The 70960-nt window shown below is 49.7% G+C and overlaps 1 protein-coding gene across 2 annotated transcripts; it reads left to right on the top strand.

The window, feature by feature from the left end:
- Positions 1 to 24645: 24645 nt before the first annotated feature.
- On the top strand, positions 24646 to 67570 carry ZNF395 (zinc finger protein 395). Of its 2 annotated transcripts, none has more exons than XM_063123746.1 (10): positions 24646 to 24667; positions 39356 to 39602; positions 44105 to 44406; positions 50692 to 50804; positions 52726 to 52952; positions 53534 to 53634; positions 57005 to 57275; positions 59548 to 59640; positions 62097 to 62203; positions 67107 to 67570. In XM_063123746.1, exons 2-10 carry the CDS (start codon positions 39366 to 39368, stop codon positions 67216 to 67218), a joined length of 1563 nt encoding a protein of 520 aa, XP_062979816.1. In that variant the 5' UTR covers positions 24646 to 24667; positions 39356 to 39365; the 3' UTR covers positions 67219 to 67570. The 2 variants fall into 2 exon arrangements, with proteins under 2 accessions (XP_062979816.1, XP_062979815.1); XM_063123745.1 differs by lacking the exon at positions 24646 to 24667 and adding an exon at positions 25550 to 25584.
- The last annotated feature ends 3390 nt before the right edge of the window (positions 67571 to 70960 follow it).

Here is a 70960-nt window from a genome sequence, read left to right as displayed (position 1 = left end):
CTGTTTCTTGAGGCTCAGGTGGCCTCGTTGGCATGGAGGGCTTTCTACCAACTCCGGTTGGTGGCCCAGCTACGCCCCTATCTGGACAGGGATAACCTATCTTCAGTTGTCCATACTCTGTTAAACTCCAAATTAGATTACTGCAATGCCCTCTACATGGGGCAGCCTTTGAAGACAGTTCGGAAGCTGCAGCTTGTGCAGAATGCGGCGGCCAGATTGATAGCTGGAACAGGGAGGTCTGAGCATATAACACCGATTCCGGCCCACTTGCATTGGCTGCCTATATGTTTCCAAGCCCAATTCAAGGTGCTGGTTTTAACCTATAAAGCCCATGGCTTGGGACCGCAATACCTGATGGAACGCCTCTCCCGACATGAACCTACCCGTACACTGCGCTCAACATCTAAGGTCCTCCTCCGAGTGCCTACTCCGAGGGAAGCTCAGAAGATGGCAACAAGGGAGGGGGCCTTCTCGGTGGTGGCCCCCCGACTGTGGAATGATCTCCCCGATGAGGCTCGCCTGGCGCCAACATTGTTATCTTTCAGGCGCCAGGTCAAGACTTTTCCCTTCTCCCAGGCATTTAACAGCATATGCTGAGTTTTTTAACTGACCCCAGAACTGTTGTTTTAAATGGATGCTGCTGTTTTTATACTGTTGTTTTTATGTCTCTGATGTTTTTTACATTTTGTATACTTTTTAATGTTCACTGTTTTTAACTTTTGTGAACCGCCCAGAGAGCTTCGGCTGTGGGGCGGTATATAAATTTAATAAATAAATAAATAAATAAACAAACAAACATGAGGATAATTAGATGGCCCTATTTTATTGGGCTGTGACTGTGATAATGTGTGTGAAGTGCTCTTACCATTCAGGAAAAGAGTCTAGTTATACTCTAAATGTTATTCTTACCTCTTAGATCTTTTCCACATAAAAGCTGCTTTCTGGCATTGGGTAAGAGTGAGATTTTAAGCAGAAATCTCCTTAACTCATTGCCTTTTATCTCGATGGCCGATGAAATGCTTTGCACATACAAGATCTTGAGTTCATTTCTCCACATCCCCCCCCCCCAAAAAAAAGGATTAGCAGGACTGCAAAGGCTTCCAGGTGGATCCCTGGACAGTTGCTGCCGGTCAATGTGTTCCTTGGCTAGATGGACTAACGATACAGTTTTATGGGGGGGTTGTATTTTAGGGTGCATTCCTATGTAGAAAAACGCCCTACAATTCCATGCTGACTGGGGAATGCTGGGAGTTGCAGAAAATTTATTTATTTATTTATTTATTATTTTATTATTACATTTATATCCCACCCTTTTCCTCCTTAAGGAACCCAAGGCACCGTACATAAACCTCCTCCTCTCCCTTTTATCCTCACAACAACAACAACCCTGTGAGGTAGGTTAGGCAGAGAGTCTGTGACTGGCTCAAAGTCACCCAGTGGGTTTCCATGGCCGAGTGGGGACTCGAACCCAGATCTCCCGACTCCCAGCCCAACACTCTAGCTGCTACATCACCCTGGCTTTGTTATTTTCTTTCTAAACATTCATAGGATCGTGTCCTTCTTGTATAATTGTTGCAGCTGTTTTGAATTTTGCATGATTTAATTCTATTATAAATCGCCTTGAGTCTGTTTTTGAGAAAGGCATCTAAGAAATGTTGTTGTTGTTGATGATGATGATGATGATGATGATGATGATGATAATAATAATAATAATAATAATAATAATAATAATAATGTAGCTCCATGTGGCTTTTTTTCTTTTAAAGACTTTGTGGAAAAGATAGATGTAACTGTGTGAGTACAAGTTTATGAGATTGAAACTTCCAGCATAAAATGCAAGAAATAGGAAAGGTGTTGGAACCAGATTTACTCTGGATTAACTGCATTAGTAGAAGAGGACTTCCCTGCAGCCGCCTCCCCTTGGCAGCCCTTCCAGTCCCCCCCCCCAATGCTACACAGAGAGGAGACCCCTGCCGAATAGGATGAGGTGTGATGGGAGCTGTGGGTTTTCAAAATCAGCCGGAGGGACCTTCCGTGAACATAGCCGTTTCTCTTGCAGAAAGCAGATCCTGGATTGAGGGAAGAGATGACAGCACTCTTCAAATACTTCAAAGGTTGTCACACAGAGGAGGGCCAGGATCTCTTCTCGATCCTCCCAGAGTGTAGGACACGGAATAATGGGCTCAAGTTACAGGAAGCCAGATTCCAGCTGGACATCAGGAAAAACTTCTTGACTGTTAGAGCAGTACGACAATGGAATCAGTTACCTAAGGAGGTTGTGGGCTCTCCCACACTAGAGGCCTTCAAGAGGCAGCTGGACAACCCTCTGTCAGGGATGCTTTAGGGTGGATTCCTGCATTGAGCAGGGGGTTGGACTCGATGGCCTTGTAGGCCCCTTCCAACTCTGCTATTCTATGATTCCTTGCTGACCATTTAGGGTGCAATTCACTTCATTTTGCATCTCCTTGCTTTGTGCCTTTTAAATTCCCCTGTACCCATGCTCAGCCTCTGGACTTAACCCAGGCCATAGCTAGACCTAAGGTTTATCCCTGGATCGTCCAGGGGTCAAACCTGTTCATCTAGGTGACACACAGGGGATCCAGTGCTCAGGCCCCTTCCAACTCTGCTATTCTATGATCCTATGATTCAACCCAAGATCACCCAGTACAAAGGGGGAGTCGTTTGGGAGAATAAAAAGGAGGTGAGGAAAATGTTACAATTACCAATGAAGCATCCCTGTGAGTTCAGTTATGTTATCTAACAACTATAGGAACTTCAGAAAAAAAGTTAGACATGGATGCGCCCTAGGGCTGGAAACTATTTTTGTAGCACAGCAATACAAAATCATTAAAATGAAGGAGGAGTGTGTGTGTGAAGATGATTGGATCTGTAATTAAGGCATCATTAAGTTATGTAACACGGTAGCCGTAAAAACTGTTTCGGAGTGATACTTACCGGGAATCTTTGCGGCTCTTATTAAAGCAACAGAATGAGTGTTTGTGCAATGAATTCCAGGTACTGGGAAAGCTTTCCACTGGGTTTCCACTGCGAAACTTTCTTGCACAACTGTATTGAAATGTGTGGGAACAGTGCAAGGGCATGGTAGTGTATTGGGTTGTGCTGCCATAGAAAGATAATATATCTCTTTGCAGCCAAACAACTTGAATAATTTGTCTATTATTGCCTCCCACCCTATTTTCTCTTGCAAGGAGCCCGAGGCGGCTTATATAAGAACATGGTCCTCCGCCTCTCCATTTTATCCACACAAGAATTCTGTGAGGCTGAGGCCTTAGCTAGACTTAAGGTTTCTCCTGGGATTGTCCCGGGGTCATCCCTGTTCATGTAAATGACACACAGGATATCCCGGGAGCAGGCAGGGACGACCTTAGGTCTAGCTAAGGCCTGAGTCAAGTATCTGTTCCAAACTCATCCAGTGATCTTTATGGTTGAGTGGGGACTAGAACTCAGGTCTCCCAAGCCCCACTCCAATGCTCTAACCACTACTCCACACTGGCTTAAGTCCTGTTTCAAGTGCGAAAGAAAGGAAAACCCCATAGGGGAGTAAAAAATAGCCAAAGGCAAGGGTGGAACCAAGTAATCTTCAAGCTGCTTCTGCAGACAACTGCACGAACGTTATAAAGCCCTGAGGAAGAACGCAACCGCGTTTGAAACGCGTAGGCACCTGGCATTTTAATAAAACTTTTACTAATATTATTGTTGAAGATTACTTGGTTCCACTCTTGCTTTGGCTATTTTTAAAGTCCTGTTTCACCTTTGACATGGATTTACTTCCTCATGTAGAAAAAACAGGCTGGTATTAATCTTCCAAGGCAGTGATACTGATGAAAGGGGATGGAGCCTTGAAGATAAGAGAAGGAAAGGTTTTGACCTACACCATTTCATAGTTCATGCAGTAGACTGGGTAAAAGGTGAGTAACTTTTATCCATATGCAAGGGGAGAAAAACACTAGGGCCACAGCTAGACCTAAGGTTTATCCTGGAATCATCCAGGGTTCGCCCCTGCCTGAGCACTGGATCCCCTGTGCGTCACCTAGATGAACAGGTTTGAGCCCTGGACGATCCAGGCCTAGGTTAAGTCCAGAGGCTGAGCATGGGTACAGGGGAATTTAAAAGGCACAAAGCAAGGAGATGCAAAATGAAGTGAGTTGCACCCTAAATGGTCAGCAAGGAATCATAGAACAGCAGAGTTGGAAGGGGCCTACAAGGCCATCGAGTCCAACCCCCTGCTCAATGCAGGAATTCACCCTAAAGCATCCCTGACAGGTGGTTGGTTGTCCAGCTGCCTCTTGAAGGCCTCTAGTGTGGGAGAGCCCACAACCTCCCTAGGTAACTGGTTCCTTTGTTTTACTTCTCTAACAGTCAGGAAGGTGTTCCTGATGTCCAGCTGGAATCTGGCTTCCTTTAACTTGAGCCCGTTATTCCGTGTCCTGCACTCTGGGAGGATCGAGAAGAGATCCTGGCCCTCCTCTGTGGGACAACCTTTTAAGTATTTGAAGAGTGCTATCATGTCTCCCCTCAATCTTCTCTTCTCCAGGCACAACCTGCCGAGTTCTTTCAGTCTCTCTTCATAGGGCTTTGTTTCCAGACCCCTGATCATCCTGGTTGCCCTCCTCTGAACACCCTCCAGCTTGTCTGCGTCCTTCTTGAATTGTGGAGCCCAGAACTGGACGCAATACTCTAGATGAGGCCTAACCAGGGCCGAATAGAGAGGAACCAGTACCTCACGTGATTTGGAAGCTATACTTCTATTAACGCAGCCCAAAATAGCATTTGCCTTTCTTGCAGCCATATCACACTGTTGGCTCATATTCAGCTTGTGATCTACAACCATTCCAAGATCCTCGTTTGTAGTATTGCTGAGCCAAGTATCCCCCATCTTGTAACTGTGCATTTGGTTTCTATTTCCTAGATGTAGCGTATCCCCCATCATCTACAATAATTATATACCACTCAATTATCTAACACAGATTCCAGAGCAGAGAACATTGGTATAAACAGCAAAAGAAAGAAGATTTAAAAAGCAAATGAAAATTGTTCAATTTTAAAAACAAAGTAAACATAAAAACAGTGGCTAGTCCGTTGAGGAAGGCTTCTCGAAACAGAGTTGTTTTCAGGAGGCGCCGGAAGCAGCCTTGTGTTGGCGCCTGCCTGACCTCCAGGGACAGGGAGTTCCATAGAGAAGGGGCCACCACACTCAAGGCTCTTCTCCTGGTGGATTCCAATCGGGCCAGAGGTCCACGTGAAACCACCATGAGCATGCCCTCCGACGACCTCAGTGATTGGGCAGGATGGTAAGGGAGAAAGCTCTCTCTCAGGTATCCCGGTCCCAGGTAGTTTAGGGCTTTGTACACAAGTACCAAAACCTTCAACCTGGCCCGGTTGCCAATAGGCAGACAGTGCAGTTCCCTCAGCAAAGGAGTTACGTGCGGAAAAGAGGCAGCTCCTGACAACAGCACTGCTGTGATGTGAGGCCCTGAAAATCTTGCTAGGTGTAACCCTATGCGTGTTTAGACAGACAAATGTGCTACAACTCCTGTTGTTGTTGTTTATATTTCTGTACCATCCTTTAGCTGAAGCTGTCTGGTTTAGGGTGACCATATAAAAAGGAGGACAGAGCTCCTGTATCTTTAACAGTTGTATCGAAAAGGGAATTTCAGCAGGTGGCATTTCTATATATGGAGAACCTGGTGAAATTCGCTCTTCATCACAACAGTTAAAGCTGCAGGTGCCCTGGCCTCTTTTAAATCTGGTCACTGTAGAATAGCTCCTGCAGCTTTAACTGTTGTGATGACGAGGGAATTTCACCAGGTTCTCCATATATACAAATGACACCTGATGAAATTCCCTTTTCTATGCAACTGTTAAAGATACAGGAGCTCTGTCCTCCTTTTCATATGGTCACCCTAGTCTGGTTGGTTTACAAAGATTAAAATATTAAAAACAATAGACAGACAAAAGTCCTACAACTCTCAGCGTCCCCCAGCCAGAATGGAGAATGCTCTAAAACAGCCTTCCTCAACCTGGGGCGCTCCAGATGTGTTGGACTACAACTCCCAGAATGCCCCAGCCCTGGCTGGGGCATTCTGGGAGATGCAGTCCAACACATCTGGAGCGCCCCAGGTTGAGGAAGGCTGCTCTAAAATAACCTGAGCTGACCTGGTCGTCCCCTGCCTCCACCCCCCATGTATTGAACTATAACTTCCATCATCCCCAGGCAGCATGGCCAATGGGAATTGTTCAACACATCTCGAGGGAACCGGATCCAGGGAGGCTACTGTAAAGTAGCAAAGCTTTTCCACGCGGCGAGGAGACCTGTTGCAATCTGCCCCCGAGCGAACGAGAGAGTTGGTTGTACCCCGAGCGGCTCACTGCAGCAGATTGGCAAGACACTTTGAAGATAAAAGTTGCTCACATTTATCTCAGCTGTGGGCTCATCTACACCAAGCAGGATATTCCACTATGAAAGTAGTATGAAAGCGTTATATAAAAGGCAGAAGCCACACCAAGCAGGATATAGCGGTGTGAAAGCAGTATATAGTAGGTGTCAATGGGCCCCAACAGTTGTCAGTGCACTTCAATACCGCTATAAAGCAGCAGTGTGGCTCCTGCCTTTTATATACCGCTTTCATACCACTTTCATAGTGGAATATCTGCTTGGTGTAGATCATAGAATAATAGAATCATAGAATAGCAGAGTTGGAAGGGGCCTACAAGGCCATTGAGTCCAACCCCCTGCTCAATGCAGGAATCCACCCTAAAGCATCCCTGACAGATGGTTGTCCAGCTGCCTCTTGAAGGCCTCTAGTGTGGGAGAGCTCACAACCTCCCTAGGTCACTGGTTCCATTGTCACACTGCTCTAACAGTCAGGAAGTTTTTCCTGATATCCAGCTGGAATCTGGCTTCCTTTAACTTGAGCCCGTTATTCCATGTCCTGCACTCTGGGAGGACCGAGAAGAGATCCTGGCCCTCCTCTGTGTGACAACCTTTGAAGAATTTGAAGAGTGCTCTCATGTCTCCCCTCAATCTTCTTTTCTCCAGGCTAAACATGCCCAGTTCTTTCTGTGTCTCTTCATAGGGCTTTGTTTCCAGACCCCTGATCATCCTGGTTGCCCTCCTCTGAACACGCTCCAGCTTGAGCCCTCAGACTCCACAGTTTCAACAGGTCTACTCTAAGTATGACTAAATCTGAACTCAACCCATTAAGATGACCATTAAAAAATTATTTAAATACATCAGAAACAGGCAATGAGCGTAGGGAGGCTGTTGGATGACAAAGGAGTGATAAAAGAGGATGAAGGAGGACTGCGGAGAAAGCTGTGTGTATGCTTTGCATCTCTCTTCACTATCGAAGGTGTCATGTCAATACTTGTGCCAGAACTGATGTTTTTCGGCCTCATCTACACCAAGCAGGATCTCGCACTATGGAAGTGTTATATGAAAAACAGGAGCTACACTGCTGCTTTATAGCGATATTGAAGTGCACTGACAACTGTTGGGGCCCATGGACACATCCCATATACTACTTTAACCTGCTTGGTGTGGCTCCTGCCTTTTATATACCGCTTTCGTAGTGCAATATCCTGCTTGGTGTAGATTAGGCCGAAGAGTCTGAAGAACTCAGGCAAATAGTGGGGTCTGTTCTTCTGATGAGCGTGTCTAATTTTATCTGGTTAGGTGCTGTTTCTACCTTGCAAACGTTTTCTGAGCCTTAAGGATAAGGTGGCCTAGCTATAAATGAATGGGTGTGATTTATCTCCATGTTCAGCAGGACTTGTGATAGGCTCAGCGCATGTATTTATATACACACACACACGCACCACGCACCATTAAAGCAGAGCAAAATCGAGATGCACTCTGTACCTTGGTAGGAAAGGGGGGGGAAAGGAATGTTCTTCTGGGCTACTGTAGTTTAGGAAGCACCAAGGGGAATTACCGTGCATGGAGAGGTGCCAGGAACCACTCCTTCTTCTTCCTTCCTTCATCTCTCTCTGCCCCTACATGCTGCCAGAGGCAATGGGATAAACACAGCGCTTTCCTTCCTGCACGTTTAAAGACCACATGGTGCTTATGAGCAGGCAGGCCTATCCGAAAGACACTCCATGTGCTCTAGTGCTGGCACAGTGCACAGCCAGCTTGGCTGGGCCCCAGGCTGACAGAGAGGCCATCGGGTGTGTGTGTGTGTAAATTAAGCGAAGTTGACCATATGCCACTTTCAAGATCTAGCCTTTACCAAGGGACAGAAACCTCCTGCGTTTCCCTATTCGCATCTGAAGGGAGGAGGGGGAGAGGGTTCTTGTGCTAGCCCCCCTGCCTGCCTAAACTGTGGGCAGCAGCAGCAACAGGCCAGGCTCCACGTGTGTCATGGGAAAGGCCAAACTAGACGGGAAGTTAAAAATGCATCTTTTCATTTAAGTGGAGTTTCAATAAAATATGAAAAGCTTTTGCTAGGCAGGGACAGGACATGGGGCAGGGGGTTATAATTCCCAGGATCACAGACGGCAGGGGGAAAGGGCCTTACCTCTTTCCCTCTCCTGCTGCAGTCCGGTGTGTGTGTGTGTGTGTGTTTGTTCTTCTGCAGCTGGTATTTGCATGGGCAGGAAGAAAATCCCCCATTGACACCAGGAGAGAATTGATGGTGTGTGTGTGTGCTGTAGACCCTTCTCTGGTCTGACCATTTCTCCCCCCACAATTGGACTTCAAGACTTGAAATAAGCCTGGTTAAGGGGGAAAGGGTCTAGAAGCAGTGGAGGCTGGTGTCAGTGGGATGGCAAATCCGCTCCAGGATTCAGCCAGAGCTCTAAAGGAGCTATCTACGGTGCTGAACCTACTTTGCAGATTGGGTTCAGGGCCTTGGCTTGCCGCTTTAGAGTTCTGACTGGTTCTGATTGAAACCTGGAACGGATTTACCGCCCCACTACCCACGTTCCCGGAATCTCCCCTGCAAATGCCTTTATATGTTCTGTGTTTGCATGACCCCCGTTGAGATCTGTAGAACAAAGTAAGCTACCAGAAAGCCCCCTGCCCCACCCCATCACAAATAACACTGATGGAATTCAGCACGGGGTGAGGGGAAGAGAGAGATTCTATTTATTTATTTATTTATTTATTTATTTATTTATTTATTTATTTATTTGATTTATAACTTGCCCTTACACCAAGAAAATGGCATTCAGGGAAGTTAAAAGTAATCATAACCAAAAATGTAAAATAAGAACTTAGTTAAAATAACCATAAAGCTAATACATTAAAAACGCACAACCAAGTTTTGCCCTTGCTTGGTTCTGTGAATAGGCTCTGTTGCAGCTTCTAAACTCACGCTTGCTTGGAACTGAGGCCATGGCTAGACCAGGCCTATATTCCGGGATTGTCCTGGGATCATCCCTGTGCATCCAAATGACACACAGGGGATCCCGGGAGCAGGCAGGGGCAACCCCTCCGTTTGCCTGGGATAATCCTGAGGTCTAGCTAAGGCCTGAGTCCACCCTAATCTGCACCAAGAGGATATTGCACTATGAAAGTGGAATGAAGGCGGTATATAAAAAGCACGAGCCACACCAAGCAGAATATAATGGTATGAAAGCGGTATATGGTTTGTGTCATGGGCTCTATATAGGGTGACCCTATGAAAAGGAGGACAGGGCTCCTGTATCTTTAACAGTTGTATTGAAAAGGGAATTTCAGCAGGTGTCATTGGTATATATGGAGAACCTGGTGGAATTCCCTCTTCATCACCGCAGTTAAAGCTGCAGGTGCCCTGCCCTCTTTTAAATCTGGCCACTCTAGTATAGCTCCTGCATCTTTAACTGTTGTGATGAATAGGGAATTTCAGCAGGTGCTGCATGCATACAAATGACCCCTGCTGAAATTCCCTTTTCTATGCAACTGTTAAAGATACAGGAGCCCTGTCCTCCTTTTCATATGGTCACCCTACTTAAGAGCATAGTTTAAGAACACCTAAATCAGTGCTGGATTGTGGCCCAGCTTTTTTTAATCTGTTGTAGCAACGCTAAGAAAGACTCCTGTTACACCTTAAAGGGCTTCTTTGATGTGTGTCCAATGAAGCACACTTTTGCATACAAGACCAGAGGCAATAATTAATTAATTAATTAATTATTAATAAATAATACTTAGCATTTATATATCAGTCTAGAACCTCATGAACATTGTTTTGGTTGTGTTTATAGCCACCCTGAAAAGTAGGTCACCAATCTTATCCCGATTTTAGAGATAAGACTGACTGAGGCTAAATGCCTATGGACGCTTCATCCACAGCTAGACCTAAGGTTTATCCTGGGATCATCCAGGGTTCACCCCTGCCTGAGCACTGGATCCCCTGTGTGTCACCTAGATGAACAGGTTTGACCCCTGGACAATCCGGGGTTTAAAACTGAGGTCTAGCTAAGGCATTAGTGGCGCTAAGGGTCACAACTGAAAAAAGAGAGAGATTCGAACCTCGAACCTCCTGGCACATAGCTTACTTACTTATCATTGGCCTGGTTCAGACAACGCGCTAAACCATGCTGCTTAACCACAAAATCCCTTAACCATTTTGTGGTTAAGCAGCATGGTTTAGCGTGTTGTCTGAACAAGGCCATAGAATCATAGAATAGTGGAGTTGGAAGGGGCCTACAAGGCCATCGAGTCCAACCCCCTGCTCAATGCAGGAATCCACCCTAAAGCATCCCTGATAGAGGGCTGTACAGCTGACTCTTGAAGGCCTCTAGTGTGGGAGAGCCCACAACCTCCCTAGGTCATTGGTTCCATTGTCGTACCACTCTAACAGTCAGGAAGTTTTTCCTGATGTCCAGCCGGAATCTGGCTTCCTTTAACTTGAGCCCGTTATTCCGTGTCCTGCACTCTGGGAGGATCGAGAAGAGATCCTGGCCCTCCTCTGTGTGACAACCTTTGAAGTCTTTGAAGAGTGCGATCATGTCTCCCCTCAGCCTTCTCGTCTCCAGGCTAAACAGGCCCAGTTCTTTCAGTCTCTCTTCATAGAGCTTCACCTCTACTCTACAGCCGTTCTTGCCATAAGTATGCCAGTCTTTGGGATACTACTTTAACAAGAATTATTTCACATCTGCCACAATATTTTTTTAAGAGAGTTTCAAAGCTGAGTCCCCTGGATTTGCAGGAGAACAATTAATAAAAAGAAGGTAAGTTTGGTTGGGCACCTCCTGAGGGCCCATAACCCACCAGAGGCCCACTGAAAAAACCCAACCCTGGACTTGTTCTTCTTCCATGTCAAGGGAGAGGGCCTTTTCGGTGGTGGCCCCCCGACTGTGGAATGATCTCCCCGATGAAGCTCGCCTGGCGCCAACACTGTTATCTTTCAGGCGCCAGGTCAAGACTTTTCTCTTCTCCCAGGCATTTAACAGCATTTAACAATGCTAAGTTTGTTTTCTGACGGACCCCAGAACTGTTGTTTTTTTAAATGGATAATGATGTTTTTATACTGTTTTTTTTATGTTTCTGACGGTTTTTAATTTTTAAAAACTTTTTAATGTTTACTGTTTTAACCTTTGTGAACTGCCCAGAGAGCTTCGGCTGTGGGCCAGTATATAAATGTAATAAAAAGGAAAAAAACCAAAGCAGAAATCGACAATATGGATGGAAAGGAGTCCCTAGAGGTAGTGACCTGCAAAGGGTGTGCAATGTTCATGTTTCTGCCTGAGCTCAACATGGCGTATACCTGCAACAAGTGCAAGCTGGTGGCACTTTTGGAAGAAAAAGTGAGAGGACTTGAGCAGCGAGTGTCCACCCTCCAAGGAATAAGAGAAGTCGAGGAGTTCTTAAACCAAACGGTGGAACTGCAACAGCAACAAGAAGCACATGAGATTGAAGAACAACAGCCAGCTGAAGCAGAAGGGGAGTATGCTGAGGGGAGGGAAGCCAATGAAGAGGAAACTCCCTGGAAAAGAGTGACAGTTAGGAGCAGAAGAATTAGAAGGCATTCTGCACCGGTGGAGCCATTGGAGTTAAGCAACCGCTTTCAGCTTCTGGAGAATAAGACTGAAGGACAGTTTGCAGAAGAGGAAGTACAGGAGACACCATGCAACAGTGACCAAGAGGCAGAAGGTAGGTCAACCAAGAAGAAGAGAAGAGTAGTCGTTGTGGGAGACTCCCTGCTGCGTGGGATTGAAACCCAAGTATGTCGTGAAGACCCATGGACTCGCCAGGTGTGCTGTCTCCCTGGAGCACAGATTAGAGATGTGACTGAAGGGTTACCGAAACTCATAAAGCCAACGGACACATACCCCTTTCTTCTCATCCATGTGGGAACAAATGATGTCGCCAAGTAGAGCTACGAAGAAATCATTTCAGACTTTGAAGTTCTGGGAAGGAAACTGAAGAACTTTGGGGCCCAGGTAGTTTTCTCATCCATCCTCCCGGTTCTTGGAAGAGGATTAGAAAGGGAAAGAAAAATACTCCGGATGAATGACTGGCTTTGAAGGTGGTGCCGTCGTGAGCGTTTTGGATTCTGGGACCACGGGCTACGCTACTTGGAACATGGACTGCTGGCAAGGGATGGGTTGCACCTCACAAGGGCTGGAAAGAATGAGTTCAGCCGCAGCATGAAGAACTTCATCAGGAGGGCTTTAAACTGAATCTTACGGGGGTGGGAGACGTAAATTTTGAGGCAACAATGGATGAAGGCCAATGCACCACAGTACAGAGAACAGCTCCAACAGTGTCCCAAAATAGTGTCTGCAACAAGGTAGGAACAAAGCCAGACTATAAAACACATGGTCTTCGATGTCTATATACTAATGCCCAGAGCATGGGAAACAAACAGAATGAACTTGAACTCTTATTACATGAAGGCAAATACGACACTTGCTAGGTATAACTGAAACTTGGTGGGATGACTCCCATGACTGGAATGTAGCAATTGAAGGATATAACTTGTTCAAAAAGAACAGAAGAAATAGAAAGGGAGGTGGAGTTGCACTATATGTTAAAAATACCTATCCCTGCACAGAAATACAGGCGGATGAGACTGGGAGCCCCGTCGAGAGCGTCTGGATTAAAATAAATGGGGCTAGGAATAAAAAGAATATGATAATTGGAGTCTACTACCGACCACCCAATCAAGGAGAAGACGAGGACGAAACTTTTGAGAAACAAATTGCCAGTGTTTCAAGGAAGTGTGATGTAGTAGTGATGGGGGACTTCAATTACCCTGATATCTGTTGGGAGACCATTACTGCCAAAAGCGGCCCTTCCAAGAAATTCCTGACATGTATGGGTGATAACTTTCTCCTACAGAAAGTGGTGGAAGGAACTAGAGGGTCGTCAATCCTTGACTTGTTATTGACCAATAGGGATGACTTAGTGGATAAAGTGGCAGTCACGGGAACTCTGGGGGAAAGTGACCACGTCATACTTGAATTCTTGATTATGAAGGAGACAAAAGTCGAGCGTAGCCATACACGTACTCTGGATTTTAGGAAAGCTGATTTTAATAAACTCAGAACTATAATAAGTAAGGTCCCGTGACAAGGGAGCCTAATGAGAAAAGGAGTGCAGGTTGGGTGGGAGTATTTAAAAAAGGAAATTTTAAAGGCACAGTTACAAACAATTCCAACAAGGAGAAAAGATAGAAGACAACAGAGGAAAGCAATGTGGCTCCACAAAAAGCTTAGAGAAGACCTGAAAACAAAAAGGGATACATATAGTAAGTGGAAGGAAGGCCACGCTACAAAAGAAGAGTACAGACAAGTGGCGCAGAAGTGCCGAAATGGCGTCAGGAAGGCTAAAGCTCAGAATGAGCTGAGATTAGCGAGGGATGCTAAAAGCAATAAAAATGCTTTCTTCAGATATGTGAGTAGTAAAAGACAGAGGAAAGAAATGGTGGTTCAACTGCTTAATTAGGATGGCAAATTGATAACAGACGACAAAGAAAAGGCTGAAATGCTCAATTCCTACTTTGCCTCGGTCTTCTCCCAAAAGCGGGTCTATGACCCCCCTGGAAAAAGTGAAGCAGAAGTTGAGGGGGCAGGATTGCAGTTTGAGATTGATAAACAAATGGTCAAAGAACACCTAATTTCCTTGAATGAGTTCAAATCTCCAGGGCCCGATGAACTGCATCCAAGAGTAATGAAGGAGCTAGCAGAAGAACTCTCAGAACCTTTGTCTATTATCTTTGCAAAATCATGGAAGACGGGTGAGATGCCGGACGACTGGAGGAGGGCTAACGTTGTCCCTATCTTCAAAAACGGCAAAAAGGAGGAACCTGGGAACTACAGACCAGTCAGTCTGACATCCATCCCTGGGAAAATTCTGGAGCAGATTATAAAGAAGTCAATCTGTAAACACCTTGAAATCAATGCAGTGATTACTAGAAGCCAACATGGATTTGTCAGGAACAAATCCTGTCAGACTAATTTGATCTCATTTTTTGATAGGATAACCTCCCTTGTGGACTGTGGGAATGCTGTGGATGTCATATATCTTGACTTCAGCAAAGCTTTTGACAAAGTACCACATGACATTCTGATTAACAAACTAGCTAAAAGTGGGCTAGATGGAACAACTATTAGGTGGATCCACAGCTGGCTACAGAATCGGACTCAAAGAGTACTTATCAATGGAACCTTCTCAAACTGGGGAGAGGCAATGAGTGGGGTGCCGCAGGGCTCAGTCCTGGGCCCAGTGCTCTTCAACATTTTTATTAATGATTTGGATGAGGAGGTGCAGGGAACGCTGATCAAATTTGCAGATGACACAAAATTGGGTGGGATAGCTAATACCCTGGAAGACAGAAACAAACTTCAAAGTGATCTTGATAGGCTGGAGTGCTGGGCTGAAAACAACAGAATGAAATTTAATAGGGATAAATGCCAAGTTCTACATTTAGGGAATAGAAATCAAATGCACAGTTACAAGATGGGGGATACTTGGCTCAGCAATACTACAAATGAGAAAGATCTTGGAATTGTTGTAGATCACAAGCTGAATATGAGCCAACAGTGCGATATGGCTGCAAGAAAGGCAAATGCTCTTTTGGGCTGCATTAATAGAAGTATAGCTTCCAAATCACGTGAGGTACTGGTTCCTCTCTATTTGGCCCTGGTTAGGCCTCATCTAGAGTATTGTGTCCAGTTCTGGGCTCCACAATTCAAGAAGGACGCAGACAAGCTGGAGCGTGTTCAGAAGAGGGCAACCAGGATGATCAGAGGTCTAGAAACAAAGCCCTATGAAGAGAGACTGAAAGAACTGGGCATGTTTAGCCTGGAGAAGAGAAGATTGAGGGGAGACATGATAGCACTCTTCAAATACTTAAAAGGTTGTCACACAGAGGAGGGCCAGGATCTCTTCTCGATCCTCCCAGAGTTCAGGACACGGAATAACGGGCTCAAGTTAAAGGATGCCAGATTCCGGCTGGACATCAGGAAAAACTTCCTAACTGTTAGAGCAGTGAGACGGTGGAATCAGTTACCTAGGGAGGTTGTGGGCTCTCCCATACTAGAGGCATTCAAGAGGCAGCTGGACAACCCTCTGTCAGGGATGCTTTAGGGTGGATTCCTGCATTGAGCAGGGGGTTGGACTCGATGGCCTTGTAGGCCCCTTCCAACTCTGCTATTCTATGATTCTATGATTCTAAATAAATAAATAAATAAACCTGGCTGTTCGCCTGCTTCTTGGTCTGGCTGACACAACAGTAAAGAAACCCCCGAACTTTAGGTATAAGATGATGGTTTCTGAGCTAGGGGTGACTGACAAAGAAAGACCTCTCGGGGTTGTGGTTGACAACTCGATGAAAATGTCCACCCAGTAGGTGGCCGCTATAAAAAAGAAAGAAAGAAAAAGAAAGGCAAACTCCATGTGAGGCATAATTAGGAAAGGAATTTATTTATTTATTGCATTTCTATTCCGCCCCATAGCCGAAGCTCTCTGGGCGGTTTACAAATTTAAGAATTGAGAATAAAACTACCAATGTCATATGCCTTTATTAAAATCTATCGTGCAACCACACTTGGAAATCTGGTCACCGTTCCCAAAAATAAAATAAAATATTAAAATGACCGAGAGGCTGGAGCAACTCCCTTCTGTGGGGAGGTTACAACAGCTGGGATTGTTTAGCTAGGGAGTAAGGGGAGATATAATGGTGGTGTATACAACTGTGCATAGTGTGGACTGGATAGAAAGACGTTTTTCTCCCTCTCCCATAATACTAGAACCCAGTTTGGTCATCCCATGAAGCTGAACGGTGGGAGATTCAGGACAGATAAAAGAAAAGTATTTCTTCACACAGTGCATACTTAAACTGTGGGATTTAGAGCCACAAAATCTAGTGACAGCCACCCGTTTGGATGGCTTGGATAAATTCCTGGAGGAGAAGGCTATCAATGGCTACTAGTCCTGATGGCTACTAGTCCTGATGGCTATGTGCCACCTCCAGTATCAGAGGCAGTAAGCCTTTGTGTACCTGTGACTGAGGAGCACAAGCAGGAAGGGGCGATTATTTTTGTGAACCGCCCAAAGAGCTTCGGCTATTGGGCTGTAGAAAAATGCAATGAATTTATTTATTTATTTATTTATTTATTTATTACATTTTTATACCGCCCAATAGCTGAAGCTCTCTGGGCGGTTCACAAAAATTAAAACCATAAGAAAACAACCAACAGGTTAAAAACACAAATACAAAATACAGTATAAAAAGCACGACCAGGATAAAATCACGCAGCAAAAATTGATATAAGATTAATACGGAGTAAGAACAGTAAAATTTAAATTTAAGTTAAAATTAAGTGTTAAAATACTGAGAGAATAAAAAGGTCTTCAGCTGGCGATGAAAAGAGTACAGTGTAGGCGCCAGGCGGACCTCTCTGGGGAGCTCATTCCACAGCCGGGGTGCCACAGCGGAGAAAGCCCTCCTCCTAGTAGTCATCTGCCTCACTTCCTTTGGCAGGGGCTCATGTAGAAGGGCCCCTGTAGATGATCTTAAGGTCCGGGCCAGGTACATATGGGAAGAGGCGTTCCTTCAAATCACCTGGACCCAAACCGTTTAGGGCTTTGAATGTTAATACCAGCACTTTGAATCGGGCCCGGACCTGGACTGGCAGCCAATGAAGCTGGAAAAGGACTGGCGTAATGTGATCTCGCCGGCCAGTCCCTGTTACTAAACGGGCTGCCCTATTTTGTACCAGCTGAAGCTTCCAGACTGTTTTCAAAGGCAGCCCCACGTATAACGCATTGCAGTAATCCAAACGAGAGGTTATCAGAGCATGGATAACTGTGGCTAGGTTATCTCTGTCCAGATAAGGGCGCAGTTGGTATATAAATTGCGCATATGTTTGCCAGCTGGTTGGGCCACTCTGGGAACAGAATTCTGGACTATGTAGGTCTTCGGTCTGACCCAGCATGGATCTTCTGATGTTTTTATTTCTGCATGTCAGGGCGTAGTTCACAGGTGACAGGAGCAGTAAAAACAAAGGTGGCCACCCCGTTTTTCATATTTACTCAGGAACAAGTCCTTGGGAGCTCATTGCGGACTTCCAAGTAAGTATGCTAAGGACCGCAACCGAACCCGGCCGGAGGAAGCGGTGGCGCTCATGACCCTGCGGCTTGGCCACTGTGTGAACTAGACACTGGACTGGAGGGACCCCTGGTGTGATCCAACAGGGCTCTTCTTGCACAAGGTGCCTTCCTCAAGGACCCTGCAAAACCTGGAGCTGGGAAGGAAGTAAAAAGTACAGGCAGCAGCCGGCAGGGACAGGAGGCGAGGCGGTATTTTGCGCCCTAGGCAAGGCGAGCTACTTGCACACATCCCCCCCCCAAATTGCATGGAAGTCCAAACGTGTGCGCCGAGTGGAGAGCTGGGACTGGCTCACTTCGATTTGGGACCGAGCCTTCTGGAATTCACCGGGACTTACTTCCGTGCGAACGCAACCTGCTATACATCCTGGCGTACTGTTCCCCTCCGCACGTTTACTCGGGGGCAATAAGGCTTCCGAGTAAGGAGGCATAGGCGGATCGGGCCAAACTGGTGCCTCCCGGTGCAACGCTTTCTCAGATGTAAGTCCTGTTGATCCACGCGCGCAGGATCGGGAAGCAGGAGAGTTTGCCTTGCGAGGAGTCCACAAGTCCCTAGCTTTCCTGGGGGAAGGGAGAGGGAATCCCGCTTGCCTGCCTGCCTGCCTAGGGTGACCCTATGAAAAGGAGGACAGGGCTCCTGTATCTTTAACAGTTGTATTGAAAAGGGAATTTCAGGAGGTGTCGTTTGTATATATGGAGAACTTGTATATATGGAGAACCTGGTGAAATTTCCTCTTCATCACAACCGTTAAAGCTGCAGGTGCCCTGCCCTCTTTTAAATCTGGTCACTCTAGTATAGCTCCTGCAGTTTAACTGTGGTGATGAAGAGGGAATTTCATCAGGTTCTCCATATATACAAACAACACCTCCAGAAATTCCCTTTTCAATACAACTGTTACAAAAGATACAGGAGCCCTGTCCTCCTTTTCATATGGTCACCCTACGCCTGCCTGGACATCGCGGCCTGTTTGAGGAGAGAGGTGAGGCGACCACTGCCCTTTCCTCAGGAGTAAGGCAGAGGCTGGCTTAAGCCAGGGTTGAGCTTGCCACGTGCTTTTTCTTCTTCTTCTGGCGGCGGCCTCCCGGCTCTGGGAGGGCGACTTCCGGGTGGAAGTCCGAATGTGGATCCCCCACCCCCACCCCAGCGTCCCTGGCTTCGCTTCAGCTGGCCAGGCACAGGGCGCCATATTGCCCACCTAGGCCCAGCTGAATCCCTGGGCCGGGCTGGCTCACAGCCAATGTGCGTGAGTGCTGCGCTGTGCCTGGCGCCACTCTTAGCTTGGCGCTGTAGGCAGCCACCTGAGTGGCCTCTAAGGTAGCACCGTCCCTGGAACTAGACACTGGACTGGAGGGACCCTTGGTGTGTCCCTTGGTGTGTCCAGAGGAGGGCAACCAGGATGATCAGGGGTCTGGAAACAAAGCCCCATGAAGAGGGACTGAAAGAACAGGGCATGTTGAGCCTGGAGAAGAGAAGATTGAGGGGAGACATGAGAGCACTCTTCAAATACTTGAAAGGTTGTCACACAGAGGATTGCCAGGATCTCCTCTCGATCCTCCCAGAATGCAGGACACGGAATAATGGGCTCCAGTTAAAGGAAGCCAGATTCCAGCTGGACATCAGGAAAAACTTCCTGACTGTTAGAGCTGTACGACAATGGAATCAGTTGCCCGGTGAGGTTGTGGGCTCTCTCACACTCGAGGCCTTCAAGAGGCAGCTGGACAACCCTCTGTCAGGGACGCTTTAGGGTGGATTCCTGCCTTGAGCAGGGGGTTGGACTCGATGGCCTTGTAGGCCCCTTCCAGCTCTGCTAGTCTATGATTCTTCTTGGGCTCAGGGCCCCTGCAAAACCTGGAGCCGGGCAGCGAGTAAAAAGTGCAGGCAGCAGCCGGCGGGGCCAGGAGGGGAGGGGGCTGGGCTGCCACCCAGCCCAGGTGCAGCCTGGCCCTGCGCTGCTCCTGCCTGCCTGCAGCCTGACGGTTGCAAGGCTGCGTCTGCCGGCGCTCCCAGCCAGCCCTGGCAGCGGAGCCGCGGCAGGAGGTGAAAGCAACAGCGGCGCAGGCGGGGAGCGGGGGCGGGAGCGCGCGCGCGCGCGCTGCTCCGGCTGCGCTGTTTATTTCTTGCAGGAGGGCTCCGGCTGGGGGGCGTGTATTTAAATGGCGCCGCGCAGCCAATGCGCGCCGAGGGGCCGGGCCATGTGGGCAGCTTGTTTACAACAGACCTTCCCGAGGAGTTTTTTAACCCGGCCGGCAAGGAGGAGGAGGAGGAGGAGGAGGACGAGCAGGCGAGAAGCAAAGCCCGGCGCCGGGAGCACGTGGAGCCGCGCGCGCAGGAGAGCCAGCGGCTCCCAGGGTGCGCCCAGAAGGCGCGGTGATGGGCGCGGCGGCGGAGGCGGCCGCCGCCCTGGAAAGGCCCTGCTAAAGGGCGTCCTGCAACGCCGGGAGGTAAAGACGTCCCTGGGAAGGTGCGCTGGAAGCAGGGCCGGTGCCAGGCTATTTTGCGCCCTAGGCAAGGTGAGCTACTTTCACCCCACACCCCACCCCAAAAATGCCACCTTTGATTTTTAAGAACAGATGTTTCCTGGAAAAAATAAGAAGCGCAAAACTTGAAACTGCTAAATTTATTTTAAAGTGCAAGAAATACGTCATGTCAATTATAGCAAACCAATTGGAAAGGAACGTCTAGGGGTCTAAAATGCATTATTTAATAGGAATGTCACCTCCAAATCATCCCCCCCAACTCACAGACACGCGCACACACGCACTCAGCATCACTCACTCCAAACAAACACACGCATGAACACATGCATTCACTCAAAGACCCCATGCACCCCATTCATTCTCTCTCTCTCTCTCCCGGGCGCGTTCCGGAAGTCTGAATGTGGAGCTGCCTCACCACAGTGACCCTGGCTTCGCTTTGGCTGGGCGGGCACAGGGCGCCATCTCACCAGCCCAGGCTCAGCTGAATCCTTGGGCCGGGGCAGCTCACAGCCAATGCGTGTGAGTGCTGCGCTGTGCCCGGCACCCCTCTTATCTTGGCACTCTAGGCAGCCACCTGAGTGGCCTCTATGGTAGCACTGGCCCTGGCTGGAAGGGTGGCTTGCGCTTGCAGAACCGCACCCGAAGACCCAGGCTTGAATCCAGACTCAAGAGCAGACCCATTGAAATCAGTAGGGTGTACATGCATCAAGGCGAACTTAAATATGGCCGATTCCAGTGGGTCTGCTCTAAGTAGGGTTAAGTCTGGATCCAGCCTCCAAAGTCTAGGGTTGGGTTTGCAAAAGTGGCCGCCCAGCTGCGCGTTACGGGGAGGCCGGGGAGGCAAGAATCCTGTCCTGTGGGTTTGGTTGAAACTCGTGAAACCAGGTATGCTGCTTCTTGCTATGGAGGTTCCATTGAGCAACTAGCCCACCATGAATTTGCCCAGGCGTTTTTGAGAGCCGTTTCCCCAGACGTTGAGGCTGTAATCCTATGCATGTTAAGGCAGACAGAAGTCCTGGGAGTTGGAGGACTTTTGCATTCTCTACATGATGCATTCTCTCAGCCTTCCCTTACCCAGTGGTCTCCAGTGTGTTAGACTACACCTCCCATAATCCCACAATAACCACACTCCCAAATAGCCAATGACCCCGTTTGTTGAGAAAGATGGAGGTTGCAATCCAAGACATATGAAGAGCCCCAAATTGAGGGAGGCTGCAATGGTATACAACTGCCAGAAACTTCCTTATAAAACGAGCGCCTAAGGAATGGATAGGGTGAGGCTATAGCTTCTTGGTACAGCACTGCTGTCCATTCCATGCAGAGCGGCCTGTATTCAGTCTTCAGTTACTCTAGTTTTTTAAAAAGAAACCGGTAGCGGCTAACGTGAAAGACTTTTCTGAGATTTTGCAGAGCCACTGTTTGTCAGAATAAACAATAATGGGATAGCTGGACAAATAGTTTGGTGGAAGACCATTCCATACCTCTAGAAAAGCAACAAAGTGTCTTCTGCCACTTTTAAGACTAGCATTAAGAGGAACTTCCTGGTGGTATTAGTTGTTTCAACAGTGAAAGGATGATTAGGGGAGACTGAAAGAACTGGGCTTGTTTAGCCTGGAGAAGCGAAGATTGAGGGGAGACATGATAGCACCCTTCAAATACTTGAAAGGTTGTCACACAGAGGAGGGCCAGGATCTCTTCTCGATCCTCCCAGAGTGCAGGACACGGAATAACGGGCTCAAGTTAAAGAAAGCCAGATTCCAGCTGGACATCAGGAAAAACTTCCTAACTGTAAGACCAGTACAACAATGGAACCAATTCTCTATGAGGTTGTGTGCTCTCCCACACTAGAAGCCTTCAAGAGGCATCTGAACAGCCATCTTTTAGGTATGCTTTCAGGTGGATTTCTGCATTGAGCAGGGGGTTGGACTCGATGGCCTTAAAGTGCCCTTTTCAATTCTACTATTCTATGATAGACATGGCTTCAGAGTGGGTGGTGAGCTCTCCTTTGCAAGCAGTATTCAAGTGGAGACTGGATGGCCTTCTATCAAGGATGCTTTAGATGCATCCTGCATAACAGGTTTTGGATTGAACAGGGTTGGAATAGATGATCTCAAAGGGCCCTCCCAACTCTATAATTCTAATTTTATTATGGCACAAGCTTTTTGTGAACTAGCATCCACTTTATCAAATGCATGAAGTGTCCTCAGTTGCAGGTATACACACAGTTGGATGTGAGAATTGTAAGCAGCGAGGTCACAGTAAAATGAAATACAAAAAGTACAGTGACAATTCAGTTAGAGCCCAAATGTATGCTAAGTCAAGCATAGCAACACTTTGCAATAGTAGTGATCGGTGACAGTGGAATCAACTTAGCAATGCTGAGTCAATTCACATTTGTTGTGGGTCAGGGAACCATTGTCTCTATTCAGACCAAATGAATTGAACAGAAACTTTACAGAATCTTACGTCATGTGCCAAATATATTGTTCTTGATGCCATGCAGATGAATTGGGTCAAAACACAGCAGTTTGTGTAAACTGTCCCATGGTGATTTTTGAACTCTGCTCTTTACATTCTCAGAGCTGTCTCAAACCTGGTGGCTCATACATGCAAAATGTGTACCGTCATGGAGATAGTATTATTAATTCCATTTCTATATTGCCCAATAGCCAAAAGTCTCTGGGCAACTCACAACAATTCACAAACATTACAAACCGTAACATTATACAAACATTACATGATAAGAAAACATAATTTAAAATGTTAGTTAGTTGTGTTCACCTTAAACGCATTCCTGCTAATTCTACTAGATCCAATGTTATCAGACTTAGTTTTGGCTACCAAGAAAAAACACCTGAGGTTAAGAACTTTGCCCAATGCAACTGAGATAATTCAGACATCCACAGAATGCTTGCAGTGATCATATATTTGCTTGATCTATTTTAACTGCATCAATTAATACACACAGGTATGGGGGCATTTGCACGCTTTGTTGTGGATTATTGTATATATGCTTGAAATCTTGTCCAGGGCTGTCATCTCACCCCCCACCCTTGCGGTAGTAGTATTTTTAAAGAAATACAAAATGAACATGCCCGTTGCCTCGCCCAAGTGTCTCTGCAGTCTTGCAAATTTGTTTCCTAACATTTTTGTCCAGCAGTCATGAGTACTGCTAAAACGTTCCTTAAAAATGAAAGCCGAGATCTCTCCAGTGTTCGGCTTTTAAATATGATAAGATGTCATGAGACATGCAATTGAATCTTGGCAGCTGCAGCTTTCCTTGTTTACTAGAAGAGTTTCAATAATAGGTCATTCCTCAGCCTCTTCCTCCAAGCACTCTATAGCTGCACTCCGCCTTCTGTTTGCCCTGTAGGTGTGTCTCTCCAAACAAATGTCTGCAAACTCCCAATGCAAACAACGTGGAGGCCTTGGTTACTTGTTAAAACCAGGCTCCACGTCCAGTTGTGGTTATCTGGCCCTACCGTGCAGGTGTGTGCATGTGGAATATTGCCACCGGGGCCTGGATTGCATAGGCGTGTTCATTAGTTGGTGACTTCTACCTCGAATCGAATCATGTGAATGTGCCGTTGTGGATTTAGCATCACCGATACCAGCCAAGGCCAGTGCTTTTCACACATGTGTGCCAATTCACACATTCAGCTGCCAGCCATGACTTGTACAGAGCTGAAATGCACATGCATGTGTGTCAGCTAGGCGTAGATGGAGGGAGTTATTTGTGTATCCAAGCACCGCTGTTTGTAAGTTGGGTCCATTTAATATACAGCTCTTTTCCTGCATCGGTGCAAACTCTTGTGTAGGGAAAAATCTGCACGTCATAATTTGTGAAGTGCCACACTAGTGTTTGTTTTGCTGTGAGTGCACAGGGACCAGAAGCATTTTGCCAGCGGAGAGTAGGAATGAAAGATGGGTTAACTGTAGTGGGCCTTGAGTAGCAAGTGGGGAAAGATAGCATATTTCTGTGAGTGAAACTCATTCACTCCGCCAAGGGAAATGCCTCCAAATTAATATTTGCATGAACTCCACAACAGCTATAATACAGTGATTCTGCACCCTAGTAGGGTGGTGAATGGGGGATTTCTAGTAATTTGTGATTCACTAACTGGGGTAGAAATCCTGTGGTTTTCCGTATGTTCTCTTTGGAAGTGTGTGCAGCCTTTGTGCAACTTTTTCTTTTGCGCAACAGGACGTCTGTCCGTTGTGTTGATTTTCTAACTTTTGTGCATTTTGGCCCCCTCTCCTTTCTATTTAAATATCTCTGTGTAGATGCCGTGTTCCCCTCCCTCTCGGGTTTGTGTACATAGCGGCTTAGTCCTTTTCCAGTCTCTCTTGGGTTGTTTGCGATTAAGAACGGTCTTTTTGGATCACACCCGAGGACTGTGTAGTCCCGCATTCTGCCTCCAAGGGTGGGCAGCGTTGTAAGACGCTGGTGCTCTGACGCAAGGTGTGAAGATCAGCAACGGGCATGTGTCCTGTGGCACTCTTCCCCAGCCTGGTGCCCTCCAATGGCCATGCTGGCTGAGAATGATGGGAGCTGGAGTAGGGCACCAAGCGGGGAAAAGGCTGCCCTTAGGCGCACCTCTTCCCTGCAGCAGGATCTGGTTTTTGGAGGTATACTGCTCACAGTTGTTTCCTTGCGTTATCATGGCTGTTACCAGAGATCAGAACCAAAAGTCCACCTGGACCAGCATTCTGTCTCCAGTTGCTGTCCCGGCCAGTTCTGGTTTAAAGACAAAAGAACCACATTTTTAAAATTTATTTATTACATTTATATACCGCCCCATAGCCGAAGCTCTCTGGGCGGTTTCCATAATTGCTGTCTATCTTGCATTGCTGCTGTTTTTCTCTGATTGAGCTTTTATGTTGTATTTTATATTATGGTTTTATACTGTTGTTTTAGACTTTGGTTTTAATTTTTGTGAACCGCCCAGAGAGCTCCGGCTATTGGGCGGTATAGAAATGCAATAAATGAATAAATAAATGAATATCCACAGGTAGGGGCACTATGGTGAGACGTCCGATATTGCGCTTTAAATTCAAGTGACGATTGATTGTTACATTTGCCTCCGGACGGGTAAAACGCGCACAGGCCAGCGTTATGCAAACCTTTTGGGGGGGGACGCAGGGCCTCTTTTTTTGGCCCTCCAGGGGTGCCCCCCCCTGCGCGGAGCTTTCGTGCCTCCCGGGGGCGGCGGCGTTCCCTGGGGATCCCTCCTGCCTCTTTCGGCGGCCGGGCCGGCTTTGCGCGCCCCCCCCGGGCTTTGCGCGCTGTGGCTCGAGCGGGCGGGCAAAGCGAGCGCCTGGCTGCCTGCCTGGCTGCCTCCCTTCCGAGCCGGGACTCCAGGCCGGGGGCTGCCTGCAGCCGCGTACGTGAGGCAGCCTGTGCCGGGGACAGCGGAGGGGAGGGGACTGGAGGAGAAAGGCGAGGGAGGGGGCGGGAGGAGGAGGAGGAGGAGGAGGGAGCTGGAAGGGGAATTTCAAAACAAGCTTCGCGAGGGAGCGGAGCTGGCGAGCGGCGGCGGCGGGAGGTAAGGGCAGCAGCGGCGGCGGCGCCGCCGCGGGGAGGGGAACGGAGGGAGCGCGCGCGGCCGGCCGGCCAGCTGGCGGGCAAGAGGCCAGGCGGCGGCGGCGGCGGCGGCGCCGGTGCGAGCCGAGGGGGTGTGTAGAGGCGCGCGCGCGCGCAAGCAGCCAGCCCCGGCCGTGCGCCCTGGGCGACGCTGCGCGCCCTTGGCCAGCCCCGCGCGCAATTGCGGCCCGCGCTCTCGCCTGGCCCCCGCTGGAGGCGGAACCGGGGCGCGACCGCTTCCCCGGGGTGGGGTGGGGGAGTACGGGGGACACGCTGCTTGCCGGCCCAGGGCGCTCCCCCTCCCTCCCCCCCCCCGCCGCCTTCCTCGTCCCTCTCCCCGTCCCGCCCTTGCAGCGCCCTCCTTCCCCAACCGGTCCTGCCAGGCTGCAGGTCGAGCTCCCTCCCCCTCTGCACGCCCCCTCCTCTCCCTCCCGTGCGCTGCAACTTCCCCCTTCCCCCCCCCCGGGCTTCTAGTCCCTCGGATGCCGCCCGCCCGGGCTGGCGTGTGTTTGGATCCAGGCGTGCTCGCCACGCCTCCAGCTGCTGCTGCTGCTGCCGCCGCCGCCAGAGCCGTGCCTTTCTGGGGCGGCGGCGGCGGCGCGCAGCGAGCGAGGCTCGGCAACTCCCGCTGGCTGCTTCGCCCTCGGCAGCTCGGCCGGGCCCGTCACGCCCCCTCCTGGCTCTCCTCTCCCGGCTCCCGCTCCGTCCGGTCCCTCGCTTCCAAACCGCGCCTCCCTCCTTCCCTTCCCTCCAGCCGCGCCTCGCCGGCCCCTTTTGGCACCTGGCACGCCCACTCCCTGCGCTGCCACTTGGGGGGGGGGAGGACACGCCCACGCCACGCCCACTCCTCTTGCGGCCATGACAGGGTTTGCGCTTAAGCCACGCCCCTGTGGCCCCCAGCCCTATCTGCCTTTCCACTCACAGGTCACGCCCCCTTTCATAGAATCGTAGAATAGCAGAGTTGGAAGGGGCCTACAAGTTGGAAGGGGCCAACCCCCTGCTCACTTTGCAATAGGGAGGTACAGGCGGACCAGTTACCCAGGGCTATGGGCCCCTCTTATGGCTGCAGCCCTCCAGGGTCACAGCAACAAGCAGGGGGCTCCTTCCATCCTGCACCCAAATTGCAGGTGGCTGGATTTGAACCTGGGGCCTTCTGCAGGCAAGGGAGGTCCGGACCCTCCTGGCAGCAGAGTTGACCCTACTGGCCTAGATGGATAAATGCTCTGACTGGGGATAGAAATTTATCTCACAGGGCTATGGGCCCCTCATGTACATCTGTTGGATTCTCCCTTTGCGTCCTTACCCCCCTCCTTTCCCCCCCAGGCACACTTCCTATGTACACTGTCAGCCGCCTGCAACCTGGTGCCCTCCAGATGTGTTGGAAGTCCAACGCCTTTTGAGATTGCCAGGTTGGGGAAGGCCGGACTGCCTTCTCGTGCAGCTGTGCTTTGTCGCCCTTTGCACAAACTTCCACGACGCGGCCACATCTGGCCGGCCCCTTCCACCGCCTGTGTTCCACTTAATGTGCGTTACTGTGTGCGTTCCTTCCCCTTGCGCAGTGCAAGCCTGGTCATGTTTACTCGGAGAAGTTGAACTTGGGTGGAACTTACTCTCAGACGAGCGTGCGCGAGGTTGCCGTCTGTTTTAACATGTGAAACAATTGCAGGCCGTGCTGCTGGTCCACAAGGGGGAAAAAACGCGAACTCATGTAGTACCTAAGTAGGCACAGGATTGTATGCCAAGCCTGTTTGGAAGGGCAAGAGGAAAGGGGGAAGCTTTGGCCCAGCTTAGGCTTTGAAATTGAGCAAGATGGGGTGGGGGTGTTGCCCCTAGATGTCAGAAATGGCATCCCTTTGACTCCTCCATCATCATCATCATCATCATCATCATGAAGAGAGACTAAAAGGACTGGGCATGTTTAGCCTGGAGAAGAGAAGATTGAGGGGAGACATGAGAGCACTCTTCAAATACTTAAAAGGTTGTCACACAGAGGAGGGCCAGGATCTCTTCTCGATCCTCCCAGAGTGCAGGACATGGAATAACGGGCTCAAGTTAAAGGAAGCCAGATTCCAGCTGGACATCAGGAAAAACTTCCTGACTGTTAGAGCAGTACGACAATGGAATCCGTTCCCTAGGGAGGTTGTGGGCTCTCCCACACTAGAGGCCTTCAAGAGGCAGCTGGACAACCATCTGTCAGGGATGCTTTAGGGTGGAGTCCTGCATTGAGCAGGGGGTTGGACTCGATGGCCTTGCAGGCCCCTTCCAACTCTGCTATTCTATGATTCTATCATCATAATATCTTACCTGCCTCTCCATCCTGATAGAGCATTTAGTTGCTACACCATTTCCCCCCCCCCCCCATCTTATGGGCTGAACTCCACTGCTATGGGAAGGATTACAGTCCCTTTGTGCAGGCAGGACATGCCTCTGCTTCTGTGTTGTCGTCCCCCCCCCCCCCTATATGTGCCATGCCCCCTCCGGTTGGTCTAATGATTGATCGATTAAAACATTTGCCTCCCACCCTATTATCCCTGGGATCTCAGGGCAGCGCACAGATCAAATCACAACAATAAGAACATAAATAATTTACACAGCTGAAAACGTATTAAATCGTCTTTGGGTTCCTCGTCCCACGAAACCGACGGCGTATCTCCTCTGCATGGGAGTCGTGCCCTGAGTCACATTCCCTGCCTGGGAACACGCGGAGTGTCCGCCCCTTTTCTTGGCTGACACTTCCCCAAAAGTGGCTCGGTTCTTTTTCCCCTTTAAGCCACAAACGAGCATCTTCCGCACGATACATGAGATACTTAAAAATTCCTTAGGGACTAGAAGCTTTGGTGGATGAGAAGCTTTTTTGGGGGCGTTGAACTTGGACGGCAGCAGGATCACGTGACGCTACTTTCCCCGGGTTGTACCGTTACAGACAGAAGGTGATGGCTGGCTGGGAATGATGGGAGTTGCAGTCCATCAAATCTGGAGGGCACCAGGTTGGGGAAGGCTGTGCCGAGAGGTTGTTTTCTATGGTGACAAATTCAGACACGAAGTTCTTAGCTCTGTAGCTGTGCTGCTCTGTCAATGCATTTGTTGCGCTTTTGATTTGGTGCTCCTTCAACTCGAGTCAGGGCATCTGCTCTTATATATGCTACCTGCAGTATCAGAGGAAATTTGCTTCTGTATACCAGTTGTTGGGGAACATGGGGTGCTGTTGCACACATGTTCTGCTTGTGGGCTTCCCACAGGCAGCTGGTTGGCCTCTGAACAGAACGCTGGACAAGGTGACCCCTTGGTCTGATCCAGCATGGCCCTCCTTACTTCCTTACACTTTCCCCATAACTGTTTCACTCTTCTCTAGAAAAATGGACTGGTACTTCTACTGTGAACCTGGCAGATGTGGCATTCAACCTTAGGCCGCAGCTAGACCTCAGGTTTCTCCTGGGATCATCCAGGGTTCGCCCCTGCCTGAGCACTGGATCCCCTGTGTGTCACCTAGATGAACAGGTTTGACCCCTGGATGATCCAGGGATAAACCTCCGGTCTAGCTATGGCCTTAATGACTGAGGGCCTGCCGATCACTTAAGTTTTTCCTTTGGGGACCTGATGTGTTGCTTTGCTGAAGCCAAATGGCAGTTAAAGGAAGCCAGATTCCACTGGACATCAGGAAAAACTTCCTGACTGTTAGAGCAGTATGAAAATGGAATCACTTACCTAGGGAGGTTGTGGGCTCTCCCACAGTCGAGGCCTTCAAGAGGCAGCTGGACAGTCAGGGAGGCTTTAGGGTGGATTCCTGCATTGAGCAGGGGGTTGGACTCGATGGCCTTGTAGGCTCCTTCCAACTCTGCTATTCTATGATTCTATGTCTGTTTCCTTGGATCACCTTGAACTTGGGCAACTTGTGAACCAGAAGCCCTTAGTTCAGATCTCACCTCAGCCAAGGATTTACTGGGAGGCCTCTGCCGGCCTCAGTCCCCCCCCCCCCCCAAATCTGCAATATGGGCTTAATAATAATGACCTTTCTTGATAGGTTGTGCGAACCTGATGTGCTTTCAAAACTTGGTCATGTTTACTGTTGTCGGGAGTGGTTGTTATATTGTAATGTTTTGTGTTACGAACAGTGAAAATCCTCTGCGGGTTTCCTTGCAAGTAAGTGCCACTCGATTCGGGGGGACTTACTCCCAGGGAGATCTCCATAGGATCGTGGCAGGCAGCAGTGCTAGGCTTTGGGCTAGCTGAAATTCATCTGGCAGTTGTGCATTTGCAGCCTTTTAATCAGATGTACAAAGTTTTCTTCTTGATTGTAGAAGGAGTTGAATGTGCGAGGAAATCCGGAGCAGAGGAAGCTGCCTTAAACCACGTCAGACCACGTCAGACGTGACTGGTAGCGGCTCTCTAGGGTGCCCTCCAGATGTGTTGTACTGCATCCACTAGACCCACCTGGAGATGTCTCCAGGGATTCATCATGGGACCTTTTGCATGCAAGTCATGTGCTCTACTACCGAGCTAAGGTTCTGCCAGTGCGCACAGTGCTGATTGGCCTGTTCCTGCGACATCACAAATCTTGGAACAGTTTTGAAGCCAGGTTCATTGCATTGGAGGAAAGAAAGTGCATTTGCCATTGTTCTTTAACTGCATCTGCGTGCACCTTGGGCAGTCCGCTCTACCTCGCCCGCAGTACCATCGTCTGTTAAAGGGACATCGTAGAGATTTTCCATTCAGGCCTGCTGCTAAGCTGCAAAAGGAAAGAGAATTGTAAACCCCTTTTCAAAGGTGCGTTAGAATGTGTGACATTCTGGTTCTCGAGGGATAATTCCACCACTGCCCTCGGCGCTAGGCTGTGCTTTGCATGCATTCCACAGCTCTTTCTCTCTCCCTTTTCCAATTGCACCTCCACGTCCTTTTGTGAGTCCTCATTGCAGGGTTGTTTCTGCCTCTCAGCAGGAACGCCACACCCCCCTGTGTAACAATCTCCTCCCGGCCTCTTTGCGGGAATATGCTGAGGATATCAGATCTAGGTTTACAAGCTGCAGGCTTTCCTTCTGAGAGAGCTGCTTAATCCTTGCCTTTTCCTTCCTGGAGTTCCTTAACGTTAACCCTTTCATGCTCTTTGGTTTTCTTCTTCACCTCTTGGGGCTGGGATTGCACGGAAGTAGCGCAGGCTCTCTGACGTTCCCAGGAACATTGAAACCCCCCCCCCAGCCACAGCCAGTCCGGGGACCTTGAGGTCAGGGGGTCGGGGAGGGTGGGCACATTGGGTCGATCCCAAGCACTGCGCGTTAACCTAATTATGTGCTGTACGGTGCCTGGTATCTCCAGTTCTGGGCGTCCAGTTCTGGGCTCCACAATTCAAGAAGGACGCAGACAAGCTGGAGCGTGTTCAGAGGAGGGCAACCAGGATGATCAGGGGTCTGGAAACAAAGCCCTATGAAGAGAGACTGAAAGAACTGGGCATGTTTAGCCTGGAGAAGAGAAGATTCAGGGGAGGCATGAGAGCACTCTTCAAATACTTAAAAGGTTGTCACACAGAGGAGGGCCAGGATCTCTTCTCGATCCTCCCAGAGTGCAGGACACGGAATAACGGGCTCAAGTTAAAGGAAGCCAGATTCCAGCTGGACATCAGGAAAAACTTCCTGACTGTTAGAGCAGTACGACAATGGAACCAGTTACCTAGGGAGGTTGTGGGCTCTTCCACACTAGAGGCCTTCAAGAGGCAGCTGGACAACCCTCTGTCAGGGAGGCTTTAGGGTGGATTCCTGCATTGAGCAGGGGGTTGGACTCGATGGCCTTGTAGGCCCCATCCGACTCTACTATTCTATGATTCTATGTCTGTTTCCTTGGATCACCTTGAACTTGAGCAACTTGTGAACCAGAAGCCCTTAGTTCAGATCTCACCTCAGCCAAGGATTTACTGGGAGGCCTCTGCCGGCCTCAGTCCCCCTCCCCCAAATCTGCAATATGGGCTTAATAATAATGACGTTTCTTGATAGGTTGTGAGAACCTGATGTGCTTTCAAAACTCGGTCATGTTTACTGTTGTCGGGAGTGGTTGTTATATTGTAATGTTTTGTGTTACGAACAGTGAAAATCCTCTGCGGGTTTCCTTGCAAGTAAGTGCCACTCGATTCGGGGCAACTTACTCCCAGGGAGATCTCCATAGGATCGTGGCAGGCAGCAGTGCTAGGCAGGCCTATAAGCCCTTTGGACATAGTGGAACCTACTTCCGAGTAGACATGCAGAGGATCACGGCACAGCTCAAAACACACTCTGTGGCAGGGGGACTTAACATTCACTGTGGATTTTCGGGTCATCGGCAGCAGCGTGTGGGTGACAAAACTCAATATTTGCTGACGGGAATAAAACTTTGGCACCAAGGTATGGATTTCTAAATTCACATTTTACATTTTGACGGTCTGTAGCTGCCTCTCCTGATCTTGTGCCCATGAGAGGCATTGTCCAGGGCACCTGGAAGACACCCGGTTTGGGAACGGCAGTAGGAGAAGTTTGAGACGCGGTAAACTTCGTCTCTGCCTGTCAGTGTCCACATTTATAGCTGTGTTATTTTGAGATGAGAAAGCTGTTTTTGCGTATTCCTCAAGGGTTTTGAATCCTTCCCTTGCCTGAGCTACATATTCTTTATTTGTTTTATTTTATTATTACATTTATATCCTCCAAGGAACCCAAGGTGGCATACATAATCCCCCCCCTCCATTTAACCTCACAACAACAACCCTGTGAGGTAGGCTGGGCTGAGAGTCTGGGACTGGCCCAAAGTCACCCAGTGAGCTTCCGTGACCGAGTGGGGACTAGAACTCGGATCTCCTGGCTCCCAGTCCAACGCTCTAGCTCAGCCATCCTCAACCTGGGGCGCTCCAGATGTGTTGGACAACAACTCCCAGAATGCCTCAGCCAGCTCGGCTGGCTGGGGCATTCTGGGAGGTGCAGTCCAACACATCTGGAGCGCCCTAGGTTGAGGAAGGCTGCCTAGCCGCTACACTGCAGTGTTTTTTTTTTACAGTTGCTTCTGATCAAGAGTTTGCAAAACGTTTCAGGCTCAGTACACTTTCTGCAGGGCTTCAGCAAATCGCATTCGCCCTCCCGGTTGAAGTTTGTCTCATTTGCTTTCCTCCTTCTTTCCTCACCCAGTTCTAATCTTGGAGGCTTACTCCAGCTGCCTCGTCTCCTGGGAGGGCCGGGCGCATTGGGGCTTCTGTTGTGGATATTACAGAGCACGGGCAGGCAAAACCTTCAGCTCTGTGCTATTCGGGGCATTCCAGTAACCTAGGTCTTTTGCAAAGTGGCCGCTCAGGCAGCTTACCACTTCAAGCTTTGACTTTTCATAAACGAATAAAGAAATAAATGAACAAACCCTGCATGTAAATAAGTAGCCCAGGAGGCGAGGCAACCGGTTCCCCTCGATTCGGCCCTGGTTAGGACTCATCTTGAGTATTGCATCCAGTTCTGGGCTCCACAATTCAAGAAGGACGCAGACAAGCTGGAGCGTGTTCAGAGGAGGGCAACCAGGATGATCAGGGGTCTGGAAACAAAGCCCTATGAAGAGAGACTGAAAGAACTGGGCATATTGAGCCTGGAGAAGAGAAGATTGAGGGGAGACATGATGGCACTCTTCAAATATTTGAAAGGTTGTCACACAGAGGAGGGCCAGGGTCTCTTCTCGATCCTCCCAGAGTGCAGGACACGGAATAACGGGCTCAAGTGACAGGAAGCCAGATTCTGGCTGGACATCAGGAAAAACTTCCTGACTTTTAGAGCAGTACGACAATGGAACCGATGACCTAGGGAGGTTGTGGGCTCTCCCACACTAGAGGCCTTCAAGGGTCAGGATCTCGTCTCAATCATCCCAGAGTGCAGCACGCAGAATAATGGGCTCAAGTGACAGGAAGCCAGACTCCGGCTGGACATCAGGAAAAACTTCCTGACTGTTAGAGCAGTACGACAATGGAACCAATGACCTAGGGAGGTTGTGGGCCCTCTCACAACCCTCTGGACAACCCTCTGTCAGGGATGCTTTAGGGTGGATTCCTGCATTGAGCAGGGGGTTGGACTCGATGGCCTTAGAGGCCCCTTCCAACTCTACTATTCTATGATCCAAGAGAGAACTTCTAGCCTAATCCTTTGCCTGCAGTCTTAGTTTTCTATTTTTGTGTACTTTATTTTTTGACGTAGGAAAGCATTCAAAATAGTGGTTTCCCCCCCTTGCAGCCCCTGCCAGGCAGGATGAAGCGATCCATTCCATTCTGCCAACTTGTTTTCCTGCACGTGTGGTGCGTTCTTGCGGATTGCACCCTGTGCGTTTATATGGGCAACCCTCACCTCCTCTGCTGTTGCTGATCAACAAGGGTTGGGAGAACCAGGCCAGGCCAGGCCAGGCTCCTTGCCATTCTCACATGTGTGGACCAAGCAGAATTGCACCCAGAGCAAATAAATGCTGGCACATTGGCCCTTAAAAGACAAAGAGTGGACCGTTTTCTCCTTGTGGCTTTGGGCTTCTGATTCAGAGTTGGAGAGTAGCATGACCTTACAATTTGTGTTTTGTTTTAGAAAGGGCTTCATTCTGCCCTGCTGAAATTTACTGGCCTAAAATTCAGAGATTTTAATGTGCTCAATCTGATATCCAGGTGAGAGGTAGTTCCTTATTCGGCCGTGCCACAAGGCAAGTCTATCTTGATCCCATTTCACAGGACACGCCAAGAAAACAGAACCTGCTCAGAGCTGTCAGACATAGTTATAATTTCCAGAGATTTGCTGTGTTAGTCTACTTCAGCAAAAGCAACGAAGAGTCTTGTGGCACCTTAAAAATGAACTAATTTATTTGGCATAAGCGCTCTCTCGCTCTCTTTCTCAGAAGGAGCCTAGGATGACTAAGAATCCATAGTGAAAAAATCCAACACATGAACACATGAAAAGCTTCGGCTATTGGGCGGTATAAAAATGTAATAAATAAATTAAAATCATAACTTTGAAATTACGAATACACAATAAAATGCAATAAAACCACCTCCACAACACCAGAAAGCAGATAAGACACTTGCCAGGATAAAATTGTTAGTCTTTAAGGTGCCAAAAGTCTCCCAGATATTTTACTTTATTTATATCCTGCCTTTTTAGCTCTATTGTTGCCCTGAGGCTGGATCAGACCAAGGGTCCATCTAGTCCAGCACTCTGTCCACACAGGGGCCAACCAGCCATCGGCCAGGGATGAACAAGCAGGACACGGTGCAACAGCACCCTCCCACCCATGTTCCCCAGCAGCTGGTGCACACAGGCTTACTGCCCTGGACACTGGAGATAGCACCCAACCATCAGGGCTAGTAGCCATGGATAGCCTTCTCCTCCAGGAATGTATCCAACCCCCTTTTAAAGCCATCCAAATTGGTGGCCATCACAACATCTTGTGGTAGTGAGTTCCATAATTTAACAATGCGCTGTGTGAAGAAGTACTTTTTATTTGTCCTGGATCTCCCACCAATCAGCTTCATGGGATGACCCCATTGGGTTCTAGTATTTTGAGAGAGGGAGAAAAATGTCTCCCTCTCCACATTCTCCATACCATGCATAATTTTGTACACCTCTATCAGATCTTCCCTTAGCCTCCTTTTTTCCAAGCTAAACAATCCCAGTTGATGTAACCTTGGCCGTAGCTAGACCTAAGGTTTATCCCAGGATTGTCCTGGGGTCAAACCTGTTCATCTAAGAGCCACACAGGACATCAAGCGCTCAGGCAGGGACAAACCTGGGATGATCCTGGGATAAACCTTAGGTCTAGCTATGGCCCTTCTCTCATAGGGGAGATGCTCCAGCCCCTCAATCATTTTAGTTGCCCTTTTCTACCCATTTTCCAGCTCTATAATATCCTTTCTTAGGTGTGGTGACCAGAACTGTGCACAGTATTCTCAGTATGGTCGCACCATCGATTTGTATAAGGGCAGTCCTATACTGGCTGTTTCATTCTCAATTCCTTTTCTTATTATGCCTAACATGGAGTTTGACTTTTTCACAGCAGCCGCACAGTGGTTGGACATTTTCATCCATCTGTCCACCACAATCCCAAGATCTCTTTCTTGTTCGGTCACCACCAGCTCAGATCCCATCAGCTTGTACTTGAAGTTGGTTTTTTTTGCCCCAACGTGCATCACCTCAAACCTGGGTCTTCTGAAATCAGCAACCTGTAGGCTACTCGGTTTAATTTTTGTGCCGGACAGCTTGCTCCTTGCCTCTGAGTAGTTAGCTCATCTAGGACTAGGGGTTCCATTATCACCCATCCAGCATGGCCAGGAGGCACCAAGTTGGGAAACCCTGTCCAATTGTTAAAGTTAAAGGAAGTTAAAGGAAGCCAGATTCCATCTGGACATCAGGAAAAACTTCCTGACTTTTAGAGCAGTACCACAATGGAATCAGTTACCTAGGGAAGTTGTGGGCTTTCCCACCCTAGAGGCCTTCAAGAGGCAGCTGGACAAGCATCTGTCAGGGATGCTTTAGGGTGGATTCCTGCATTGAGCAGGAGGTTGGACTCGATGGCCTTGTAGGCCCCTTCCAACTCTGCTATTCCATGATTCTATGAATTGCAGCCTTTTCTTTTATTTAAAACGTTTTATATACCGTCCTTCATCCCATTAGCATTCTGGGCCCGCGTACAACAATTGTACATCTCTCACTGCAAAACAACAGCAATAAAATAACAGTTAAAATCAATCAACCATCTAAAATTTACCGCAAGTTAAAAATGCCTGGGTGGGAGTGCGCTGAAGCAAGCCGTCTTGGGAATTCCTGGCTCCTGCAAGCTTTTTGGAGATGCCGTCCTGATCTGGGTGTCTACCTCCACGTGGCACAGGAGTGGCAGTTGCAGCCCATCTTTGACCTCGTGGGGGCAGTTGTACAAAATTAGGCGTGGCATGGAGAAAGAGAGGGAGACGTTTTTCTCCTCTCATAATACTAGAACCCAACGGGGGGTCATATCCCATGAAGCGGATGGGTGGGAGATTTAGGACAGATAAAAGGAAGGACTACTTCCCACAGCGCAGAGTTAAACTATGGAACTCACTACCACGAGATGTCATGACGGCCACCCATTTGGATGGCTTTAAAAGGGGGTTAGATAAATTCCTGGAGGAGAAGGTTATCCATGGCCACTAGCCCTGATGGTTGTGTGCTATCTCCAGTATTCGAGGAAGTAAGCCTGTGTGCACCAGTTGCTGGGGAACATGGGCGGGAGGGTGCTGTTGCACCATGTCCTGCTTGTTGGTCCCTGGCCGATGGCTGGTTGGCCCCTGTGTGAACAGAGTGCTGGACTAGATGGACCCTTGGTCTGATCCAGCATCAGGGCTCTTCTTAGGTTCTTACCTTTCACCCCTGTGGGTGATGCAGCAGCAGGATCTGTGGTGCGTCTGCAAGACTTACCTGGGCTGCTTATCCCCTCCTGAGCCCAATTCAAGGTGTTGATGTTTATCCTTCCTTCCTTCCTTCTCTCATTCTGCTTATACATCTAGAGGACACCCAAGATGGGGGAAGACGGCCCCAGAGGGATGTGGCAATTAAAGTGGCATAAAGCCAATATACTTCCGTAGCGTGAACGGGTTTGCTCTGCCTCCAGACATCCTTTCCCAACTTCCTTTTGTCTCTTCTCTTCCTCTGCCTCGATGCCTTTCGAGTGCTTAATTTCTCAAAACTGGTGCTATCGCTCATAGAATAGCAGAGTTGGAAGGGGCCTACAAGGCCATTGAGTCCAACCCCCTGCTCAATGCAGGAATCCACCCTAAAGCATCCCTGACAGAGGGTTGTCCAGCTGCCTCTTGAAGGCCTCTCGTGTGGGAGAGCCCACAACCTCCCTAGGTAACTGGTTCCATTGTCGTACTGCTCTAACAGTCAGGAAGTTTTTCCTGATGTCCAGCTGGAATCTGGCTTCCTTTAACTTGAGCCCGTTATTCCGTGTCTTGCACTCTGGGAGGACCGAGAAGAGATCCTGGCCCTCCTCTGTGTGACAACCTTTGAAGTATTTGAAGAGTGCTCTCATGTCTCCCCTCCATCTTCTCTTCTCCAGGCTAAACATGCCCAGTTCTTTCAGTCTCTCTTCATAGGGCTTTGTTTCCAGACCCCTGATCATCCTGGTTGCCCTCCTCAGACCAACTTGGAAACGGCACACCAAGAAAAAAAAAAAATTCGCCACCATTTAATCCGAGATATACAATAGCCAGGCACTCTACACATGCTCAGAAGTAAATTCTAGAGATGAGCTCTGGACTAAGATTATGCTCTGATTTCCTATAGATCATATATGCTGTGGGTTGTAGACATATATATATATGAGTGAATTGTTGCAGAATTAGATGAGCAACTTTCTGTTTACACAGCAATGGCTTATCCGGTTCTGAAAAAGCCATCCCACAGCTTCGCGACTGTAGTTTCCTGCCAACGCTGTCCCTTGGGGGGACGCGTGGGCATCAGCTTTGCTTGTCTACCGTCCTCCTAGCCTGGCCTGGGTTTTTGTTTTGTTTTGTTTAGAAGACTCTCTGGTTAAAGCAAAATAAATGAATATCTCTCCTATACTTCATTGCACAAAAGCAGCGCTGTAGAGGTTCGCACAAGGAAAACCTCTGCCTCCCACACTGCAGATTGGTCAAACCGTGTCCAGCGCAGTTTCCGTTGGGAGTAGAGGATTGCCTGGGGTTATGGGCAGCGCTTCCTGGTGGCCGGGGATCTTTTTTTGGGCTAGCACCGTATTTTTAGAGTTCGGACGCTGCCGCAAACACTCGTCTGACCGCTGGTTATGGCGGTCTCTTGGCTTCTCCAAAGCAAATCCCAGAGGTGGTGAAGCGACTTGGGCGGCATATTTTGGGCGCCACGGGTGGGGTGGGGGCGGCGGCTGCAGCGGCAGCATTGGGCTGGGAGACAGATGGGTCTAACCTGCAGGGATGCAGGCCGTCAGGGAATTCGCTGGTGTTCATTTCGGTAGGATTTGGGCAGGACGGTGTCCCAACAGATGGTGTCCCATTAGTTTGCGAGAGGGATGTGGTTATTGCATTTTTGAGGGGCCCAGCGAATTTATTTTCTCAGGTCCTCTTGTTTTCATAGAATCATAGAACAGCAGAGTTGGAAGGGGCCTACAAGGCCATCGAGTCCAACCCCCTGCTCAAAGCAGGAATCCACCCTAAAGCATCCCTGACAGATGCTTGTCCAGCTGCCTCTTGAAGGCCTCCAGTGTGTGAGAGCCCACCACCTCTCTAGGTAACTGGTTCCATTGTCGTACTGCTCTAGAATCATAGAATAGCAGAGTTGGAAGGGGCCTACAAGGCCATCGAGTCCAACCCCCTGCTCAATGCAGGAATCCACCCTAAAGCATCCCTGACAGAGGGTTGTCCAGCTGCCTTTTTTCCTCCACCTTCACCTGTATTTTCTTTGAGCTTCATTTGCCAGCAGTTTGCTTCCATGGGTGTTGGAGAACCTCTTTCCATCTGAGGGCCGTACTTTCGGAGAAGTTCTCGGAGGCCGCGTTCCGGTGTTGGGAGGGACGGAAGACAAATGGGGCGGGGCAAAGGGCAAAAAATGGGTGGGGCCGAAGAGCACCAAAAATACCAGCGTATTTTAGCTTAAAGCTTTTACTACCAGGAACTACATCTTACGAGAGGCGTGCATGTGGGCGTGGGGAGCTGTGCAATAGCAAGAAAACCATGTCTGCTGCCTGTCGTCCAAGAACTCACACCGTGGCCCCTCTTTTCTGCTTTGCAGTGTGTCCGAGATGGCGAGCGTCCTGTCCAGGAGGCTGGGGAAGCGGTCCTTGCTGGGCGCCCGCATTTCCGCTCCCCCTTTGCTGGGGGACGGGGTGCTGATGACAGCCCAGGTCCTTCCCCTGCAGCTGGAGAACAGCAAAGCGCCCCCTCTCCTTCCTTCGTATGAGGACGGCCACTTCAAGGAGCATGTGGAGGACTCCGGCATTCGGAACCCAAAGTGGCCGGCGCTGCAACCAGGCCAAAAGGTATTGAATGTTACTATTCCTGGAGAGTCCCTTGTGGTGTAGCGGCTAGAGTGTCGGACTGGGAGTTGGGAGATCCGGGTTCTAGTCCCCACTCGGCCGTGGAAACCCACTGGGTGAGCTTTGGGCCAGTCACGGACTCTCAACCCAGCCTACCTCACAGGGTTGTTGTTGTGAGGATAGGAATGGAGAGGAAGATTATGTACGCCACCTTGGGTTCCGTGGAGGAAAAAAGCTGGGATATTATAATAATAATAATAAATAAACAGCTAAAGTGTATACACTTTATACACACTCATACTTTGTACACACTCATCTAGAAGAGATCCTAGGGCAGCATACGTGACATTATAAAGAGACAAATACAATATAGTTAGAAACATTAAATTAGCAGGCAGAGATAGAAGCACAGAATGTTATGATAAGAGGTTAGCCCACAATCATATGCAAGTTTAGACAGGGCAAAAGTCTGTCTAAACATCCATAGGATTTCACCTTTAATAATTTAGTAAAAGCCAGTTAGTAACTAGAATTTTATGCCGTGAAGCTACACGTACCATTATTCAGTGCAGAACCCTGATGACGCACGGCGTGAGGCTTTACGATTTTTCTCCCGGAATATCAAGTGGGTGAATTCATCACGGCAAAGACCTGGTCCAGTTTACGCACAAGCGGAAGAGGGAGATCATTTCTTTCAGTTCTTTCTAAGCTGCCCAAGAAATGCTTAGCAAACAGTTCAAGCAAAGTGCTTTGTAAAACACTGGTGCATTGGAATCTCAACGTTTGCTTTGCTTTGCAATCTTTGGTACATGATACTGAGAAAAAAATCATAAAATCATAGAATAGCAGAGTTGGAAGGGGCCTACAAGGCCATCGAGTCCAACCCCCTGCTCAATGCAGGAATCCACCCTAAAGCATCCCTGACAGAGGGTTGTCCAGCTGCCTCTTGAAGGCCTCCAGTGTGGGAAAGCCCACAACCTCCCTAGGTAACTGGTTCCACTGTCGTATTGCTCTAACAGTCAGGAAGTTTTTCCTGATGTCCAGCTGGAATCTGGCTTCCTTTAACTTGAGCCGGTTATTCCGTGTCCTGCACTCTGGGAGGATTGAGAAGAGATCCTGGCCCTCCTCTGTGGGTTTTTTTTTCTTAAATGTGTGCTGTTTTCTTTCCTTCGTTGGGAGCAAGTTCCATGATTTGTTTGCAAGAACTGACTGGCAATGAAAAGGTTAGAGTGTGACATCAAGGAGGTGTGAGAACAGTGCTGGTTGGTGGCTCTGGAGTCAGTGGGGCTGCAGGTCCCCTCCGGGTTTTAATTTTAACCAGCCGGAACGTGAAAGGAGCTACCCAAGGTGCAGATTCTTTGCTCCACTGACATCGGAGTCACCAGCAACTGCTGCGCTTGGGATGTGACAGCAATTGTGATAGGGGTCGGGAGGAACAGGACGTGCAAAGCACTCGAACGGCCTTGCTCTGGACTGTTCAGGCAACATCATCCTGGTTGCTGAGTCATTTCCTCAGTCTGGAAATGCAATCTAACACATCTGGAGGGCACCAGGTTGGGGAAGGGTGTTTTAGTTGGAGCCAGCGGTCTGCAAAGAGAAACCACGCGCCTATAAACTCAGAATAACTCAGACTAAATATATTTGGGAGCTGTACAAAATAATAATAATAAAAAATAGCTTCTGAAAGGGTGGCCGGTTAGAAATGGACTCCTCTCTCCCCGCCCCTCTAAATATCTGCAGTGTTGGCCTTGGACGGGGCGCCGTCTTGAGGGTGCAGGAGGAGATTCAGCAAAGGCTTGTTGGATGTGAATGATAACCAAGTATTGCGTCTAGTTCTGGGCACCACGTTTCAAGAAGGACGCAGACAAGCTGGAGTGTGTTCAGAGGAATCATAGAATAGCAGAGTTGGAAGGGGCCTACAAGGCCATCGAGTCCAACCCCCTGCTCAAGGCAGGAATCCACCCTAAAGCATCCATGACAGAGGGTTGTCCTGCTGCCTCTTGAAGGCCTCTAGTGTGGGAGAGCCCACAACCTCCCTAGGTCACTGGTTCCATTGTCGTACTGCTCTAACAGTCAGGAAGTTTTTCCTGATGTCCAGCTGGAATCTGGCTTCCTTTAACTTGAGCCCGTTATTCCGTGTCCTGCGCTCTGGGAGGATTGAGAAGAGATCCTGGCCCTCCTCTGTGTGACAACCTTTTAAGTATTTGAAGAGTGCTCTCATGTTACCCCTCAATCTTCTCTTCTCCGGGCTAAACATGCCCAGTTCTTTCAGTCTCTCTTCATAGGGCAGTGCACAAAAAGTTGCTGGAGGAGGTGTTTCATATTTCCACGTGTGGGCCCCCCTGAACCCATGGGCCCCATTTGTCTTCTTCCCTTCCTTTGCAGAGCTTGGAGTGCCATCCATGCCTCCCACCCAGGTTTTCTTCTTAACGACCCTGCGAGGTAGATCAGGCGGAGAGAAGCGGATTGACGCAAAGTAGGGATTTAAATCCAGGAGCTCTCCCTGACCCAATGCTCTGCTCCAGCCTTCCTGAACCTGGCACTCTCTAGATGTGCTGGACTACAACTCCCATCATCCCTCTCTGGGGATAATGGGAATTGCCATCCAACACGTCTAGGCCGCAGGATGGGGAAGGCTTCTTTACCTGCAAGCTGAATCCCTCTGGCTCGCTCTGAGCTTGTGAGAACACCTGGCCTGCAGCACGCTGTCTGGCAGGATTTTGTTAGACTGCAAGGCTGTGGGAGGCTGTTAAGACCATAATAACATAAGCAGTGCCATGCTGGATCAGACCATAGGTCCATCTAGTTGTGAAGCAGCCCGTGTTTTAATTTTTCATGGACTCGCTGCTCTCTCCAAACTCGCCTGAATGGCATCCCCATGCAAAGGAGTCGGCCAAAACAAAAGAAAGAAAGACTTTTGGTTCTGATAGAACAGGGTTTTGCACAGGGGATTGTGCCAGTGATTTTGGGTCTTCAGGGGTCTTTCCCCCAAGGAGTGCTGGGCTCTTTCCTTCTGTCCCCCGTCCCTGCGGCCTCCCCGCCCTTTCCGTATGGTAATCAGAGTTCCCCTATAAATAGACCCCAGGAATAACCAACTCAGGTCTCTGCGTAGATACAATTACGTCCATAAAAATAGACCTTGGGAAGTCGGTCAGTGGCTCCATCTCAAATTAGGTCACAGCAGAGGAGAGGCCCGACTCACGTGGAGCCCAGGAATCACCTCTCCAAGGAGGAGCAGAGAACACGGTGGACATTCTACCGGCAAAGCCCTTCCTGGCTGCCGAAACCCCTCACATATTTTGCTTGGCCGCACCTTCGTTTGCCTGCGGTAGGGCAGGGTTGGGGGAGGGGGAAATTCAGGGGCTCTTCGGACCCTGCTGTGAAGTTTTTTGGGGCTTGGATGAATTAGAACTCAGATGACAATTGCAACGTCCTTTTTGCTTGGGGTGGGGGTGAACCGGAGAACAAAAGGCACACGTCAAGTGTCAGGTAGGAAAGGTGCGTTATGGAGAAACCGCCATGGCTCGAGAGACAGGAAGCCTGATTCCAGCTGGACATCAGGAAAAACCTCCTGACTGTTAGAGCAGTACGACAATGGAACCAGTTACTTAGGGAGGTTGTGGGCTCTCCCTCACTAGAGGCCTTCAAGAGGCAGCTGGACAACCCTCTGTCAGGGAGGCTTTAGGGTGGATTCCTGCATTGAGCAGGGGGTTGGACTCAATGGCCTTGTAGGCCCCTTCCAACTCTGCTGTTCTATGATTCGATGACATGTGCAGCTCTCTGGTCCCTGATGCCACCGGATGCAGCCCTTGGGGACAAAACAGTTGTGCACTCATGCCCTAAAACATCCATGTCAATGGCACCTGATCCTTTCCTGTTGTTTAGGCTTTGGGAATGTGTGCTGCATATTTGAAACTCTCCTTTCCAAAGTGACAAAATCAGAATTGATGCATTTAGTTGGACATAGAATCATAGAATAGTACTGCTCTAACAGTCAGGAAGTTTTTCCTGATGTTCAGCCAGAATCTGGCTTCCTTTAACTTGAGCCTGTTATTCTGTGTCCTGCACTCTGGGAGGATCGAGAAGAGATCCTGGCCCTCCTCTGTGTGACAACTTTTTAAGTCTTTGAAGAGTGCTGTCATGTCTCCCCTCAGTCTTCTCTTCTCCAGGCTAAACCTGCTCCGTTCTTTCAGTCTCTCCTCATAGGGCTTTGTTTCCAGACCCCTCCAGCCTGCCTTTTATGATGATGGCCACCCAGGTGCCACTGTGAACTATCCCCAGTTCCTTGTGTGGCAATCGGTGCTCCTGCACATGGAGGTTCTGTTTAGCTCTTACGGCTGATAGGCATTGAGAGGCCTGTTGGCTGCTGTGATTTTTGCCAATTTCTGGCAGGGGTGGGGCCGTGGGCGCGTTGTATGAAAAACAAAATTGAGGCTATAAAATGGAGCCTGAAGGGGAGACTGAAATAGCGACGATAACTGAGAGGGGCATCTCTCCTCGTACAGGTGTGCGTCTTTTACAACGGGCAGGAGAACGCTGGCCTGGTGGAGCACCACGACCCCGTCAGTAACGACGTGAAGGTGCTGCTTCTGGAGCACGGCTTTTACGTCTGCAGGAAAGCCGAGGAAGTGAGGCTGCTTGACGTCCAAACATCACCTCTCCCAGCCCTGGAGGTGGACCATGGGACTCCCATGCCGACGAGCTACGGCACGGCTTCGGTGGCAATGGACCATTGTCCGTCCATGACTGATGCTGCGGTTGCATCTGCTCCAAGATCAGTTTCCAGGAGCATTGATGTACCCAAAAGGTGAGTGTTTCGGATTTCTTTGGCCAGGGTGACTTCATATTTACTGACTTCCAAAACCTATATAGTGCTTTCAGCTGAAACCAAATTCTCAAAATGATTTGTAGCTTTGCTTTCTTCCTCCTCCTCCTCCCCCTCCTCCCTCCTCCCCCTCCTCCCTCCTCTTCCTTTTTTCCTCTTGTGTTACGTTTTTTTAGATTGTAATCCCTGATTGTAATCCCTATAATCTTGTTTGTGGTTGATCTTATGTGAGCCACTCTGGGAGCTGTTCTGGCTGAAGAGCAGGGTACAGATGCTTTAAATCAGTAAATAATGTACAATCAGGGCTTAAAATAAAATCATAAAACTTCACCAAAATGACCCGTAAAAAGAGAATGAGAAAGCTAAGCTAAAAGCGTAGCCACCCTTGTTCTGGTGAGTTCATAATGCCACCGCCTCTGGTTTTGGAAACCAGAGTACGTTCCAACTTTCTGGACCCACGATTGAAAAAGCCCTGCTCCTGTTGCAAAGAATGGAACGCAGAGCAAAGTTGTAATGGTAATAGCCTTCTGTTGCGCTGGCATAATTGCAGGCTACTTGACCCCTCCTGTCCTTTTTGAAGGCGTTGGGTCAGCTCTGCTGTGTTCCTTGTTCAAACAAGGTTGTGCCTTATCTGCCCAAATGAGAAGAAATCGGTGAAATAGAAAACTATGAGCACATGAAGAAACCATTAGGTTTTTGGCAGGGCTCAGGCTGTTGGGACCTACTCTTGTGTTTTACTAGAACCCAAAGATGGAAGGCATACACTTAGAGGAGTACAAAATTATGCATGGTATGGAGAATGTGGACAGGGAGACATTTTTCTCCCTCTCTCAAAATACTAGAACCCAGTGGGGTCATCCCATGAATCATAGAATCGTAGAATAGCAGAGTTGGAAGGGGCCCACAAGGCCATCGAGTCCAACCCCCTGCTCAATGCAGGACTCCACCCTAAAGCATCCCTGACAGAGGGTTGTCCAGCTGCCTCTTGAAGGCCTCTAGTGTGGGAGAGCCCACAACCTCACTAGGGAACTGATTCCATTGTCGTATAAAAGGAAGGACTTCTTCACACAGCACATAGTTAAGTTATGGAACTCACTGCCACGAGATGCGGTAATGGCTACCCATTTGGATGGCTTTAAAAGGGAGTTGGATAAGTTCCTGGAGGCAAAGGCTATCAATGGTTCCTCGCCCTGATGGTTGTGTGGTATCTCCAGCATTCGAGGCAGTAAGCCTGTGTGCACCAGTTGCTGGGGAACATGGGTGGGAGGGTGCTGTTGCACCGTGTCCTGCTTGTTCATCCCTGGCTGACGGCTGGTTGGCCCCTGTGTGAACAGAATGCTGGACTAGACGGACCCTTGATTTGATCCAGCATCAGGGCACCTCTTATGTTCTAAATTAAGAACCAAACAAGAGCCCTGATGCTGGATCAGTCCAAAGTCCTATCTAATCCAGCGTTCTGTTTGCACAATGGCCAGCCAGACGCCCCAATAACACCATCCTAATCGCCTTCCCCAGAAACTGGTACTTTGGGCTTTGCTAGACCTACCTGTTAATCCGGTCAGGAGTAGGGGCGAGCCCGCGCTGCAGCTAGTGCGGGCCGTCGCTCCTAGCTAGACATAACACGCGTCGGGGTAAAGGAAAGCCCCGTCGCGTCAGCCATTTTTTTTCATCTTAAAGGGGCCATGTGCGCAGGAGCACACCAACGATAAGGTAGGTTGTGGGGTTTTTTTTAAAAAAAGGGTTCCTCGCTCCCCCTGCCCCCGATTTCCCCCCCCCCCCCCCATGATGTCCAATGCCCCGCCTGCCCACCCTGTTGGATGCCCCCCCATCGCCCGCCCGCCTACCCTGTCGGATGCCCCCCATCGCCCCTGGCTCTGCTCTCCCCCCCCCCCCCCCGGCCGGGTCCGCACTTCCGGGGCTGCAGAAATACCAGGCCACAACCGGTGCCGGTTATCCCGGCCAAGGGAGGGTTTAGCCTGGGCTGACCCCGGGATCCCCGGTGTGTCATCTGGATGCACAAGGTTGAGCCTGGGTATCAGCCCAGACTAAACCCTCATCTAGCAACGGCCTTAGAGGCACAAAACTGGTGCACACAGGCTTACTGCCCCTGATATTGGAGGTAGCATGTGGCCATCCGGGCTAGTAGCGATTGTTAGCCTTCGCCTCCAGGAATTTATCCAACCCCCTTTCAAAGCCATCCAAACTGGTGGCCATCACGAAATCCCACGGCTCAACTGTGCGCTGTGTGGAGACGGCCTTCCTTTCATCTGTCCTGAGTCTCCCACCATTCCACTTCACGGGATTGAAGAACAAAGCAGAGGAATTTCTTTGGAGTACCGGGATGCAGCTCGTCTTGCAGTCCTTCCGTACGAAAATCGACTCCCTGTTATCCTGAGCGGGCTTTATTTTAGCCGTCTCATTTTGCAGATCGTGTCGGTGTAGAAAGGGCCTGGGTGTCATTGTTTTGTTGGTTTTGTTCAATATTTAGGAGTCAGAACTCTTTGCTGGGCTGCACCAAATCACCCAGAGAGTTACCAGTAGATTCTGAACGACCTTTGACCCATCCCTGGTCTAGATGGAGCAGTGGAGGTTGGTGGCTCCGAGGTCAGTGGGGCGGTGAATCCGCTCCGGGTTTCGGCCAGAACCAGTCAGATCTCGAAAGGTGATTGGCTGGTTGGCCACTGTGTGAACACAGTGCTGGACTAGATGGACCCTTGGTCTGATCCAGCATCAGGGCACTTCTGATGTACTTATGTTTAACTGGGAAAGACACCTGAGTGAATCCTTGGGTAGAGGCTGCCAGCAAGATGGAGACCCTTTAATCTGAATATCAATATGAACTGAATATGAGCCAACAGTGCGATACGGCTGCAAGAAAGGCCAGTGCTATTTTGGGCTGCATTAATAGAAGTATAGCTTCCAAATCACGTGAGGTACTGGTTCCTCTCTATTCAGCCCTGGTTAGGCCTCATCTAGAGTATTGCGTCCAGTTCTGGGCTCCACAATTCAAGAAGGACGCAGACAAGCTGGAGTGTGTTCAGAGGAGGGCAACCAGGATGATCAGTGGTCTGGAAACAAAGTCCTATGAAGAGAGACTGAAAGAACTGGGCATGTTTAGCCTGGAGAAGAGAAGATGGAGGGGAGACATGATAGCACTCTTCAAATACTTGAAAGGTTGTCACACAGAGGAGGGCCAGGATCTCTTCTAGATCCTCCCAGAGTGCAGGACACGGAATAACGGGCTCAAGTTAAAGGAAGCCAAATTCCAGCTGGACATCAGGAAAAACTTCCTGACTGTTAGAGCAGTACGGCAATGGAATCAGTTACCTAGGGAGGTTGTGGGCTCTCCCACACTAGAGGCCTTCAAGAGGCAGCTGGACAAGCATCTGTCATGGATGCTTTAGGGTGGATTCCTGCATTGAGTAGGGGGTTGGACTCGATGGGCTTGTAGGTCCCTTCCAACTCTGCTATTCTATGATTCTATGATCTTAATCTCACCTGTTATGCTGATCAGGGAACACTTTACCACTGGGCTGCGGGATAAACAGCCATCATTTCATCCCTATCCAGAGCAGCATCCGATGTCCTGCAGTGGGACACAGAATAGGGATGGGGGAATAACTACCTTTGCTCCCTTTTGAAATACGTCTCCTAAGGCTTACCGACTGGCACTAAGAGCTTTACGGTAAAATACGTTGGCATTTTTGGCTCCGCCCCTTTTGCCCTCAGCTTTGGCCTAAGATCAGAAAGAGAGGCCCTTATTTATTTATTTATTTATTACATTTTTATACTGCCCAATAGCCGAAGCTCTCTGGGCAGTTCACAAAAGTTAAAACCATAATAAAACAACCAACATGTTTAAAGCACAATTACAAAATACAGTATAAAAAGCACAACCAGGATAAAACCACGCAGCAAAATTGATATAAGATTAAAATACGGAGTTAGAACAGTAAAATTTAAATTTAAGTTAAAATTAAGTGTTAAAATACTGAGAGAATAAAAAGGTCTTCAGCTGGCGATGAAAGCAGTACAGTGTAGGTGCCAGGCGGACCTCTCTGGGGAGCTCATTCCACAGCCGGGGTGCCACAGCAGAGAAGGCCCTCCTCCTGGTAGCCACCTGCCTCACTTCCTTTGGCAGGGGCTCACGGAGAAGGGCCCCTGTAGAGGATCTTAAGGTCTGGGCAGGTACATATGGGAGGAGGCGTTCCTTCAAATAACCTGGCCCCAAACCGTTTAGGGATTTAAATGTCAATACCAGCACTTTGAATTGGGCCCGGACCTGGACTGGCAGCCAATGAAGTTGTAAAAGGACTGGCATAATGTGATCTCGCCGGCCAGTCCCTGTTAGTAACCGTGCTGCCCTGTTTTGTACCAGCTGAAGCTTCCGGACCGTTTTCAAAGGCAGCCCCACGTATAACGCATTGCAGTAATCCAAACGAGAGGTTATCAGAGCATGGATCGCTGTAGCTAGGCTGTCTCTGTCCAGATAAGGGCGCAGTTGGTATGTCAGCCTAAGCTGATAAAAGGTGCTCTTTGCCACTGAGTTCACCTGTGCCTCAAGTGACAGTTCTGGATCCAAGAGCACCCCCAAACTACGGACCCGATCCTTTAGGGAGCGTGCAACCCCGTCCAGGACAGGGCAAACATCACCTCGCCGGACAGATGAACCACCCGCTAACAGTACCTCCGTCTTGTCTGGATTGAGTCTCAGTTTGTTAGCCCTCATCCAGGCCCTTCTCATTTGCCCAGCTGTGAGGGCAATTAGGTGGGTGTCCACTTGGGACAGGCCCTTCTCTGAGGTGGCCCCAAACCTCTGGAACAAACTTCCATCGGAGGTCCGCCATGCACCTTCCGTGCAGGCTTTCAAAAAGGCCTTAAAAACGTTTTTATTTGACCATGGATTTTGCATGATGAGTACTGTTATTCTGGGAGAACTGGGATGGGCCCCTGGGGGCCCTGCAGGTGTTACAACCCACACCAACCCTTTCCATGGGCGATTTGCATCTGGAGGGCCACCCCTGCGGAAGACAAATCCGGAAATCCTAAATAACTTCTTTAACACTTGGATAAAACAAGCTTCCCTGTTGACTTGCAGGTATTTGATGTTCCAAAGCTCTGTTCTTGGAGCCTGTTTGAACTCAGTATCTTCAATAATGCATTATAATAAAAGCACCGCTTATAGATCTTTCTCCTGGAGAACGGCGTTCCCACCCGACTGCAAATCCAAGCCGTACAGACCCAGGAGCAGGGCCTGGACTTTACTTGACCTTGCTGATTTCAAAGCTGTCTTTTATCCATGCTCTGATAACCTCTCGTTTGGATTACTGCAATGCGTTATACGCGGGGCTGCCTTTGAAAACGGTCCAGAAACTTCAACTGGTACAAAACAGGGCAGCACGGTTACTAACAGGGACTGGCCGACGAGACCACATCACGCCAGTCCTTTTCCAGCTTCATTGGCTGCCAGTCCAGGTCCGGGCCCGATTCAAAGTGCTGGTATTAGCATTTAAAGCTCTAAACGACTTGGGGCCAGGCTATCTGAAGGAACGCCTCCTCCCATGTTCATCCTCAGGGGTCCTTCTCCGTGAGCCCTGCCAAAGGAAGTGAGGCGGGTGGCCTTCTCTGCTGTGGCACCCCGGCTGTGGAATGAGCTCCCTAAGGAGGTTCTCTTGGCACCTTCATTATATGCTTTTAGACGCCAGGTGAAGACCTTTTTATTCTCCCAGCATTTTAACTGTCTATAAATAAATTTTAACTCGGTGTTTTAAATTTGTAATTTTGCATTGCCGCTGTTTTTATCTGGTTGAGCTTTTATATTGTATTTTATATTATGGTTTTATCCTGTTGTTTTATACTTTGAATGTTTTTAATTTTTGTGAACCGCCCAGAGAGCTCTGGCTATTGGGCGGTATAGAAATGCAATAAATAAATAAAATAAAATAAAATAAAATAAGCCTCCTTTAGAAGTGGAGGTGTTAATCAAAAATGCTGGATCCATTGGGTTCATAGAATCATAGAATCATAGAATAGCAGAGAGTTGGAAGGGGCCTACAAGGCCATCGAGTCCAACCCCCTGCTCAGTGCAGGATGCTTAATGCTGAATACTGAATGCAGGGTTTTAACAATGCATTCCTGCCTTGCGGGATAAAACTGTTGTAATCACTTTTAGGGCTGGCTCCTGCAAGGAGGATCCATTGGTACGCCGGGGTTTTGTTTTCTGGTGAGGTAGCTAATGATTTCTGCCCTCCTTGTCTTCCGTTGCAGGAAATCGGACGCTGCTGTGGATATGGATGAGATGATGGCAGCAATGGTGTTGACCAGCTTATCCTGCAGCCCAGTGGTGCAGAGTCCCCCGAACAGTGACGCCAGCATGCCAGGTGACCTTAAAGGGGTGCAATGACCCTTCAGCCTGAAGGTCCCAGGAACGCCTGCTGGCTGGCCTACAGAATGCAAGGCGCCCTGAGCCCTTTCTCCCTGCAAGTCAGCCGCGTTTACTTCTGGCCCTGGGGACTTCAGGGGCGCCCGATCAGCTGTGTGTGTGTGGGGGGGGGACAGAAAGAGGGATGATGGGGGGCGATGGGGGGCTGCATCCCCTTTCCAGAGCGCCGGTTCTTCTCCGTAAACGCTCCTTTGCCCGCTGAGGTTGGATGGGAGGCCTTCCTTTTGCCTCATAACGTTGAGTTTGGCCGTAGGAACAAGGGCGTGAAGAGCTTGGCCGTAGGAACGAGGGCGTGCGGAGCTTGGCCGTAGGAACGAGGGCGTGAGGCGCTTGGCCGTAGGAACGAGGGCGTGAGGCGCTTGGCCGTAGGAACGAGGGCGTGAGGCGCTTGGCCGTAGGAACGAGGGCGTGAGGCGCTTGGCCGTAGGAACGAGGGCGTGAGGCGCTTGGCCGTAGGAACCAGGGCGTGAGGCGCTTGGCCGTAGGAACCAGGGCGTGAGGCGCTTGGCCGTAGGAACCAGGGCGTGAGGCGCTTGGCCGTAGGAACCAGGGCGTGAGGCGCTTGGCCGTAGGAACGAGGGCGTGAGGCGCTTGGCCGTAGGAACGAGGGCGTGAGGCGCTTGGCCGTAGGAACGAGGGCGTGAGGCGCTTGTCTTGGGAAAACCATCTGCGAGTCGGAGGTGTTGATTTGCTGTTAGTGCCAATCTGCGCCCCCCCCCCCCCCGCAGCCCTGCAATCCACCCCACGGTCAGACAGCTGCTTGAAAGGCATCTGGTTTAGTCGGGGAAGGCGTCTACATTCCAAGAGAGAGAGAGAGAGAGAGAGAACGGGTAACCCAACCCTCGGCTGCCGTTTCCCGTTGGAAGTCCAGGCCTATTACGGGAGCGACGGGCATGGGAGCACCCAGAGGGGACGGGGTCTTTATTTAGAGGCGCTTCCCAGGAGTCAAGTTGGACCCTGTGCGTGTGCCTAAAAATAGGACTCTTCCAGCGTGGGAAATACAAGAGCCTGGAGGTTGGCAGGGAAGGTGTGGAAAAGGTCATAGGAACTGGGGTGGGGGACACACAGTCCCCCCCCCGACATTTTCTCCTCCCCCCACATCCCACATTGGGGGTGCAGACTTGTCAGCACAGTCTTGTGCACCTCTGCTCAGAATTAAGTCCTACTGAGATCTTTTATATGCTTTTGTTTTCTAGATTTATTATTACTATTACTATTATTATTATTGTTGTTATTATCATCATCATTTATATCCTGCCTTTTTGCCCCTTTTGCAAGGAATCCAAGGCAGCTTACATGACCCTCCTCCTCTCCGTTTTATCCTCACAACAACCCTGTGAGGTAGGTTAGGTTGAGGGTCGAGAGTCAGTGACTGGCCTTAAGTCACCCCTTGAGCTTCTTGGCATAGTCTGATGCCGTAGTCCAGCCTTCCTCAACCAGGTGCCCGACGGATACGTTGGACTACATCTCCCATCGTTCCCAGCTACCACGACCAATGCTGTCCCACACATCCAGTGGGCCCCAGTTTGGGGAAAGCTGGGCTAGCGCATCAGTCCATGTTGTCATGAAGTTCTCTGGGTCGCCTTGGGCCAGTCGCTGGCGCTCAGCCTAACCTACCTCACGACCATCACGCTGGCTCTCGTTCCTGTGCAGGCCGCAGAGAGGGCACCGCCTACACTTGGCCTTCAGCCCTTGAGACTTGAGTTGCGCCCCTGTTTTGTTCCGCGCTCTCTGCGTGCTTCCGCGAGTGTTTCCTCAAGGCCCCTGCGAAGCCAAAAGAGAGAGGGGGTGCCGTTGGGCGTTGGCGGCACTACGTTGGCGCCGTAGGCGTTCTCATCCCTCCCTCACGTGTCCCTCAGCGTCCCAGGCTACGTGCGACGGGTGGAAGGAGAGTGGCGACATGTCGGACGGCGGCAGCAGCACCACCAGCGGCCACTGGAGCGGCATCTCCACGCCTTCTCCGCCCCACTCCGAGGCCAGCCCCAAGTACTCGAGCGAGGCCTTCAGCTCTCCCCGGGCCGACGACGGCTTTGAGACGGACTCGGATCCCTTTCTCTTTGAAGAGCCGGCCCCCCGGAAAAGGAAGGTATGTGGGGCGTGGAGCTGGGGCAGGCAGGGAACTGCCTTATTGAAGCTGCAGGGCGCTGGGCTGGATGGTCTCCGAGGCCCCTTCCGTCCCTTTGACTCCAGTGGCAGCTGGTGGCGGCGATGTCAGCGGGGTCACGGATCTGTGTTCAAAGCAGAGCCTTTTCTACTGTGGCGCCCACCCCAATCACCTGGAGAAATCCACCGGGTGCCATTTTTACACACGGCAATTGTCAACTTACAATCAATTTAACCTGGAACGTCTAATGATAAAAAAGGGGGTCTACTTTCATGTGAATATGTTGTGTCGGTTTACAGCCCAACCACAAACCATGGGTTCTCTTCCTGGGTTGTTAATAACCCATCGTTAAACCACAGTGCAAAATAACCCATCGTTAAACCACATCGTTAAACCACAAGCTATAATTCAGCAACAATCCATGACTCAAGGACACTCAGTCCATACTCTGGGTTGTTGTTATGTGCGAACCAGGCTGCAGAGCAGTCCATGGTCCCCAGCAGAGGGAGGTCTGGATAGCGTGGCTTTGGCCACCAAATGACCCAGATCTGCATTACTCCTAGAATTCGGTCAAGGTGATGTACAAGTGCTTGTGGCCCAGCTGCGGCAAAGTCCTTCGCTCCATCGTCGGGATCAAGAGGCACGTGAAGACTCAGCACCTGGGGTAAGTCGCCAAATTCCAGGGAAGCCGCGTCCTTGTATACAGAAACAAATGGCGAGAGATCACCTACGGAAGTGTTTTTTGCATGGGACTTGGGTACCGGTTCGTGGAAGTCGAGGCCAGGCTGGGGCTGTGCTTGACTTCAGAGATGGAGTGCAGCTGTGGTCTCCCAACCCACCGTCCTTATTGTCCATGGTTGTGTGAGGAGGGTCCAGGACTTGACTTGGAACTTAGAGTGCAGCAGGCAGAAGGACCCTTGTGTCCCTGTTGACCTGCCAAAGGCAGAAAGTGAGGTTCCCAGTATCAATAGACAGCTCTGATCAATCCCGAGGCCTCATGCTGCCTGCCAATCACAGCGGCCGACATTGCGCATCCCCATTCCTTTATGAGCCTGAGGAGAACTCTGAGGCTGGAATGCCCACAACAACAACCCTGCCAGGTAGCTTACTTGGCTAGGCCTTCGCCTCCTGCCACGAGGCTCACTGTGTGTAGGAGTTGAAATATGCCTCACTTTTCCCTCCCATGCTCAGGAATCATGTTCTGTGAAGTCGTCGAGGGATTTTTTCAGAATTCTCTTGAGCTCTGCTTCTTTGGAAGGAAATAAGACCCCACCCCATCCCTCTGAACACCAAAGCTCCGTCTCTGGTGGAAAGAGGTGTTTGTTTGGAATCGGTCTCACCTTTTTGGCTTAGAATCCGCATTTCTGATTTGGAATCCGGCTGAATGCAGCCTCCGTGATGTGACTCAAGAGGCCGCCGGCCCGTGTCATCGTCGTGGTGCGTGTGGCTCAGGGGCCCTCTGGTGGGGAGAATGGAACTCTTCTCATGTGCTAAAATCCTGGTCTAGGTTTGATTGACTAGACAACGACAGTGTTCGGCCGACATGCTAAGCCACAGGGGTGAAGCATTTTGAGCTAAACATTATGGCTTAGCACAGTGGTTCCCAAACTTTTTCAGGTAACCGCCCCCTTGGTTCCACAAACTCATGCCCAGTGCCCCCTCCTCAATCCACACATGTATTAATACCGTTTAAGAAGAGTCCTTTTAATGTGAACTGAAATGTTTCAGGGATGCTTTAGGGTGGATTCCTGCATTGAGCAGGGGGTTGGACTCGATGGCCTTGTAGGCCCCTTCCAACTCTGCTATTCTATGATTCTATGAAAAGCACCAAAACGCTAATGAAGAGACATACCCGGCTTGGTGTGCCCCGCCATGTTGGCTGCAAACAGAGGCGTTTGCTCTCTTTTTCCTCCCTCCCTCGGCAAGCCTGGGGTGGGTGCTTCCCATTTAAAGGGGGCGCGCTCCTCTGGATCCTGCTGGTCTTGGTGCCCAGGCTGAGCAGCGGCGGTGGCAGCCAGGCGGAGGAGCTGAGAATGAAAAAGTGGCTGTGCTGCGTTAAAAGGACTAATCTTAAACGGTATTAATACCGTATTTCTTCGATTCTAAGACACACTTGTTTCCCCATATAAACATCTCTAAAAATGGGGTGCGTCTTAGAATCGCGGGTGCGTTTATTATTTCTTAGAATCAAAGCTTTTTTTCTGTTGGTGGTACTGAAATTGGTGTGCGTCTTACAATCAATGGCGTCTTAGAATCGAAGAAATATTGTACATGTGTGGATTTCCCCTCTATATGTCTTGGGACCAAACTACCTTCTCTCATAAAAATGACCCTGGGTTTTAAGACCTTCTGGAGAGGCGCTTCTTGGAAAAGACCACCTCGAGCGCCCCCCTGCCGCCCCCTTACCTCTTAATGCCCCCCTATGCAATCCCACCGCACCCTTTGGGAACCACTGGCTTAGCGTGTCGTGTGAACCGTTCCTAACCATGGTGGCTACATAAACACGGTTTAGAAATGCTCACTACCCACTTTCTGCAAAAGGGCTTGCGACCTAACCGTGGCTTAGCGTATCGTCTGAACAGGCCCAGTGAATTGGCGGGCTGTTGCCCGCGTGCCTCTTAGGCCTCAGCCTACTGCTGCCTCTGTCCCTCCGTCCTCTTTTGACATCTTGCTTTCCCTGGTCCTTTGACCTGGTTTGCACGATGACTGTGGGTTACACAAGCCAGGGTGGGCTGTCTGTTGGTTAATTGAGGGTTGTTTCCCCCTCCAGCAAGCCATGCTGCCCGGATTCGGATGACACGACAAGTTGCGCTTGGTTGGTTGATTAAGCCAATGGCGCTCGCCGTGCGCCACAGTTTGTTTAACCCACGGTGACCGCACAAACTGACCCTCTTTCCCTTCTGGCTGCCTCCTGGCCCTCCGCGCAACGTTCCGTGACTGACCCTTCCTCCTCAGCGTTGAGACGGCCTGTGAATAGTCAGCACGATCGCAACGGCTCAGCCGCTGAAGTCACATGGGCGGGACCAAAGGCAAAATGGGGGCGGGACCCCAAAAAAGAAGCCCAGATTCCAGCACATTTTAGCTTAAAGAGCTTATTGCCAAGAACGAAACTTTAGGGGAGTCGTTTCAACCCTTTAGAACAGCCTTCCTCAACCTGGGGTGCTCCAGATGTGTTGGACTACAACTCCCAGAATGCCCCAGCCTGGGGGATGCAGTCCAACACATCTGGAGCGCCCCAGGTTGAGGAAGGCTGCTTTAGAACGAGGAAGACATTGCAAAAGCTTAGAAAGCAACGAATGTCAGGGGAAAGGGGGGGGCGGGAGCGCTGAAAAGGGGGCGGGGCCATCTGGGGAACCCTGGAGGACTGGATTGGGGCCCTGGGTCTGAGGCTCTGTACCCCCGGGTACAGAATGAAGTGTGCCTCTAGTTTAAATCCAGCGCTCCCCAAATCCTGTGTTCCAGATAAGGAAAGATTGGGAAACGTCGGCCCGGGGGTTGTCTTCACAGCACTGAGTAGGTGCTGCATTCCTCCTAAATCCCATGGTTTTGCTTCCCCGGGGTGACGGCGGGTAATCCCCACGCCAGTGAGGGAGCACAAGGTTTCTGGTGGTCATCGAGCGTTGAGCGGGGGGTTGGACTCGATGGCCTTATAGGCTCCTTCCAACTCTACGATTCTATGATTCTATGATTCAGGTACTGGAGCCGTCCCCCTGCCCTCTTTCTGGCTTCTGGTAACCAACTGCTGGTTGCCAGGACTGCCCCTGAATCGGCCAAGAAGCGAGGTCAGATGGCGGAAGAGCCGGGGTGACCTCGCTCCCACCGAAAAAGTTGGGATAAATCCCCGGCTTCTTTACTGCACGGCTTCGCAGAAAAGCCCCGCGGTGGCTGCGGATTTGCGGCTGCGTCATGTAAGTGACGCAGTGCCGGTTCACAGCCATCACGGGGCTCTGAGCGCTTACAGGCAGCCTGCTGGTATTTCCCCGTTGGTTGGGCTTTGTTTATTCCCTCTCTGCTTCTTTCTTCCATCACTGCAGGGATGGCGCCAATTCTGACCAGCGGAAGAGGGAAGAGGACTTCTATTACACGGAGGTGCAAGTGAAGGAGGAGGCCCCTCCGGAGCCACCGGCAACGGCTCCCAGCCCCACGGCGGCCTCCTCCCCCATTGTCATCCAGCAGCCTCCATCCCAGCTGGAGGCCCTTGTTCTGGATCAAGTGACCCCTTTCGAGCCTCACCTGCCCAGCAGCGCCCTCAGCCAGTCCGCCCCCAGTTCTTTCTGGCACATCCAAGCCGACCATGCGTACCAGGTAGGGCAGCGCCCACGAGCCCCCGCGGATACGTGGCACCCTTTGAAAACCACAAAGAAGTCGGAAAAAACTTACCTTGACCCCTTACAGTAAAGACGGTGAGATGGGAGAAAGGGGAGGGTATGCTGGTGACCGTATCACTGTGAATAGTCACATGGAACATGAAAGCGATGTCAGGAGTCACATGGAACATTTATTTATTTATTTATTTAAGGATTTTTATGCCGCCCTTCAGCCAAAAAAGGCTCTCACGGCGGCTTACAAAAGTATTTCTTGACAGTCCCTGCCCACAGGCTTACAATCTAAAAGACATGACACAAAAGGAAAGGGGATTGGGAGGGAGGAGGAGGAGGAGGAGGGGGGAAAGGAAAGCAAATTCAGGCACTACAATCTTAGTTGGAAAGTTCAGCAGTTACAGTTGGTAGCAGGAGGGAGGGGGCTCTGAGCTGGAGCTGGACCCAGGCATGGTGGAGAGGTGCCTGGCTGCTGCTTCCTCCCTCACTGGTGGCCTCTGCAGAGACAGTTGGCAGCCATGGAACTACATGGAAGTGATGTCAGGAGTCACATGGAACATGAATGAAAGTGATGTCAGGAGTCACATGTAACATGAATGAAAGTGATGTCAGGAGTCACATGGAACATGGAAGTGATGTCAGGAGTCACATGGAACATGAATGAAAGTGATGTCAGGAGTCACATGTAACATGAATGAAAGTGATGTCAGGAGTCACATGGAACATGGAAGTGATGTCAGGAGTCACATGGAACATGAATGAAAGTGATGTCAGGAGTCACATGGAACATGAATGAAAGTGATGTCAGGAGTCACATGGAACATGAATGAAAGTGATGTCAGGAGTCACATGGAACATGAATGAAAGTGATGTCAGGAGTCACATGGAACATGAATGAAAGTGATGTCAGGAGTCACATGGAACATGAATGAAAGTGATGTCAGGAGTCACATGGAACATGAATGAAAGTGATGTTAGGAGTCACATGGAACATGAAAGGGATGTCAGGAGTCACATGTAGTCACTTTCATATTACATGTGACTATTGACAGTGATACGGTCACCAATATACCCACCCCTTTCTCCCATCTCATACTCTTTGAAAACCTACTGGGTTGTTTGGAACTTTTCCATCGCAGAAGTACGGGGATTTTAGACACACGGAACACAGCAGCCCCCATCCTCTGATCACGGAGGGCTAAATTCCTGGATTGCTGTTTCGTACACCACCTGGAGCAGGGACAGCAAGCCAGGCTTGGGTTAGGCTTTTCAGTAAATACATTGGGGAGATGCAGCCCACTGCGCTCAACATCTAAGGTCCCCCTCCAAGTGCCTCCTCCAAGGGAAGCTCGGAAGATGGCAACAAGGGAGGGGGCCTTTTCGGTGGTGGCCCCCGGACTGTGGAACAATCTCCCCGACAAGGCCCGCCTGGCGCCAACGCTGCTATCTTTTTGGCACCAGGCCAAGACTTTTCCCTTCTCCCAGGCATTTTAACATTTTAACAGCATTTTAACAGCATTTAACAACGTTAAGTTTGTTTTTAACGGACCCCAGAATTGTTGTTTTTAAATGGATGCTGCTGTTTTTATACTGTTGTTTTTATACTGTTGTTTTTATACTGTTGTTTTAATGTTTTTGATGGTTTTTTAAAATTTTGTATACTTTTAATGTTTACCATTTTTAACTGTTGTAAACCGCCCAGAGACCTTCGGCTACGGGGCGGTATATAAATGTAATAAATAAATGAATAAATAAATAAATATAAATAACCCAAGAGGGTTGAACTCCTTTCAGCCCGAGGGCTGAATTCCATTTTGGAGAACTTTTCAGGGGGCCCCGTGGGCGGGGCTGACAACAGATCAGGTAGCTTAAAGCTAAAATATGCCAATAACTAATTATTTATTATTATTAATTAATTAATTTATTACATTTCTATACCGCCCAATAGCCGGAGCTCTCTGGGCGGTTCACTAAGCTGTAGGATCAAACTTTTAGAATTGGGGGAGGAGGAACTCTTGTGTGTGGTTGGGGGGGAAAGGCGGGGCCAAGGAAAGGGGGCGTGGTCAACTGGGGGAACTCAGTTGGCCACGCCCCCTTTCTCCTTCCGTTGCTCCTGTTCCGGCGGTGGTGCAGGGAGAGAAATCGGAACGCCGAGCATTGGAAAAGCCGGGCCCTCGTGAATTCATTCATTCAGCAATGCAAACCGCTCTCTCTCTCTCTCCCTCTCTCCCTCTCCCCCTCCCTCCCTCCCCGCTCAGGCTTTGCCGTCCATCCAGATCCCTGTCTCACCGCACATCTTTACCAGCATCAGTTGGGCGGCTGCCACATCCACCATCCCCACCCTTTCACCGGTGAGTCCAGCGTCCTGGTTAAACATGGGAAGGGATCGACACAGAGGGCCACTTCCGTGCTATGGGGGTGGTGAGGGGGCGTGGTGGTGGTGAGGGCCCTGTTTTGCTGTGGTGGCATCAGGTCATTGAGAAGATCTCCAGTTCAATTCCCAGCAGCACCTCCGGGAAGGGCAGGTGGAATCGCCTGGAAGCCTGGAGAACCGCTGCTGCCAGACCGTGTTGACAGCACTGGGCTAGATAGACCAAATACTACTACTACTACTACTACTATATTTATTTATTTCTTACCCACCTCTCCCTTTGGATCGAGGCGGGGAACAACATTAGTACAACAAATGTGGGAGATTCAGGGTGAATAAAAGGAAGGACTTCTTCACACGACGCAGAGTTAAACTATGGAACTCACTACCACAAGATGTAGTGATGGCCACCCATTTGGACGGCTTTAAAAGGGATTTGGATAAATTCCTGGAGGCGAAGGCTATCAAGGGCTACAAGCCCTGATGGTTGTGTGCTATCTCCAGCATTCGAGGCAGTAAGCCTGTGTGCACCAGTTGCTGGGGAACATGGGTGGGAGGGTGCTGTTGAACCATGTCTTGCCTTGTTCATCCCTGGCCGATGGCTGGTTGGCCCCTGTGTGAACAGAGTGCTGGACTAGATGGACCCTTGGTGTGATCCAGCATCAGGGCACTTCTTACGTACGTTTTTATGTTAAATCAACACATCTTAAAAAATCTTGGTTTCATATTCATCTGGGTAGGCCTGCCGCAAAAGGCTAGTCCTTAAAGCGGTCTTAAATTCAGAGAGAGTGTTACGTTGATGAATCTCCTCCGGCAGGCCATTCCACAGTCTGGGGGCAACAGAAGAAAAGGTCCTCTGGGTAACGGTTGTCAGCCTAATTTTAGCTGGCTGGAGTAAATTCTCCCCAGAGGACCTGAGTGTGCGGGGCGGATTGTACGGGAGAAGGCGATCCCACAGGTAGCCTGGACCCAAACCATGTAGGGCTTTAAGGGTGATAACCAACACTTTGTACTTCGCCCAGAAACTAATTGGCAGCCAGTGGAGTTATTTTAAAACTGGTGTAATGTGATCACCCCTAGATGTACTGGTGATCAACCTGGGTGAGATATTTTGGACTAATTGAAGTTTCCAGACTAGGCACAGAGGTAGCCCCATGTAGAGCGCATTGCAGAAGTCAAGCCTCGAAGTTACCAGCGCGTGCACGACTGTCCTTAGGTCTTCCGACTCTAGGAAGGGGCGCAGCTGGCGTATCAGCCGAAGCTGATAGGAGGCATTCCTGGCCGTTGCATCTATCTGGGCTGTCATTTGGAGCGACGGATCCAGAAGCACCCCCAAGCTGTGAACGCAGTCTTTCAGGGGGAGTGCAACCCCATCCAGAACTGGTTGACACACCTCCAAATCCATGTCAGGGCCCTTGTCAGCAAGCACCTCCATCTTGTCTGGATTCCGTAGAAGGCAGCTTCCAATGTTGCTATGGGACTTTCCAGATGCGTTGACTCGAACTCGCAGCATAGGAGATGATGGGAGTTGGAGTCTTAACACATCTAGAGGGCACCTGGTTGGGGAAGGCTAGCTTATGGAATTTGCTGACCCAGAATATGGTGGCGGCCTCTGACTTGGGTGGCTTTGAAAAGGGACCTTTCCCTCTAATAGCAAACTCAGGAGTCTGTGCCGATTGATGCGGGAAGCAAAATGGGAACACCTGCCCCGAAACGTAAGCCAGGGCTTTAAAAATAAATAAATACAGATGTGGTAGAAGTAAGAACTTTGTAAGTTAAAAGAAAAAGACATTTAGGAAAAACACACACCAGTCTCCAGTGTCTTGCTGGGCCATGTGGGCTTCCAATCTTAGAACATGCTGGCAGGGGAGCTGTGAAGGGTCTGAAGCAGTGGTGAGCAAATTATGACCCACTAGATGTTTTGGGATTGCAGCCCCCATCGTGATCAGGGGTCTGGAAACAAAGCCCTATGAAGAGAGACTGAAAGAACTGGGCATGTTTAGCCTGGAGAAGAGAAGACTGAGGGGAGACAGGGTAGCAGTCTTCAAATACTTGAAAGGTTGTCACACTGAGGAGGGCCAGGATCTCTTCTCGATCCTCCCAGAGTGCAGGACATGGAATAACGGGCTCAAGTTAAAGGAAGCCAGATTCCGGCTGGACATCAGGAAAAACTTCCTGACTGTTAGAGCAGTACGACAATGGAATCAGTGACCTATAGGGAGGTTGTGGGCTCTCCCACACTAGAGGCCTTCAAGAGGCAGCTGGACAACCATCTGTCAGGGATGCTTTAGGGTGGATTCCTGCATTGAGCAGGGGGTTGGACTCGATGGCCTTGTAGGCCCCTTCCAACTCCACTATTCTATGATTCTATGATTGTCCACAGCCATAAAACCCAGTCCTGAATCCTGAACAAAACGGAGGGCTCTTTGCTTTCAGGTTCGAAGCCGGTCCCTGAGTTTCAGCGAGCCCCCGCCCCCGCCGCCCCCCGTGCTGAAGTCCCACCTGATCGTGGCGTCCCCTCCTCGGGCGCCCAGCGGCACCAGGTAAGAAGGGGCAGAGGGCAGGCTGAGCGGGGGGGTGGGGATGGGGGGAAGCGTACGGCTGGTGTTTGATCGGCTGCTTTAGCACGAACAAAAACGGGCTGGCTTTTCTGACCTATGTTGGACTTTGCCTGGAGATATCGGGCACGTTTAAACCCTCTTGTTGTGTTTGGTATGTCGTGGGGAAGGGGGCAGACAGAGCCAGGTGAAACGCCTGCAGGATGCACCAGGCTCAGTCTGTGGCAGTGGTTCCCAAAGTGGGCGGTACTGCCCCCTTGGGGGTGGTGGGATTGCATAGGGGGGCGCTAAGCGGCAAGGGAGTGGCAGGGGGGCACTTGAGGTGGTCTTTTCCGAGAAGCGCCTCTCCAGAAGGTCTTAAAACCCAGGGACATTTTTATGGGAGAAGGTAGTTTGGTCCTAAGCCATATAGGGGAAGAGTCCACACATGTATTAATACCATTTAAGAAGAGTCCCTTTAATGGTGAATTGAAACGTTTCAAAAGCACCAAAATGCTAATGAGGAGCGCAGCTCCTTTAAATGGGAAGCACCCACCCCAGGCTTGCTGAGGGAGGGAGGGAAAAGAGAGCAAACACCTCTGTTTGGAGCCGGCGTGGCGGGGCACACCAAGCAGGGTATGTGTCTTTATTAGCGTTTTGGTGCTTTTGAAACATTTCAATTCACAGTTAAAAGGACTATTAATAAACGGTATTATTACATGTGTGGATTGAGGAGGTTCTTGTTGGCAGCACGGCTCCGGACAACTCGGGCTGATGGAGTGCCTCTCCTGGCATGACCCTAGCCAAATATACTACACTCATCATCTAAGGCCCTCCTCAGAGTGCCTCCTTATAGCAGAGGTTTGCAAAAAATGGATTTTTTTTTTAAAAAAAAATTAAGTTAGGATACTGCTGTGATTGACCTGCTTTTTAAGCACATGCGTTCTCTTGCAGCAGCATTTTGGCCCCGCCAGGCACTCCTTGATGTGGGGCTTGCCGCTGCCATTAACCCCTCCCTCCCCGACCCCAATGGACTCCCAGGGGGCACTGGGCATGAGTTTGTGGGACCAAGGGGGCGGTAACCTGAAAAAGTTTGGGAACCACTGGTCTATGGCATCTCCTGATCAAGGAGCAGGTGGTGGGGACGTCCTGATGGGAGACTCTGGAGGCCCCAGGACTGGGCTTGATGGACCAGCCGTCTGGCTGAGGATAAGGCAGCTTCATCTGCCCGTAGTCCAGCGGTTGAGCACCTACCTTAGATGCAGGGGGTCCTTGGATGCATCCCCTGCATCTCAAAAAAAGACAGAAGATGGGAGGTTCAGAAAGACTAGAGCACCTGAGCATTTGGACATCAGCCAGCAGTAGGCAACGCTGGTCTGTGGTCTGAGCGGATCAGTGCAGGTGCAAAAGCGAGGGAAGGAAGCACCACCAAACAGAGGAAAAATGGAGAGCGAAGCTCTGGTGCTTTGAATCTTTATTTTTATTTTCAAATCTTCAATGTACTCGCTCTGTGTCGCGTCTCTCAGTTGCTCCTGCTTTCAATGGGAGGAGAAATGAGGAAACTTGTTAAGTGATCCACAAAGCTTTATTTCAAGCAACCTTTAACCTGTGAAACGACCCCCTAGGCAAAACTACAGTATGCAAACTAAGCAAGACAATTGTTTGTTCAAAAAGAAAAGAAATGGCGTCTCAAATGTCCATAACTTCAAAGCGGCTGGTGCGGTGGTGCTAGTTTCTGGTGTAATCTCTCCCGACTTTCTGAAAACAACAGAATGAAATTTAATAGGGATAAATGCCAAGTTCTACATTTAGGAAATAGAAACCAAAGGCACAGTTACAAGATGGGGGATACTTGGCTCAGCAATACTACAAACGAGAAGGATCTTGGAATTGTTGTAGATCGCAAGCTGAATATGAGCCAACAGTGCGATATGGCTGCAAGAAAGGCAAATGCTCCTTTGGGCTGCATTAATAGAAGTATAGCTTCCAAATCACGTGAGGTACTGGTTCCTCTCTATTCGGCCCTGGGTAGGCCTCATCCAGAGTATTGCGTCCAGTTCTGGGCTCCACAATTCAAGAAGGACGCAGACAAGCTGGAGCGTGTTCAGAGGAGGGCAATCAGGATGATCAGGGGTCTGGAAACAAAGCCCTATGAAGAGAGACGGAAAGAACTGGGCATGTTTAGCCTGGAGAAGAGAAGATTGAAGGGAGACATGATAGCACTCTTCAAATACTTAAAAGGTTGTCACACAGAGGAGGGCCAGGATCTCTTATTGATCCTCCCAGAGTGCAGGACACAGAATAATGGGCTCAAGTTAAAGGAAGCCAGATTCCAGCTGGACATCAGGAAAAACTTCCTGACTGTTAGAGCAGTACGACAATGGAATCAGTTACCTAGGGAGGTTGTGGGCACTCCCACACTAGAGGCCTCCAAGAGGCAGCTGGACAGCCATCTGTCAGGGATGCGTTAGGGTGGATTCCTGCATTGAGCAGGGGGTTGGACTCGATGGCCTTGTAGGCCTCTTCCAACTCTGCTATTCTATGATTCTATGATTCTCACAACCTCTGTCCGCGCTGAGCGTTTTAGCTTCCGGCGGACCCTAGCATCAGTTAGCACGTCAAAATGCTCGCTCCCGGAAGCTTCCTCCCATTCCACTGAGCTTGTAGGATTTGGCCTTGAAGAGATAAGCTCTGGAGGGGGGGTGACTTCCAGCTGAGGCCTCTCCTGTGAGAGCTTCCTCCCCCACTGGTACAGGCTGGCTGGTGTCTGGCACTGCATCTTCTAGTTCTGATTCTGATTGATTACCTGAAACACCTTCTCCCGACATAGGGCCATTATGATTAGACATGACACTCTACGCATTTCGGACAAGTGTCCTTCGTCAGGAGCTACATGCGAAATGAGTAAAACTGCCAGTTAGACACACACTGACTTGAAAATGAAACGCAGAAAGGTTCAAAGTTGAACGTGTAAAACAAATGTAACTGACAATTAAATACGTGAAACATTTTGAACCTTTCTATGCTTCGTTTTCAAGTCAGTGTGTGAGTCTAACCAGGGCCGGTGCCACCATAGAGGCCACTCAGACGGCCACCTAGAGCGCCAAACTAAGAGGGGCGCCGGGCACAGCGCAGCAGTCACATGCATTGGCTGTGAGACGCCCAGCCCAAGGATTCAGCTGGGCCTGGGTGGGCAAGATGGCGCCCAGCCTAAGCAAAGCCAGGGATGCTGGGGTGGGGGTGGGGCGGCTCCACGTTCGGACTTCTGGAACGCGCCCGGAAGAGAGAGAGAGAGAGAGAATGTATGGGTGAATGGGGGTGCATGGGGTCTTTGATTGAATGCATGTGTTCATGCGTGTGTTTGTTTGGAGTGAGTGATGCTGAGTGTGTGTGCGTGCGCGTGTGTGAGTTGGGGGGGATGATTTGGATGTGATATCCCTATTAAATAATGCATTTTAGACACCTAGACGTTCCTTTCCAATTTGTTTGCTATAATTGGCATGACGTATTTCTTGCACTTTAAAATAAACTTAGCAGTTTCAAGTTTTGTGCTTCTTATTTTTTCCAGGAAACATCTGTTCTTAAAAATCAAAGTTGGCATTTGTGTGTGTGTGTGTGTGTGTGTGTATGTGTGTGTGAAAGTAGCTCACCTTGCCTAGGGCGCAAAATAGTCTGGCACCGGCCCTGTGTCTAACTGGCAGTTTTACTCGTTTCGCATGTAGCTCCTGACGTAGGACACTTGCCCGAAACGCGCAGAGTGAGTGCATTGAAGATTTGAAAATAAAAATAAAGATTCAAAGCACCAGCGCTTCGCTCTCCATTTTTCCTCTTGAGTGAATCGGGACGCGTTCTCACCCGGTGGATGCAAAACACTATGTAAGAGTAGGTCCCATTGGGGTGTTGCGTGACGAGGCTTCGGTTGGCGCCCGCCTGCAGTCCTCTTTGCTGCGATTCCCCACCCACCCACCCCACACATCTGCTCTGGAGTGACCCCAAGCCTCCAGAGCAGACTTGTGGGGGTATGCAGTACGGAAACAATGGAGAGGGGAAATGTTTTAACCTCGTACATGTTTTAATCTTGTAAACTGCCTTGAGTCCCAGTATTGATTGATTGATTGATTGATTGATTGCACTTATATACCACTCCCATAGCCAGGGCTATCTGGGCGGTTTACAGAAATTCTAAAATTGAGATAAAAACAAGTATACAAAATTTAAAATTCTAAAACACAGAACACACACACATAAAGCATTAAAAACCGTTAAAAAACTAAACATGTGGGTGATTAAGATGTGCCGCCATATGCCTGGGCAAAGAGGAAAGTCTTAACCTGGCCCCGGAAAGATAGCAGCGTTGGTGCCAAGCGAGCCTCGCCAGGGAGATCGTTCTAGAGTCTGGGGGCCACCACCGAAAAGGCCCTGTCCCTTGTTGCCACACTCCGAGCCTCTCTCGGAGTAGGCACCTGGAGGAGGACCTTAGATGTTGAACGTAGTGACCGGGTATATTCACGTCGGGAGAGGCGTTCCGTCAGGTATTGTGGGAAAAAGGTACTGGGGAAAAAGGCAGGATATAAATAAATATGATAGTAACAAATAATAACAAATCCCTTCAGTTCTGCTGTTTCCGTTCCGCTGGTGGACGGCTGCCATTGGATCCGACCCATTTGTAAGCAATGAGCTCTTCAGGGTTGGGACATAGCTTAATGGTAGTGCACATGGTGCGCAGGCAGACAGACAGACCCAGGTTCAATGCCCAGCGCCTCTGGTTGAAACTGTGGAGGCTGGTGACTCCGACTTCAACCAGGAGCTTTCCAAGGTGCTTCACAGACGGTCCCGGGTTCAGGGCCCATGGTCAAGCAGCAGGCAAGGAGTGTTCACGCGTCTCCCTGTCTCTTTTGCTGTTCTGCAGGAAAGTCCGCGGCGAAGCCAAGAAGTGCCGCAAAGTTTACGGCATCGAGCACCGGGACCAGTGGTGCACAGCCTGCCGGTGGAAAAAAGCGTGCCAGAGGTTTTTGGACTGAGAGTGCACGTGTGCGCACACCGCCCCCCCCCCACGCTTTCCAGTGGGAAGGCTGAGAGAGTTCCCTCTTGCTGTGGTCACGAGCAAGTGGCCAGACCTCCGCGTTTCGTTTTGTTTTTTGCCACATCTGGGGGCCCGGGGGCCTTGGGGACGATTCCTGGTGCTTCGGCGGAAATGTCAAGCGTCACCTCTTCGTCCAGAGCTCTGTATAGTCTACGTCTACCAGGTTTTCTAATGTTCAGTGTTTCGTTGGGGGTGATTCTTTTTCTTCCTTTTTTTACACGCTTTTCCTTTTGTAAAAACAACACAGCAGCCTCCCTTTCTCTTTGTAAATAAGAGGGGCAGAGAAAACGGAAGGGACCGGGGGGGCGGGAGGGGAGAAACTGTTCGTTTCATATATTTCTTACAGACTTTCTTCTTGGTGGGTCCAGGGACCAAAGAACTTTGAACTGTTCCCCCAGTATGTGGATGAGGTTGGCTGAGTGTTCAGGTCGGTGGCTGCAATATAGAGCATAGGGAACAGGCTCCCTCTTTCTTTTCCCCAAATCACTTGACTTATCGAGAAAGTGCAGAAGAAAGGGAGACACCAGCTCACAGTGGACAGAACACTTTTTCTCCCCTTTTAACGCCCGGACGTGAATGAATGGTTTGCACCCTTAATTGAGCACTGTTGTGTGTGTGTGTGTGTTTTTTAAATGAAAGCAGATGCTGTCAGATAAACAATCATTGCATTGAAATTACAATCAGATGATTTTTTTTTAAAAAAAAAAACTTGCCAACACCGTGAAGTGAAAGGAACCTGAAAATCCTTTGCTGGATATTCTTAGCTGCTGCTGCTGTTGGTCCACTTTTTTTGAAGGCGGGGCGGGAAGTAAAACCAAAGACGCTCGAATTGGTTTGTAAAGCGAATGCAGTTGGAGCCTTTTGCGTGGAGCGGTTGTCGTTGTTATCCGATGCATGATTTCCGCGTTTGAGATTGCTGCAGGGCCCAGGGTGCGCAGTGTGTGTGGGCCGGGCAACTCGTGCCCTCGGGAACAGTGGGAGAACAGGGCTTTCCTCTTTCTCCTTCTGCTTTTTTTCTTGAGGGTTTGGTCCCATGCGTGCTTCCTCTTGGAACTCTGCCTGTCGGGAGGCAGCAAACTGGACTTGGCCACGGAACGCACGTGGCAGCACTGAGCTGCGTAGAACTTGGCTCCCCCAAACAGACACGTTCCCTAACAAATGAACCAGACACGGGCAAGCTCCAGGTTTTTTTTTAGGTGGGTGCAGTTCCGGGGTGGGTGGGTGGCTCTGGTCACAACAGGGGCAGGCAATTATGGGTGCCAGAGTTTGCCTCTTCCTTCCTCTTCAGGGTCATGCCTTCTCGATCCTCCCAGAGTGCAGGACACGGAATAAAGGGCTCAAGTTAAAGGAAGCCAGATTCCAGCTGGACATCAGGAAAAACTTCCTGACTGTTAGAGCAGTGCGACGGTAGAATCAGTTACCTAGGGAGGTGGTGGGCTCTCCCACACTAGAGGCCTTCAAGAGGCAGCTGGACAAGCATCTGTCGGGGATGCTTTAGGGTGGATTCCTGCAGTGAGCAGGGGGTTGGACTCCATGGCCTTGGAGGCCCCTTCCAACTCCGCTGTTCTATGATTCTATGATTCATCCCAATTGCGTAAGCCAGAGTTTGCCTCCCCAGGACCCTCCAGTCGGGTTGGACTTGCAACTTCCATCATTCCCAGCTTGGAATGATGGGAGTTGCAGTCAAACCCGTCTGGAGGGTGTTAGGTTGGAGAGAAGGCACTACGAACTGAAGCCTTTGGGCATCCATGAAGCAGTATCCAACCCTTCCAAGAAGGATCGCTCGGAACTTCTTGCCGTTTTGCAACGCACGCCGGGGGGCGCAAACCATTCAAGTGGCCCTGATCTGTAATCTCCTTTTTGCTCCTTTGAGCTAATTTAGTGCCAGAATCTCTCTGGCTGTGAATCTAGGGGTCCCCGGTCTGTCGCCGTGCCGTTACAAAAGGGCCACGGATGTGCCAGGGCTACACAGGGACATGACCAAATTGCCTCAGGGCCGGTCTGGATTTGAGGTGCAAAATTTCGAGAAATGTTGAAACCACGGGGAACTGATCCCATTGTTTCTCTCCCCCCCCTACTTGTATTTTCTTTCCCCCCCTGGAAAACAAATTTGGGGGACGACGACGAAATGTGTAAGATTGACTGAAATCAAGCCTAAACTTAGTTAACCATTTATTAGCACAGCATATCAGATCTCAAAGGCCTGAAAATCTGGGAGGGGAGGGGAATATAATAGTTCTCCCTCGCCCCAATCTCAGAGTTGCCCCCTTCTCTCCTCCGATCTCTAGTTCAGATCAGTGGAGGCTGGTGGCTCCGGTGTCAGCGGGGCGTTGAATCCGCTCCAGGTTTTGGCCAGAACCAGTCCGAACTCGTAACGGAGGTATTCAAGGCGCCTTGGACAGCTCCTTTAGAGTCCGGACAGGATTCACCACCCCACTGACACCGGAGTCACCAGCCTCCACTGGTTCAGCCATACTAGAACTGTGGTTCAGCTACAGTGCAATGCCAGAAAGTGGGGCTGGACATGCTTGCCCTCCCCCCGTCCTGCCCCCCATCGGACGTCCATTTGTCCGTTGTAACGTTTACATAGAGTTTTATATTTGTAAATTCCATCCCATTACAAGGCCAAGCTGTACGGTTGCCGTCCGGATTTTCTGGGGCCGTGCAGGTGGGCCGACGCACCTTGGAATTCACTTGCACAGTCCTCTATGCCAAGGTCGTCCAACGTGTGGAACATCCGGTAGTCCGGAAGTGGGGCAGCCACAATCCCCCCCTCACCACACACATACACTTACAGTTGTCCAAACCTGCTCTTGACGGATCATGGCCAAAGCCTACACTCCATGTTAGAAAGCCCTAAACTGCATGACTGCACAGTTGTGGGTGCAAAACTGCTCAGGCAGGGGACCTCATTGAACGGGGTGTCTGTCATCTCGCCAGAGGTGAGAGGGGCGTGGCGTGGTTATTAATGAGCCGTAGTTTCCCTTAACGGGGGGGGCACCTTCCTCCATCCCCCGTAGCTGCACTGTCCCACTTGCTCTTGTCTTGGAAACGTGAAATGGCAGCTACAACAATCGCACGGGTGCAGCAGCGACAGTGGCGAAGGGTTGTGGGAGGCCATTCAGCGAGGGGGTGGTGGGTTTTTTGCAATGTTGTCCCTCTTCCTGCAACCCCCCCCCCCGCCTCCCCCGGCAGCGTTTTGATAATCATGAGCCATAAACTAAAGACTCAAACCTCTCCTTGTAAAATAGTAAACCGAACCATAAGGCGTGGAGAAGTCTCATTTCTTTTCAGAAAAATGTGAGCCCTGATTTACTTTTAAGGGTACTTTAAGGGATGGGTGGGAGCGTTTAAAACTTTATGTACATTATTGGTGCTTGTTAATTTGTGTGTGTGCGCGCGTGTGTGTGTGTTTTGTAATTTTGTGCTTAAATATACACAGTATGTTGGATTTTATTTTTCTAGCCCAGACTTCTGGCAGGTGCCAAACTGGTCTTCTGAAGAGCCTTTAACGAGAGATCGGATTGAATTGGGCACGCTAAAGTTTAATCTCAGATTCATGCATTTCAAAATTTGGAATATGTGAACGTCAGATTTGGAATATGTGAACTTCAGATTTCATGTAAGGGGGTGGATCGTTGTTATTACGTTTTTTAACAATTACAAATTTCATGATTGCG

This window comes from Elgaria multicarinata, chromosome 4 (genome assembly GCF_023053635.1).
Source record: "Elgaria multicarinata webbii isolate HBS135686 ecotype San Diego chromosome 4, rElgMul1.1.pri, whole genome shotgun sequence".
NCBI classification, from domain to species: domain Eukaryota; kingdom Metazoa; phylum Chordata; class Lepidosauria; order Squamata; family Anguidae; genus Elgaria; species Elgaria multicarinata.
This window is presented reverse-complemented; position numbering and strand designations above follow the sequence as displayed.

Coding starts and splice junctions, on each gene's coding strand:
- ZNF395 (XM_063123746.1), top strand. CDS start 39,366: ATGGCGAGCGTCCTGTCCAGGAGGCTGGGGAAGCGGTCCTTGCTGGGC. Junction 44,407..50,691: donor AGCATTGATGTACCCAAAAG/GTGAGTGTTTCG, acceptor CTTCCGTTGCAG/GAAATCGGACGCTGCTGTGG. Junction 62,204..67,106: donor CGGGCGCCCAGCGGCACCAG/GTAAGAAGGGGC, acceptor GCTGTTCTGCAG/GAAAGTCCGCGGCGAAGCCA.